Below are 70,650 nucleotides of genomic sequence, written 5' to 3' on the forward strand. Positions count from 1 at the left end.
TCATCACGGAGAAGAAAAAGCTCCAGGGAGAGCTAATTGCCGCCTTTCAGTGCCTAAAGGTGGCTTATAAAAAAAGTTGGAGAGCAACTTTTTGCTCAGACAGATAATGACAGGGCAAGGAAGTTTCCAAACTAAAAGAGAAAGAGGGGAGTTAGATTAGATGTTATGAGACCAGGGGAAAGGATAGAGGAAGACAGACACTGAGAAGGGCAGAGGAATCAAAAAAGATCAAGAGACGAGTGGGACAGAGGAAGGAGTAACAGCGGTAGCTGGACAGAGGAATTGCAGGGAATGCTACTGCAGGCGTGCAGTACTGGGTGCTGCAGTATCAGTGCTTTTATCATTGATGGGCAGTACCAGTTGTGGTTGCAGTGCAAGCAGTTGTCACAAAGTCTCAGGAGAGCATAGAAGCACAAGAGGAGCGTGGGGCATAATGGCTTTCTCAGGGTTGCAGAGTAGAGTGCAATGGTCCTAAATGGGTGAGTGCGGTAACATGGCTACCCAGCAGACACCCAGATGCCCGGATAGGTCCTGTGTGCCACTATGTTGGCTCCTGAGTACCACCCACACGCCAGCAGTCAACAAAGCATGCAGAGGCAAGTTAGCAGCAAGAAACGGATGCACAGGAGAGAATGTCCCTGTGCAGGCTGCACCCATCCCACTCCCTGCCCTGCCAGCATTTGCAGTGTGGCACCATTCCACTCCCTCCCCATGCACCTTGACACTCCAACCACCCTGACCTATGGAGGGCTTCCCTGAGCCCTGGCTGCAGCATGCACACGTGAGTTCCTTTGTTCCAGTACGCAAAAGGCAGCATTTATTCAGAGCTTCTTTTAAACTTCAAGGTAGTATTGCATCTGGATGACGGGTTTGGAGGGATTACATTTCACAGAAAACCCATGAGAAATAAATGTCTGGTGGACAGAGGTAACAAAATTCACACCGTATACAGTTGCGCTATTTATCTACAGTTGTCAAAAATACAAAGAAATTAGATAAAAAAGGTTGCTTGGTCAAAACATTAATGAAATATACGTTCCAAACGCATAGGAATCACAGAGTGATCAAACAAAGACAGTAAGTGTCTTAAAGCTTTAGAGCTTTCAAGAGCTGCTGTGGTCACGTGACTAAAGGAAAGCTACCGAGTTTGTTCACCAAGACAGGTGTTCAGATTAAAGACAGGGAAAAAAAATTACACTCTACCACCAGGCATCTTTGCTGGAGGGGAGCAAGGGCATGAACAGAACGCAGCAGATATTTCAACTTTTCCTTACGGTATCTGTATGTTTTAAAGAAACCTCTCTGGCAAAAGCAAGGTCAGTTTGCAGATACTATCTAAGGAAACAGTAAGAGACAGCAACAAATAATGCGTGTCACGGATGGGATCACTTCATATTCATTGTACTGCACAATGACCAAGAACAATGATCTCAGAGCTGAAAAGCAAATCTCTTTCCCCAAAGAGTACCCTGAAGCCTGAACGTCTTCAATAAACATTTTATTGATGAGTTTTCTCAATGTACTCGGTATTTCTCTGAGGGAGAGGTAGGCTCTCATGGGGCTACTTCATGCTCCCGTGCTCTGAGAAGTCAGAAACAACATGATTGTCCCCTGTCAGTAACCACTTTGTAGTTCAGAGTCCTTCAATTCCCACTGGTTCGCGTGCATGGATACGAGAAGTACTAATTCCAACTTCATCACCTGTAGAAAACACACAAGGTAAAGGTAGTTGATCCTCAGAAGATATTCAACTTTGTACTATATAGCCCTGCATCTTTATGTAGAAGCAGTCATTCACCTCCCTTCCTTCACTCCTCCCCAAGTGTCAGAAGTTATTTTTACCTGTTCTGATCAGAGGAGCTTTATTCTAAATTGGAATGTTTATACTTCTGTCAGTTTCAGCTTCACTTTTAGAGAGAAAGAAGCCAGAAAGCTACGTGTGTCTTACATACATCGTACATTTGTTTGAGGGTTTACCCTTTGAACAATAAGAACTAAATTAGTCAGGATTCCATTCTTATATCCTTTTTTGTTTTTCTTTTTCCTCTTCTTAAACAGACTATTGCGTGATCTTATAAAACCCTAAACACAATTTTTTAACACACAGAGCACTGCATGTTCAAGCCTGCTACAGCGATTTCTAGTAGTTTCTACCTCAGGAATTAATGTTTCCCTTGTCTTCTGCACTTCCTAGTATGTGCACCTGTTTACTTAGGTAACTGATACTCAGTTTTGTTCCAGTCTTTCCTTCCTCCCACACTGCTGAGGGAGCAAACGGCTTTGTGGTGCTTAGCTGCCTGCACACCACAGGCACATACAGAGTACAAATCTCTATCCATCAGAGAATCGGTTACTGGCATTCCAAGCACTGTCCACATGCTGGAGGAAGAACTCCACTGTTTTCTCTGAAAAAGAGGCAGAGAAGAAAATAGGATACAGTACAGAGTGATCATGCAGTCCAATAGGCACAGCCTCATACCGTGAAGAGATACAAGAACAGAACTTTCACCTGCAACATTATCAGACAGTATTTAACAGCCTGGATTAAAGCATGTTCATACACACCTTCTTTGTAATATGTTTATCACATAGACACAACTGTAAATATTACAAGAAGCTTGCAAAGACAAGAAGTGAAAAGATGTCTAATTCTTACTACAGCCTAGACCTCGCAAACAGGGATAGTTGTATGACTGGGAAAAAGTGACAGCAGCCCCGAGCTACATTTTGCAGTCAGACAGTTAAACTACATGTTCAGCTCTACATTATCTCAATGGATACATGGAACTGTTCTATAAAGAACATGGAAAGTCCTATCATAATGGAATTAATGGAAATTAATGGAAAGTCCTATATTAAGTTTATACTGAAAACAGTATTTGGGAAAGAGAATGCAGAAACACCACATGAAGTCAGCTAACTAACCCAGTTCAACACAGAACATGCGAGACTGGAGCAACCTCAAGCAGAGTTGTACGAGCCTTAGTACTCTGAAGGATGCCTTTCTCTGTAAGGCTGTAAGCTGCAAGTCAGTTGCCCAGAGCAATGGGACGAATGCTAAAGATGAACTCTATCTCCAGTACACACCCAAGTAAATCACTAGTGCACCAGGTAGTGGCTTACAGTATCAAATGCATGCCTTTCGGTGCTACTCGTTTAATTTCTGCAGAAGGTACAGAAACAGATGCCTGCTTGAATCTCACACTGATGAGCCACAAATCAAAATGACCTTACTGTAGCTGACTCTCAGAAGTTTTAGCCTTGTATGGAGAGTCATCCTTTGGCTGGGAGCAGTTCTAGCTACGTTTTGAAGTGGCAGAGTGTTCAAACCACATGCAGAGGAGTGGAAGAAGCACAGAGTGGCGCATAGGAACAGAAGTTCGCGGCATCAATGGAGCAAGAAACTGGGAACTGAGATACATGCAGCTTTTACGCTACAGATGCGGAACTGGGAAATAAAGGACTGGGAGAGATGGAGAAAAACACTTGTGGTCCTTGTTTGCAAGGCTTAAAAGCAACCTGGGAAGACAAAACGTATATAGTCTGATCTTTCCTACAGCCCATATTCCCTCTATAGAAGCTCACCTCTTCCTCCTTCGGAGGCCTAAAGACATCTCCAGGATTCAGGAGATGTTTCTGCAAAACTGTCTGATGTGGTAAGTCTGTACAATACAGGAACACAAAGCAATCTGCCTGACAAGAGCATGCGTTGACTTGTCGTTGGCCAGTTGCTCAAACACATGCCTTCACCTCCTGGAATAAGGGCACACAACATGTTTTCCTTGAATTAAACACAACTACAGATAGATTTAGCTCATAGGGTTCCAGCTGATTATGCTCACTACAGAACCAAGATAAGAGAAACTACTGCAATGTAAGTAGTTATGCTAATAACAAGATCCCACAGTGAAACCAAAGCAGAAGCTTAAGGGAACAGATTGGTCACAAACCATTCTCCGTGACGGTAACATCCAGGTGAGAACTTCCATACTTGTGGATATGTTCGACACCCTCTTGTACACTGTCCACAACCTCAATGCAGCTCTCCAGATCCCCATATTCGTCGTGGAGAGATTTCACTTCTGAGGGGTTGAACATCAAGTAAGAGGCAAACTTTGGGCCAGCATGAATCTTCACCTGCAATACCAGAAGTATTTTGTGCTGTAGATTGTACCAGTGCGTAACAGGTGAAAAGTGCAGCTTGTTGTTCTGGGTATAGCTAGGATAGAGCTAATTTTTTTCATAGCAGTCCCTATACTGCTACATTTTGGATTTTTGCCTTAAACAAACCACTGTTTTGGCTGTTGCTAAACAGTGCTCACACAGTTCCAAGGCTTTCTCTTCTCCCCCCACAGTGAGAAGGTCGAGGGTCTGCTAAAAGTTAGGAGAGCACATACCCACAACCGATTCAAACTTAACCAAAGGGATAGCCTATGCCATATAATGTCAAAGTCAGCAATATAAAATGAGGGGAGGGGAGTTTTGAGGAAGGCAGATATTTCCAGGTTTGCAAGTCTCCCCTACAAAAGACTTTACCTGTTTTTATCCCTTTCTTTTGTAAACTGACACCAGCCCTCTCCAAAGTGTATGTTTCAGACACAAAAGAGTTACTGGGCCCAAAACAAGGCAAGGACTTTCAGTTATTTTACGATCCTGATGAAGAAGATCTAATGCATCGTCAATCTCTGAGTTTAATCGTAGCAGCTAAGACACCTTAACAATGAGAGGGAGGAGTGGAGGAGCAGGTGCTGATCTCTTCTCTCAGGTGACAGCGACAGGACCCAAGGGAATGGCATAGAGCTGTGACAGGGGAGGGTCAGGCTGGACGTTAGAGAAAGGTTCTGCACCAAGAGGTGGCAGGGCACTGGAACAGGCTCCCAGGACAGTGGTCACAGCACTGAGCCTGCTGGAATTCAAGAAGTGTTTGGGCAACGCTCCAAGATGCATGGTCTGATTTCTGGGTGGTCCTGTGTGGAGCTAGGGGTTGAACTTGGTAGTCCTCATGGGTCCTTTGCAACTCAGGGTATTCTATGAAAAAAAAAAAAAACACAAAACAAAACACAACCAAACCAGACATTAAAAAAAAAAAAAGACAAAAAGAAAACACAAGCGAGTGAGGACTTGCTCCTGACTAGCTATCTGGCAAGCTTCTCTTAATATGACTTTAACATTATCAGAACATGACCTATTTTACCATGTTTTCCTGCATCAATCACTGCTTGTATACACTATTTGCCAAATGGAAATGCTACGTGAAAAATCCATGTTTTGAGTGTAATTTAAGTACTTCACAAATATTTCTCTCGTGATGCATCTCTGCTACAAAACATTACGCATGTCAAAGCAATTATGTAGGACAGTGGCCTTTCACTGTTCCTGTGGAACAGTGGGAGGGGGAAATAATGGGCGGGAAAATGGGTGGGAATAAAGGCAAGTGAGACAAAATGTTCAAAATATGTGGATGAAGCAGATTAGAGGAGGAGAAACATAAAATGGGAAACGACTGAGGTAAGAAGGTAAGTTAATAGATTTAATCAGAATAGTATTTGGGTCCGGGAGGTTGCCAGCCAGTAAGTCAGAATTAAGAGTAGTAGAGAAAGGGTTGGGGAAATGCTCTTCCAAGGCAGAGAATGATTTTTTTCTATGTAAAAGGAAGTAGTTGTATCCCAGCAATGGCATGCAGCCACCCCAAAGAAGCTGCTTGCAGATCGTTTCTATGGAAAAGCTTGGGGTTGCATGGAGAAGCCAAGAAAGCTCTCCGAAAAGAGTACAAAGGTGTACAAAGAGACATGTGGGTAACGTAAGTGTTATGTTATCATAAAACTACATAGGGCTATGTCAGCAAGACCAAGGGCTCCTAAAATGAACAACAAGTAAATAAAACAAAACAAAAGCCAACACAAGTATAAATGACTAACCTGTTCTACTCTCAACGTGTCTATGATCTGATCAAACAACGGGGTTCTCAGCAGGTCTCAGTGAATTAGGAGTGTTTCCCGAGCATCACAGGCAGCAGTATATTCACACTTCGAGCCTCTGACTGAGGTTTAGGAGTAAACAATTGGTTACGTAACATTTATGACAAAGAATTTGAAGAGCATGTGAATTATTATTACGTATGGTTATAATAATATATTAATATATATATTAATATAATATAATAATATATAATAATAATAATAATAATAATAATAATAATAATAATAATAATAATAATAATAATAATAATAATAATAATAATAATAATAATAATAATAATAATAATAATAATATAACCATACCACATATTCCAAATGTGTAGTTCAGTTACACTCATGGTATCCAAGTCACCCTCTCACAGCTTACTTATTCATGTGGCCTTCTCCACGCTGGCATCTGTGTCCACATACACATGACAGATCCATTCACCGTGTCCCATCACTGGAATTCCCTTAGCAGCTTTCTGGATATTCCTGACTAGCTGGGATGACCCATGTGGAATGATTAGATCTACCAGCTTCTCCAAATGGCAGACATCTTCCACTTCCTTGCTTGTATTCACACGTGAAAGTTGTGACACAAATAGTCAATGGCCTGAATTCTCAAGCTCTGCCTGTGCTTTTTCTACATGCTACAGCACAAAAGTTGTTGCTTTAATTCTAGACACTTACTACTTGCACTGCATCTTTGACTCCATGAATGGAGAGTGCTTCTTGAGTCAGATGATGAAGGATTTGATTGCTGTATGCTGCCTCTTTCCCTCCTTTTATTAGCAAGCCATTTCCGCTAGCTATGGCCAAAGAAGACACCTGTCAGAAGGGAATTAAAACAACAACAACAACAACAACAACAACAAAGTGATCTGACTCCTCTGGGAGAATAACATCTGCAAAATAGAGTAAGAACAGGATTTTGCATTCTGCTGACTTACTCAATATTAATATACAGCACCAAGAATTTTTTCCGAGTCAGAACGTGTAACTCCAGAAATGAAGTATCTTAACGTTTCAGAAACAAACTTGAGCTTCAGGGTACTACTGGCAAAGGGAGACTGCAGTAAGTCAAAGGAAACCCTGAACATAGGCTCTGGCACAAATTCGCTAGTTGTATAAAACTATTTCAGATGCAAGAACTCTTATCCCTAATCATTCTGGCTGGAAGTAGCTAATGAGCTCTTCCTACGACGAACATTTTACTTGTGCTCTCTTATACAGAAGCCTTTTGTTTTATCACGCTGATTTTACGTTTATAACCAGAAGGTGTCCTTGCCTATGGCAGGGGGGAGTAGATGACCTTCAAGTTCCCTTCCAGCACAAATCATTCTATGATTCTATGACACCTCCCACTAGACCAGATTGCTCAAAGCCCCATCCAACTTGGCCTTAAATACTTCCAGGGATGGGGCATTCACAACTTCCCCAAGCAGCCTGTTCCAGTGCCTCACCACCCATAGTAAAGAATTTCTTCCTTTATTCTAATCTACATCTACCCTTTTAGTTTAAAGCCATTACTCCTTGTCCTGTCATTACACTCCCTGACAAAAAGTCCCTCCCCAGCTTACCCGAAGCCTGCTTCAGGTACTAGAGGGCCACTATAAGGTCTCCTCAGAGCCCCCTCTTCTCTAGGCTAAGCAACCCCAGTTCTCTCAGCCTGTCTTCATAGGAGAGGTCCTCCAGCCCTCATCAACTTCGTGGCCCTGCTCTGGACCTGCTCTAACACATTTATTTCTTATGTTGGAGTCCCCAGAGCTGAATGCAGCACTGCAGGTGGGGCCTCACAGGAGTGGAGTAGAGAGCGAGAATCACCTCCCTGGACCTTCTGGTCATACTTTTGATGTGGCTCACGATACGGCTGGCTTTCTGGTTTGCAACTGCACATCGCTGGCTCATGTAGAGCTTTTCATCCATCAACACTCCCAAGTCCTTCTCTGCAGGGCTGCTCCCAATCCACTCATCAACCAGCCTGCATTCATTCTTGGGAGTGCCTTGATGACGGTGGTGAACCTTGCACTTAGCCTTCTTGAACTTCACGAGGTTCTCATGTACCAACCCCTTAAGCATGTCAAGGTCAACTCAGACCAACTCCTTTTCTCTACTAGTGTCCTCTGGGTAAAAAACAGTCACCGTGTTTGATATTCTACCTCATCCTGCTGTCCACAATTTGAAAAGAATACTGAAAAAATAAGGAAGACTTCAGAAAGATCCTTGTCATTTAGTGGAACCTTGCTGTACCCAGATACTGTGTGTCTTTAACATACAAAACTAGACATTAAAATGCAATTTGATTGTATCTTGTTAACAATCTGCCTCTCCGAAGATCAGCATCACGAAGGAAAGCTGCAGAGACAAGCTTATTTAAATAAATAAAAAACATCCAATCTGTAATGGGTTTGAAAACAGTTTGTTCCCTTTAGATAGTAATAGAGCACGGCTGTACTTCAGAACAATTGGATTTCTTGAAATCTGTAAGAAGCAGTCTGTGAAATATGATCTCAGAACTTTGCCTTGTAAGTACTAGAGACAAACATGCTATTGTATATTGTTATAAATGACTGAGTCCCGAATAGGGTTACAATCAAAGTTTACAATTTATTAAAGGAACAGAGGTAAGCAAACAGCACTGGGTGCGCTGGGAGTCTCTGCTCCACGAAGACGCACACCGGTTACATCAGGCGACTGGTTTTTATGCTCCTAGGCTAATACATATTCATCACCACTTTTGGAAAAGGCAGGGGTATTATAATTAGTTTCCCAGAACCCGAACCATCCCACGGATGCATGCGTATCAGTCTCCAGTGGTCCCTCTGAGGGTCGCTCATACTGAAGGCTCGTAGTCTTCCTCACAAGTTTTGTCCTTCGGTCGTTCTTCAGCTTCCCCCCCACCCTCCCCTTATTTAGTAGTCTCTGGGCCAGATGCCAGAAAGTCGTGTCTCATGCAATAGTCAGCAGTTATCTCAAAAAACTCCCCCCTATTCTCTTATCTCCCAGACCCAAGTCTCAAGGTTTACCCTTCAAACCCTCTATCAACACGAACTGCTAGACCATTCTTTTGCAAGATACAAGAACTATATACACTAACCACTCTGTTTCTCTTGGACTTGTGGTTATTTATACAAGGGGATGTAAGACAGAAGGTCACATTTCATTATGAGGCCCTAGCATTGTTCCATATTGACACGAATCAGATGAACATATTTCACAGTCCCCCATCTCCTTTTTCATGGTATTGATTCGTGTTTTCCTTTCCAATCGAGTCAATACTTGCCAAATTGGTATCAATTTTGGATATTCTTTTCTTTTTATTATCGTCAGGCAATGGGTTTTCTCTTCTCCCTGGTTCTGGGTCAACAGTGTGAGAAACTCCGTAGCCAGTAACTTAGGCTCAGGCGAGGATCTCAGTGAAGAAGTAATTTGTTCGCGATTGCAATGGCGGGCGCCCCACAAGCAGGAGAGCACACCTACTAGTTCCAAAACACAGTTTATATACTTTTTGATGACAGGACCCTCCCCTGTTTCCCCACTGACTGGGTAATCCAGGTTCACCATCTATCCGATGCTTCACAAACAATGCATGGCCTTCACTTGCCGGCCTGTTAAATTTCAAATTTCTTTTGACATTTTTACTGCTTGGAGAGGTAATGTTTCTTCGCTTGTCTGACTTGACACCGTGATTTTCACCTAATTGTCCTAAGAAGTCTGGTTGTCTGCATTTTACAAGGTCGCCTGCTAAGCTTTCTTATCACTGTAAGCATATCTCAGTACCACATTCCTGCCCTCTAAACAACGTAACTCTGCAAAAACAACATTCCTATTCCCACAACAGGTACTGCAGATATTTGCATTCCTTGTATAACTGGAGTGTATCAGCCTGGTAATAGAAGGTATTAAACATGGAATTATTAACAATTCTCCACATATCCCCAATACAACCATCCTCATTTTAGCAAAACAATCACTGCCCATAAAGCCCCCTCCCATAATCTTCTTAGATCGATTCCATTCCAAGTTTGAACTGGGACGTGTGCAATCTTCTTCATTTCTTTTACAAGTTCATTTACAGCTTTTCTTTCTGTTGTGGTTTAACCCAGCTGGCAGCTAAACACCACACGGCCATTCACTCACCTCACCCCCTCCCTCTCTGGGATGGGAGAGAGAAATGGGAAAGTGAAGCCTGTGAGGTGAGATAAAGACAAGAAAATAATAATAAATAATCATAAATAATAATAATGACAATGACAATAATGATGATAGTTCTACTACTACTCATGTGTATGAAACAAGTGATGCACAATGCAATTGCTCACCACCGCTGATGCCCAGCTGTCTGATGCCCAGCCTAACCCTGAGCAGTCCAGCCCTCCTCCCAGCTCTTGCTGCACCCCCAGCCTGCTCGCTGGCAGGACAGTGAGAAGCTGAAACATCCTTGGCTTGGTGTAAGCATGGCTCTGCAACAATTAAAACATCAGCATGTTATCAGCGCTCTTCTCATCCTAAACCAAAACGTAGCATTCTACCAGCTACTAGGAAGAAACACCTTCATCATTAATCTCTAAACAGCAATTACTAAGGTTAGATTTTCCACAGACTTCTTCTTGTGCTAGTAAATAATCCAAAGCTAAGCGATTTTGATACATAAGTAGATAAGTAGTCCTTATCTTGGTATTTTGCTTTGCAATTAAGCCAAGTGCACCTCCGGTTTTATTTACAACTATTTCCATTACAGCTTGTAACCTAGTTATTCTATTAAGCATATATATTGGGGTCCTATAGCCCCAGGATCCGTCTTCTGCCCATGTAGCTGGATCATAATAGGCAAGACGCCTTCAATCAAGGGGTTGGGCCCACTTTCAGGGTCAATTTGGGCTTGTGATACCGTTCAGCCTGCCGGGGTGATCCAGCTCCTGGAAAACGAATCACAATTTTATATGGGTTTAAAAAGAAAAGTTCTTACGTTATTTTCTCGGGACAACCTCACCTTAGTGTGGGAGAAGTCCGGTCGAGGCCCTCTCACTCGGCAGTCAATACCCATCGCCTCCCTCGGTAGACCATACACACTGCAGTGGAGGGTCCTGCCCCGGTCTTGCCTTCTCCCTTTCCTCCCTTTAGGCTTGTCCCCTTTATTTGGCGTCCTTAATTCATGCAGAGCCTCATTGCCAGAATATGAGTTCTTCTTTAGCTTTAGTTTCAGTTCCCCAGGAGTGGACTCAACCCTCCAGGTTTCGGTAGTTACTGGTCCTTTTATTCTGGATCTGTGGATCCAACCCCTTTCCGCTGTTCTCACAGCTGTTTCAGTAGTAAGTAAAACTTACTACTTACAGTCCCTCCCATCGGGGGCTCAATGATTCTTCCCTCCAGGTTTTTATTAAGACCTTGTCTCCTGGTTGTATCTTATGAATAGCAAATCCTAAAGGTGGTGTTTGAGCCATCATTCCAATTTCTCTTAGCTCTTGTAACCTCCTTCCAACGGTAATTACGTATTTCTGGATGCTACGCTCCTCAACTACATTTTTCCTAGAGGCATCCCTTGAGAATAAGGCATACCATATAACATTTCATATGGCGATAATCCGCTCTCACTGTGTGGTTTAGTTCTTATGTTTAAAAGTGCCAATGGTAAGCATTTCATCCAGGGCATTTGTGTCTCGATCATTAATTTAGCCAAGTGTTGTTTTAGTGTTTGATTCAATCTTTCTACTTTCCCTGAGCTTTGTGGGTGCCACGGAGTATGGTATTCCCACTGAATACCTAATGATTGACATAATAATTTTATTATTTTAGAAGCAAAGTGTGTGCCCTGATCAAAATCAATGTACTGGATTATCCCATATTTAGGTATCAGGTGTTCTAATAGAGCTTTTACCACCATTTGTGCCATAGCTCGAGCTACGGGATAAGCTTCTACCCATTGTGTTAAATGATCTGCTATTTCCCATAGATATTTTATCCTCCCTACCTTGGGCAATTCAGTGAAATCAACTTGTACTTTCTCAAAAGGCCTGTAAGCTGTTTTTCTCCCTCCCGTGGCTGCTTGTCAAAACACTTTCTTATTTATCTTCTGACAAGTTAAGCAACGTTGTGTAATTTGTTTTGCTATTTCAAAAAAAAAAAAAAACCACACAGCTTCCTGCTGAGGCAGAACTATTAACATTCCTACATCCTCCTTCCCTGCTCATTCAACTTCAAATGGCTCTGTTAAATACTACATGCCACACCTTTAACACCGGGGACAACTCTTTTAACGCTTCCTTTATTTTTCTCCAGCCTGTACTTTTCTCACGCCAACACCAAAGGCTCAGTCAAGAGCCAATTAATTCCACTCCTTTTCTCTCCAAGATGCTGAAACAACGTATCAGTATACTACACTTCATCCTATTTTCCTTCTCTCCTCCAAAACATGAATTGCCAGATAGTGTTATAGTCGACTGATCCATAAAGTGGCCATTTAGCTTATATAGTGGCCACCACTGATTGCAATACTTAGTGAAAGTCCTCTTCCTTTCTGCGCTCCCAGTTCTAACAATATCCTTTGAATGTGCCAGCGTGCACCCAAGGAGGCTTTCTTTAAAACATCTTTGTTTTGGATATTACTCATTCCTTTGATTTTCCATTCCCTTTTATTTATTTATTACTATTCCTTATTAGTTACTGTCCTTTGTTTCAATTTCCACGCAAACCTTTTTACTGTGGGTTTTTACTATCTTTTCCTAATCTTCTTCCCAAATGTCCCAGTTCTCTGGGATTAAATGCCTCTTCCCGCATACAAACTTTACTATTTCAGGTTATTAAGGAGCCCCGTTCCATGTTCCAATCATAAATCCATGGAACTTCAGGAAAAGAGCTGAAGCACTCAGCCTTTCATCTTCTAGACAAACATCACCACCTTTTCCACAAAATTTACATTTCAACAGGACCGAATTTCGAGCCAAATGCCAAGTTTTCTCATGCACTTTGTTAATAAGCCCATACAAAACAAGGAATCACTCCTGTGTATCCGTCAATAAATACCATTTAAAAAGGCATTGACACCTAAATAAATTCACTCTCCCCCTTCTTACCAAATTGCCAGGGCTCAAGCCCAAACCACCACAGAAAGGACTCTCTCCGTTCTACCGCTTTGATAATCAGTCAGCCCCCTCCACCTCTCCAGTACTTGGCAAACTGACCAAACGCCACAGCAAATACACCAACACTTCTAAACTGTTAGTTACTTAGATAACGCTCCCGCCTTTTTTCTTGTCACACTCAAAGCATTTAAGAGCAAAAATAGGATCACAAGATACACTGCCAGGCCCACATATTGGGCACCACCAATCAAAACTTGGTGAAAACAGCACTTCTTTTTGGTCTGTCACGCACTTCGTTCGTCTCCGGCTGCTCCCCTCACGGAGAATACGGAACCGCGGATCGGAACTCCGCACTCGCTTCGCAGCTCACTAGAAGGTAAACTGTTAGTCTGCAATTGTTTCACCTTTACTGCAACTCAAGACTGAACTCTGAGCACTGACTCAATTCCGTGTATGCTATCTCCAGCTAGCTATCAGGCACACACTACTCCATGGAGAAGTCAAATTTCCTCGGTAATTGCTTACCCAAACCAGTATGAGATGCAATAGTAAACTATGGAGGAAGCAACCTCTCCTCTGCACTCAGAGTCCATCCTACTATCAGCTACAGCATGGGAGAGAAACCATATTATTCAGATGCAGAGGTATCAAAGATGATCCTCTGAAGTTACATCGGAGAACTTGAGGATGGGGGCTGGCAGGAAGAAAAGTAACAAGACAAGTCATCCTAAGTCTGTAAAAAAAGAAAAAAAAAAAAAAGAAAGGTTGGGGGGGGGGGGGGGGGGGGGTTGAGGGTGGGAAGCCAGTAAGAATCAGCCTGATAAAACAAATGAGATAAAGAAGAGGAGAATGGGAGAGTTTGGCTAGGCAAGGCAAGACACCCAGGAGGCAAAGGCTGGAGTCTAGGAAGGCAGACTAGAATTTGGCAAGGAAACATACTGGTTTTCTGTGAAGAACAGAGCGAGCAGCAAGGAAGCAATAATGGCAGAAAGGGAGACTACTGCCTTTTCCTTTCACATGAACTTTGCCTAGAGCAGACTCCCCTTCAGTATGAAACGAGGAGTCTCTTTTTAAGTGCCCATACCCATCCCTTGCTCCTCAAATACTTGCTCATATGTTAGAGAAATGCTCAATCAGTCTTGCTAAAGATACCGGCAGTAAGAGCCTAGACTTAGCTTTTACACGCTTGTGGAAAGATATCATTCTGCCTCAGTGCAAACATGCAGTATCAGTATGGGACAGACCACTCAGAGCCTAGAACTTCTACTTCGTGCTGATCTTTTTCAGCATATATTCTTAACAGTTGCAGTTTGTTATTAACGACCTATATTAAACATTTGATGTTTAATCGTAGCCTGCAATTCAGCTGTAGTCAGCATGGACAGAAAAGTGCTCATTGGTAGGAGCCTTGTAAGTTGCAAGTTAAGCAGGGAAGCTATGTGATAAGACACAGGCAGAAATTGCACCACCTGAATGTAAGCTAACTCCTTCTCTACGTTGGGTATCAAAAACCAACGCTGAATAACTCTCAGCATTGCAGAAGCAAGTCCCAGGAAGACTGTAGTTTTCTGTAGAAAAAAAAAAAATGGGATGACAGCAGAATTCATTTCAGAAGAATACAAGCAGAAGTCTTTTGAGGCAAGACTTCTTGCAGCCTTCCAATAACTCACCAGTAGAAATACACTTTTGTTATCAAAGATCTCTCTGCCCTCCTCACATACCTGTGGAAGACAGTCAGTCTGGACGGGACTCAAAAAAATCGCAAGAAAGACCCCAACAGGCACTGTCACCTGCTCCAACTCTAGATCTTTTGCTATGCGTGCTCTCTGAACTATGCTGCCGACGCTGTCCTGTGAAGATGCTGCAATCTGACAGAGCCCAACAGCCAAGCTGTTCAGCTTTGATGTAGACAGACTGAGACGTTTCAACAAAGGAAGTGCCAATCTTCCTAGAAGAAAGAAAAAATTGCGCTCAAGATAGATTTATCTGGCTAGTTTCAAGAAAGTGACCTAATGGTCAAACCAGGAAAAAAAGCCGCTGTTTCCCACGCCGCAGCAAGAAACCTACCTAAGATGAACAATGTAAAGCATTAAGTTTAGTAGCTACAATCAAACTGCTCCAATTTGACAACGCTTTCACCTACCATCACATATACACCTAATACGATATGAATGATTTGTATATGAAGTAACATCCGCAAAGACAAAGTTTGTCCTATTTCTAGTACCGTTACACAACCGTGTACCTGAATTTCTTACCAATTTCTACCCTTGCAATATTCCTGGAAGGTTTGCGCAGTAATTGCCTCTTTCTATTTCACAGATAGAAATCCCAAAGAGCAAAGGAACGCATAGCATTTCAGATTGGGCAAGAGCTGCCGGAGTTTTCTAGTCTGAACACGTTCAGGTAGGAAGTTTACTCAGAAATGTCCCTCCAGGCATTCTCCTCAGTACAAAATGGTTGCCGTATGCCTTTTACTGAACTTCACAATTTGTGATGCGCCAGTTCCACACATTTTCTAACCCAAGACCAGCTTCCTCACGCACCACTCTTACACAAAAGAATGGATTTAGTCTGTGCTGCCTGAACTGTACTTTCCTCAGTCAGAAGGTAAGGTGGTTCTTTCTGGAAAGCATCATTTTTAAGTAACAACCTTCCCCACAGGGGCCAAACATTACGTTAACCAGCCCAGGAGAATATTCATGCTATTTCATGCATGATGATAACAGGGAAGATCCTTGCTAGATTTAATTTCTAAAGTGAGCCTCCTTTGGCAAAAGAAAACACTGTTCTATTTTTAGTTTTTTAAACAATGCTGTGGGTTGCTGCTTTCAAAGGCCTCTCTCTCCATCTTCTCTGATAGAGACAGCTCTTACGGAAGCTGCAGCTGCTTACACTGACAAGCTCTCAAAGTCCTGGGTTCCCTAATCTGTGACGGCCATAATATCCAATTGCAGGTGACAGACTACTCTTGTTCTGCTCCTTTCCTTTGAGGCCCAGAAAAGCTCATGACAACAGGTGTTCCATGAAATATGTTCCGTAATATTACCTTTATTTTCAGCTTCTTCTAAGTCCTTTTTGTTTGCCAAGAGAATTTCTTCTCACTGATCAGTTAGTAAGTCACCGAGATGATAAAAAAAAATAAATAAATCTCTGCTCTCTGAAAGAGAAAAGTGTCTGAACTGCATTCTTACACGAACTCCATGGTGTTTGACATCTGGCTCACTTCAGCTCATTCCTACTGACACATCTTCTCACTGGCTTGATGCCCTGAATACTTGGAGCCAGCTGATTTTTTCCAGGACCCATTTGTGTTATAAACCTGTATTTTAAAACTTGCCACATGTTCACAGCCTTAAAGAGCGAGAACATACTGTTCTCTCACCTGCTCAGGCTGCAGAGCTGCCAGCGTCCTGCTACCGGCTCGAGACATTCCACCCTGCTGCTCTACTGTAGGGCCTGCCAAAACACACACACACACACACCCACAAGACATGCAGACAAAGGTGGAAGGAAATGAACACTAACCTTTCAACTTTCAACTCCTTACTCAAAGCAGAAAAACAGGTACGGTCTTAAGAGACATATCAAAGAAGTTTACTGTATGCCACAACAGGAAAATTTGTATCAGATACCAAAATGCTGCCACGGTCCCCGAGCATAGCCCTTTTCAAGGCATCACAGAGATTCAGTAAGATCATCCATGTCGTAGGGGACAAACAAGTATACAACCTGTATCAAGAAGACTTGACAAAGAGCAAAAGAATACAAGGACAGCTACATCTCAGGGAGTGGGAGGCTACTGCAAAAAAAGGAAGGCATCCTTTGAAAAAGTTTAATTACATAACTACTGAAAAGAGAAAAGATTGCAAAACAACCTGGGAATGTGCGAACAATACAGGAAGCCAAAACCAGCCTCAGCAACAGCTTGCACAATAGCTGCTCTCTCTCTGCTCTGTGTACGTTTAAGGGCTCCTACAGAGGAGAGGTTTTTTTCTTGGCACGGATGTCAAAGAATCCATCTCAAACTGAAATGATACAGAACAAGTTTTGAAACAGAAACTGAAGTAACAAGTCAAAAGGCTCAGGCAGCATTTCACTAAGGAGTTCTCAAGGAGCTCTTGGATAAGCTACGTTTTCACTTTTAACTCTTGAAATTGTCTGTAGAACAGATGACTTGGCATGTGACTAATATGCCCGGACTTCTATTCAAGAAGTGTCCTACAGAAATTGCCAGAGCAGGAATTCCCACGGTAAGGAAAATATCAGGAGGTATAGTGGGAAGCGTAAGAAAAGAACTAGGGGACACTTGATTAATAAGACTTAATGAAGGACTGTTAAAACAGCTTTTTAAAGCAAGGTCATACTTTATAATGTGGCGTGTATTTTTGTGTTCTTTGAACACAAAAGGGGTGTTGGACCACGTGACCTCTGGAGGTCCTTTCAACCTCAACCAGCCTGTGATTCCTTTGCAGCCACTATGCAACAAAATAGCAAGTACAATTCACAGCAGATAAACATGAAGCAACGCAGAGACAAAAGGGGAAATCAGGCCTTGGTAGTGCACATAATCCTACGAAAACATCACTTCAATGCTCATCAGCGTTGAACAGCAACTTCCCTGTTTAAGCTTTTGGAGAAGGCCTAGGAAAGGCAACAAAAACCATCCACAATCTAATCAAAACTCAAAGTTAGCCTTGCTATCTCATAAACTGAAGGTTCACTTGCATCTCGGACGCTACACAAACTTTTATTTTCGCTCACCTTGAAAAGGTCACAGTAGAATAAAAACCGTTTCAGCCAAGAGAAACAGGGATCGACAGATCTTTGGAACAGTTTCTGTAGAAAAGGACTAAGAAAACACCTTTTTCATGTGAAAAAGCAATGAGGGAAAAGACAATGTCTCATCATAGAAGTTGAACAGAGATCGATCACCCACGTTCTCTTTCCATACAGAAGGTGGGGGCATCAAAAGCTAGCAGGAAGCAACTTTCACTCCTCCTGCCCACAAGCACACACAAAGTAAAGCAAGCAGTTCTTCACATAGTGCTAGCTCCAGAGTTTACACACAATACCTGGTTAAGGCTCGTGACTCCTGTGACCCATGGATGCTAAGTGTTTACCTCGGTCCAAAGGATATGGCCAATTTTTACAAGAAATCCATTTAGCATTTTTATACTCCAAGGCATTTGCTTGTCTTACAGTGCAAGTCACGAGTATCACTCTATACTTGTTCTATTCTGCTAAGATCACAGATCTTTGGTCTGACTTTCTGCGGCCCTTGTTACATTGTCACAGCAACACACAGGCAGGAAAACATTGCTACATACAGTAACAAAAGACTGAGTCATAAGAAGAACCTAGGATAAAAAATGAAACCGCACACTATCTTAGTTCAGCACTACATTCTATATGCATGCTTTCAGCCTGAAATCATCAATAAGAGACGATAACCTCTAAGACTGAAAACAAGACAAATTCTACTTAGTTCTCTGAATGCAAGGCTGATGCAGCAAGTCATCAGCTGGAAGGAACCCAAGCAGAGGATTCAAGATGTTCCATTCCAACATTGAAACTTACCTTTCCAAAGCCGCTTGTCAAGCAGAGCATAGTTTCCCATTTGTTGAACAGGCAGGCCTAGCCAAATTTCAACCCTAAACTTCCAGGGAATCTCTACTGCTCCCAGCGTACATATTACTTCCGTACTCACCTGCAGGTCTTACCTGTGAAAAAAAAGTTCCAACTTTCTTCCCTTCTACAATATCTGTGATGACATGACCCGAGATTTTCGGGTGGACTCCATTTGCAATCACTACAGAGGTGCCTCCTCGCAGGGCCCACAAAGCTGCTGTCACCTACAGTGAAGGAGAGAGCCAGTTCCCAAAAATGCACTTGTTAGTTGAATCCCCATCCTCAACAAGAATTCTTATGTTGGAAGAAGCCCTTAAGACCATCAAGTCCAAGCATCAACCTAATGCTACCACTAAATCATATCCCTAAGTGCTATGTCCACACGTCTCTTGAATACTTCTAAGGATGGGGACTCTACCACTTCCCCGGGCAGCCTGTTCTAATGCCTAACCACCCCTTCCATGAAGAAATGCTTATTTAGTACCCAGATATCTAGTGCTGCTCAATAGAGTTGTTCCTCCCTAGGGGTAGGGCTTGGCATTTCCCTCTCCTGAACTTCAAAAGGTTCCTGCCTGCCCCTATCTGCAGCCTGTCAAGGTTCCTCTGAATGCACCGCCCCCACCCCGCACAAGGGCCATTTCCACAGAAGCCACCAACCACCCGCCGCCTCGCCCCCTCCCTATCCAGCCCACCGTGGCGCGCCACCGACCACCAACCTCGTTGCGCCACCCCTCCTCGGCGTCCCGGCCTGCCCCGACAGCTTCTGCCCATGGCGCCGGCAAGCCCTGCATGCTGCTTCTGCCCTGGCTTCCTCCAAGCCAATCACACAGTGCTTCCGCCCTGATTGAAGACAGGCCCTGACATCACTTCCGCCCCAGGTTCCCAGCCAAGCACGGCGTGTCCCCACAGACACAGCAGAGCAAACACACAAACTAACATTGACATCCTACCCGTAAACATGCCGTAACAGTGACTCACCTGAGAAAGAACTGCATGCAATAAAGGCACCTAGTACTACATTAGTTTATTCTAACAGATCCTACTAGCTGTCACCTCAAAAAGACGTGCGTACCGCTCTCTACTTGGAAACGCATCAGTCCGTCCGTAGACTCTGACCCACCTAAAGAGCCCTGCAACTGACTGAAGGAAAAACAAAGCACTTACCCCAAAGAGCAGCCCAGGCAGAAGGAGCTCTCTGATGGCATACCTGGGGCTCATATACCGTTTGGCCGCGCCCAGCACCCAAGCCCAATCACCTGGGAAAGGGAAGGGGCAAAGCACAAGAAAGTAGAAAGAGAGCAGAAGGAGAAGCAGCAGCTGGCGTGTTTTTGTTCGTTTGTTTGTTTTTAATCTGATTTAGCTCAACAGCAAGCAGAGTGCAGACAAGAGAATCGGGCTGTTTCTAGAAGCAACGTTCCGCATGCTTAGGCTGCAGCTTTTAATCTTGAAAGGACAATATGACCAAGCAAGTAACTGGATTTTTTTCAACTGAAATTAGCTCAAAACTTTCTTTACATAGAAAGAAAAATCCAGGAGCATTAAAAAAAAAAGAAAAAAGAAAAAAAAAAAAAGCACAACATGCCAAAGAAAAACAATTCAATGTAATAATATCACTTTATCACTTGCAGGAAAAATCACATACTTGAGTAGGCTATCTGAGAGCCAAAAGGCCATGCTGACGGGTCAAAACACGCTACAGGACACTGGGTCCTGGCCCTCCGCTGCACTGACTTGAAACCCATCCCTAACACAGCATGAAAACTTGAAACCCAACCCAAACACAGACACAGCATTTCAGCCTCAACACAGTTTTGGGAACTGCTGGAAAGCAGGCTTCATCCTCAATGAGGTGTGCTCAGGCTACACAGCATGGGGCTTCAGGCACCTCTTCCCCTACGGAAGAAGACCGCCATCAGGAACCGCCACGCAAGACAACCTTTTTCCTCTACAACACCTTTCTCAGGAACAACGCAGCATTCCAGAGACCTGCTTTGCTCCTGTTCTAAGGGCTATCACCTTGCCTGTGGCACCTGATAAACAGAGGAGAAAGCAACCACAGCAGCAAAACCCACAGCAGCCTTTGGACAGTTACTCTCATCCCCTCCTTAACCTCAGCCTCTTACCTGCCCCACGTGGCAGATGCTTCCACCTGTTCTCTTAAGCCACTTAAAGCACCTCTAAAAGGCAAACTGGAATTTTACTCTATTGGATGTAGGAAAATAACTGCAGTGACAACCGCACCCCAAAAACAACTGCTACCTCTGTTCATCACTCACCAGAGTCACTCCAGAGGCAGCTCAGGTCATGACGTCCTGGACTGCACACTGAGTTTCAGCCTGAACAAAGGAAAACACAGCCAGAAGATAAACTTTCAGCTGCCAGCGTTAGCACTCATCCCTCATCAACACAAGCGACTCCATCTTTAATTGTATCCTTTCAAAACAGCAGTCCACTTGCCTCTGTACCTGGAAATTAAGTCCAAGCTCAGAAGGAGTAGACAGCATCACCCATGCCACCTGGGAACACAAAAGGACAAAATGACCACTGTGCTTGCAAACAACCACCTGCCACACTGCTCCTCTATCCCAAACAGCCTCACCTCAGACCCTGAGGGAAACACCTGAGTGTCTTCCGTTCGCTTTGGATAAGGGATGACCAGGCTGAAAACACTCTCACCTTCCCTCACTGCTCCGTGACATGGGGATTTCCCTTCCCTGTCCAAGACTGCACGAAGCACCTGCAGAGACAAGAGAGAAGCACACCCTGAGGCACCTCACAGCCAGAGTGTACCTGCTGCAATACTCTCTCTTCCCAGCTCTGTTACTCCAGCTGCTCACCAGCTTTAACTGAGATTCTTGGCTCACAGCGCCAAAGCAAACTCTGCCCAGGCCACACAACACACACTACACAAGCTACGTTATTTAAGACACACGAGCTGGAACGTTCCTGCCCAAGAATCAGTCGCATCACACAGGAAGGATGCCGCATGCTCCTAGAAACCAAACCTACCAGTCCTGAACAGCTTCCCTGCCAGACAGCTCCCCACCTCCTCCTGCCAACCACGCTCAGCACACGCACTATTTGCCTCTCAAAAACAACAACAACAAACAAACAAACAAACAAACAAACAAACAAAAACCCACAAAAAGTAAGAACATACACACACAAAAGCGACTGAGCTCCACAGATGCCAAAAAGCCACGCACACACAGCAGCCCGGCAGGGGTAATCACAGACCCTTTACAGATGAAAAAAGGTAACTCTGATACGACCCTGCTCAGTCTCTTAGTAATACTGTGCCTACGTGGACAAGCCTCTTGGAGCATGTAATCAAGCTGTTTTTAGTTCTCTGGAGAGTTACACAAGTGATTAAAATATAACTCAAAACCAGAAGTGTATCCCACCATCCCTAAAACCAGTGATCCAGCAACCTCTGCTAAATATCCCTCTATTAAGTGAATTCCAAGCACTTAAAATCTAGAAATCCATAGACTCCAAGCTGCCTAAAGAAGCACCTGTAGAAACAAGAGAAAAAGCACACCCTGAGGCACCTCACAGCCACAGCATACCTGCTGCAACACCTCTCTCTTCCCAGCTCCTTTACCTCAGCTGCTCATTAGCTCTATCTGAAATGTGTGCCCAGGCAGCGCTGCACAAAATTGTGCCATCAGACTTAAAAAAAAAAAAAAAAGGCCCACAGCACAACAGCTGCTGCTCCTTCTGCTCTCCTTCTACTTTCTTGTGCTTTGCCCCTTCCCTTTCCCAGGTGATTGGGCTTGGGTGCTGGGCGCGGCCAAACGGTATATGAGCCCCAGGTATGCCATCAGAGAGCTCCTTCTGCCTGGGCTGCTCTTTGGGGTAAGTGCTTTGTTTTTCCTTCAGTCAGTTGCAGGGCTCTTTAGGTGGGTCAGAGTCTACGGACGGACTGATGCGTTTCCAAGTAGAGAGCGGTACGCACGTCTTTTTGAGGTGACAGCTAGTAGGATCTGTTAGAATAAACTAATGTAGTACTAGGTGCCTTTATTGCATGCAGTTCTTTCTCAGGTGAGTCACTGTTACGGCATGTTTACGGGTAGGATGTCAATGTTAGTTTGTGTGTTTGCTCTGCTGTGTCTGTGGGGACACGCCGTGCTTGGCTGGGAACCTGGGGCGGAAGTGATGTCAGGGCCTGTCTTCAATCAGGGCGGAAGCACTGTGTGATTGGCTTGGAGGAAGCCAGGGCAGAAGCAGCATGCAGGGCTTGCCGGCGCCATGGGCAGAAGCTGTCGGGGCAGGCCGGGACGCCGAGGAGGGGTGGCGCAACGAGGTTGGTGGTCGGTGGCGCGCCACGGTGGGCTGGATAGGGAGGGGGCGAGGCGGCGGGTGGTTGGTGGCTTCTGTGGAAATGGCCCTTGTGCGGGGTGGGGGCGGTGCATTCAGAGGAACCTTGACAGGCTGCAGATAGGGGCAGGCAGGAACCTTTTGAAGTTCAGGAGAGGGAAATGCCAAGCCCTACCCCTAGGGAGGAACAACTCTATTGAGCAGCACTAGATATCTGGGTACTAAATAAGCATTTCTTCATGGAAGGGGTGGTTAGGCATTAGAACAGGCTGCCCGGGGAAGTGGTAGAGTCCCCATCCTTAGAAGTATTCAAGAGACGTGTGGACATAGCACTTAGGGATATGATTTAGTGGTAGCATTAGGTTGATGCTTGGACTTGATGGTCTTAAGGGCTTCTTCCAACATAAGAATTCTTGTTGAGGATGGGGATTCAACTAACAAGTGCATTTTTGGGAACTGGCTCTCTCCTTCACTGTAGGTGACAGCAGCTTTGTGGGCCCTGCGAGGAGGCACCTCTGTAGTGATTGCAAATGGAGTCCACCCGAAAATCTCGGGTCATGTCATCACAGATATTGTAGAAGGGAAGAAAGTTGGAACTTTTTTTTCACAGGTAAGACCTGCAGGTGAGTACGGAAGTAATATGTACGCTGGGAGCAGTAGAGATTCCCTGGAAGTTTAGGGTTGAAATTTGGCTAGGCCTGCCTGTTCAACAAATGGGAAACTATGCTCTGCTTGACAAGCGGCTTTGGAAAGGTAAGTTTCAATGTTGGAATGGAACATCTTGAATCCTCTGCTTGGGTTCCTTCCAGCTGATGACTTGCTGCATCAGCCTTGCATTCAGAGAACTAAGTAGAATTTGTCTTGTTTTCAGTCTTAGAGGTTATCGTCTCTTATTGATGATTTCAGGCTGAAAGCATGCATATAGAATGTAGTGCTGAACTAAGATAGTGTGCGGTTTCATTTTTTATCCTAGGTTCTTCTTATGACTCAGTCTTTTGTTACTGTATGTAGCAATGTTTTCCTGCCTGTGTGTTGCTGTGACAATGTAACAAGGGCCGCAGAAAGTCAGACCAAAGATCTGTGATCTTAGCAGAATAGAACAAGTATAGAGTGATACTCGTGACTTGCACTGTAGTAGGTGCCTTTATTGCATGCAGTTCTTTCTCAGGTGAGTCATTGTTATGGCATGTTCATGGATAGGACAATAATGTTAGTTTGTGTGTTTGCTTAGTGGTTCTGGGTCCCTCAGGATTTTTGCAGGATTACGGGGCTTACTGTGAGTCTTTGCCTGTATGTCAAATACTATCAAAGTTACAACCTTGGTGGCAAAGTGAGGGAGCAGGGTTTAGGAGAAAGGTATTGTCGAAGCTCCCTGTGTAAGCATGTATCTGAAACCAGCAGCAGTAGGCATGTAAGGTGTAATCTTGTTCAGGGTTAGGGACAGTTTGTTATATTTCTGCAGCTTTTGCCTGTGGTTTTGCTGGCTGTTGAGTCTTTAGACCTTGCATCCTTCTAGATTTTAAGAGCTTGGAATTCACTTAGAAGAGGGATGCTTAGGAGGGGTTGCTGGCTAACTTGTTTTTGGGAAATCATGGGGTACGGTTCCTTTTTTTGGCGTTACATTTCAATCTTTAGGTATATCAAGCCATTTGTGTCACTGTCCAGAGGATTCACAAAGAGCTTCAGCACGCATTGCAAGGGGCTCGACTGCATAAGCGCAGTAGTACGAAGAGAATGAGCAGGGTCACCTTTTTCATCTGTAAAGGATAAGTCTGTAATTACCCCTGCTGGGACTGCTGTGCATTCATGGCTTTTTGGCATTTGTGGACTCAAGGGTGTGTTTTTTTTTTTTTTTTCTGGCTCTGGTCTCTGTGTTTGAGTCCTCTGCAAGAAGCTGTACTGTTTGCGTGTCCATCGTGGGCATGACCTTCTCTCTTTGTTTCTTGTAGCCCAGGGCATGGGCACGGAAACTTGAACGAAGCACGAGGGTGAGTGGACAGCAGTGTGGGCCCTGAGTTGGTCAGTGGACTGTGTTAGTCTGCTTTGCCTGTTGGGCAAACTACCTTGCGACAGCAGAGTACGTCTCCTGCCACGTTTCTGAGGCGCGCCAGACGTCAGCAGTTCTAGTTCCTGAAATGCTGGAGATGCATCTCTTTGGGGTGTTAGGTGGGCGAAGCGGTGATACTGGGCTGGGGAACACGGGTCTGGGGCTTCTTGGCTCTTGCGGTAGGGGATGAAAGAAGAGGAGTGGGTATAGACCGTTTTATGGATTGTCACGTTTGTCTGTTCTTTCTCCTTGATCTAAGCCCCGTGGGCTTGGCTTGGCACAGTGAATGGAAGCGCTGGGTGTGGGTTGGGAAGGTGAGTGGAGAAAAGTTGGAAAACAGGCATTGTTTTTGGTTTGGTAGTCTATTGGTCCACCTCTGGGTGACTCCTCTTTTCCAGGGATGAAGAAGGTACTGGGAACATCCTAGCTGGTCTCTGTGGTCCACACTGAGGCTGGATTCTGAGCCCTGAGAATTAAGTTCAGGGGCAAATCTTGTGTGTTGGCAGGGGGAGGCAGGGAGTTGTCTAGGGGGTGTCTATCTGATTTCAGTAGCAGAGCAGGTCAGTTGACTACTGTTTTGTTTCTGAGGAGGGTGCTTCCCTGGAAGAAGTTTGGCTGGCGTGCTGGTGCCTGATGGCACTTTATTTCTGCAGGTGAAGAGGAGCCTTAGGCTTGAAGCAGTGTCCTGGCTAGCCTTTGTGTTCCTTGATGAGGATGGAACCTGCCTCCCAGCATTCCCAAGCTAAGCTGGGGGGGCAAGTGCTATGTTTGAGTTGGGGTTGTGAATGGACCCATAGGGCAAGGGTCTGTGCTTGTAAGTCATTGCAGCGGATGGGGCCTTTCAGGATTGATCAGGTCAGGCAGAGATGATGTGTGGGGAGTTCTGTCACGTACAGCGTGAACACGTGCCAGGCAGGGCAGTCCCAGCTTGTTGTCTGTGCTGTGCTGTTGCTCTTGGTGCTCGGCAGGCCCTGGGGAAGCCATCCTGAGGGTATTGAACACTTGACCTCATCGGAATAACGCTGATGTTCAACTGGGAGCTGAGCACCTCTTGTCTTGCAGTAGGAGCTTAAAGGGATCACTTCTTCCGTGCGTGTAACTTTTATTTTGTATCGAATGTTTCCTGATATGATCATTATGTGTTACGCGCTCCTCAGGTTTTGATATCCTCATCGCCTTCTTCCACTGGACAGATTAGATGGGCAACTTGGTAGCCACACTAAAGGTCCTAAATGCTTGTTTCGTCATCAATTCTGTGATTCTGTGATCACAGGGCTGATCCAAGCACTTCTTGTCTTGCAGTCACAGCTTAAAGAGCAGATGCGTTTTGGGTCTTGTGCATATTTGGTTTCAGATTGTGTCTGTTTCCATCGTCACTGTTGTGGAAGTCATCTGGGCTTCACCAGGAGCTCAGGCTGGGGAATTCATTTCTGAAGCGTTATTCTTAAGGGGTTTGCACTGCCCATCCTTCCGGTCTCTTGTCTTAAAGGCAAGCATTCTATGCGTCCATCATCCCAGTTCTGGCGGTCACTTTCAGTCGCAGGTCATGGCATTTGAGTCTGTCCCTGGGGTGGCCACAGATCATCTGTTCTGACTCGCTGTCACTGTAGGGCTTCCCTCTGGGAGTTGTCATTCTGCCTGGTGTCATTCTGTTACGCTCCTAGATTTTTCTTTCTATGTAAAGAAAGGTTTGAGCTAATTCCAGCTGAAAAGAGTTTTTTGTTTGTTTGTTTTTATCTGAATAGAGTAAAACGATCTATTGATGCTTCCTTAGCTGGGCGTAGTGCCCAAGAATGGGGAGAGAATGAATGGCCTCCTGAAAGAATCATACAGCATTATGGACCAGCTACCTGGAACCTGAATGAGGTAGTATGGGGGCCCGAGAACCTATTTGTAATTTGAATTGAATAATTATGTTGCAAGCTGTCCTTGGAATTGTAACTATATATAGTTACAATATATATAATCATAAACCATAAAATAGCTGAACTGGGAGCTGCAGGGTTGATGTGGGAATGTTGAGGTGAAACTCTGTGGTTTGTAGCACGCAGGAGGTCAAACAAATGTATCGAATGATCTTTGCTGGTCTAAAAGCACACCAATCCCAGCCATGTAAATCCCAGCTGAAGGTATAATAACATGGTAGAGTAGCATGGCTCTGCTCTGAGATGAGACATAATTTGTGGAAGCAGAGCAGAAAAGATGCTTGTGAGTAGATGAATTACTGATCGTTTTGACTCTAGGAATGGATGACTTCAAGGAGGGAGCTCCTTCAGATATCAAGACATTGCTCTCTGAAGTAAGACAAAGGTTTTGTCTGAGAAAAAGGGAACAAAAAGTTAACCATTCATGTGTTTGGGTTTCTGTGTGGTTTGTTGTTGTTTTTTTTTTTTTTGTTTTTTTTTGTTTGTTTGTTTGTTTGTTTGTTTTTTTATTCACATTTAAAATGAAGTGACTGTTTTTGTGCTGGTTACATGCGGTGTCTTTTATATCCATCTAAATTACGTTTACTCTGGGAAAATGTTAGGCAATAATGGAATAATGAAAGTTAAACTTGATTTTGTTGTTACACCAGACTGAAGCATGATTTGAATCAAGTAATTGGAATTACAGTAGGCTAAAATTGCTGAAAAACGAGTTTGGAAAGTTGAAATGCATTTATTTGCTATTAAACCTTACTGAAAACATTTGGTTGTTTTCAGTTAAGAACTACTGGATTCATAAATGTAATACACAAATGAGAACATTTATGAAGTTTAATATTTAAACCATACCATTTTCAAAATACAGAATTGTTAATTTTATTGAACAAGTTTTCCAGTTTTCAAGCAGTGACCTTGCAAACAGTTCAGGTAATCGGTGACCCTTAAAAGCACAAGCCAGTGTTTTCAAAACAAAACAAATCTCCTACTTAAATATCTCTTTTCTAGTGATCTTCTAAGAGGTTAATTACTAACCACCGTTTGCTGCTTATGTTACCATCCTCATCCTCCATCCTTCACTCCTTATCTCTTCTTCTCTTAAACTTCACGTTGCCACTGTTGTTTTCAACCTTTCCTCTTGGATGGATGGAGCAACATGAAACAACTTTTCTAGCCAGAATAGAATAATTTCTGAATTTTATTTATGTGTTAGCATTCTTCATTCTGGTTGTGTCAGTGGTCCGCTGACTTAACTGACCAGCAGCCTGCATTCCCTGCCACCAGCCCCTAACCACCCCCCCAGAACAGAAGAACTGAGCAACCATTCTGGAAGGTTCTGGTGGTGAATGTTGTCATGAATATATGAATGTTCTTTACCCTCTTCCAGTCTTAATCCTATTTGTACTTTTTTCTTTTTTTTTTAATAACCTCATTGGAAGAAGTAGCTCTATACATTTGTACGGGGTCACAGCGGCTGCTGCTCAGCAGGCATTGATCTATGGAGGATGGCACTGTTAGCCCACCGTGTTGCTGGAGGGCAGCCACTAAGCGATGACCTATGAACCAGGTCATCACCTACCAACCAGGTGATTGTGATGACCCATGGTGGCAGAGACCAAACTGTCCTTCAAGAAGGCCCCAGGCTCACTGCACCGTCCGGTGCTGAGGGGTCTTCATCTCCTCCCTCCCAGCTGGGCATGGTTGTCTTCTGCTGAGGTACCCCGGTACCACAGGGCACTGACCATAGCATCTGCCTGGGAGGGGAAGTACCCGTACTCTGAGATGGAGAACGGGAGCGTGCTCCTCCCCGATCTTCTTTCTGAGGACTTCACCTGGGACAGCCAGATCCCCAGGCTTATCGTGGGAGTGCTGTTCTTAGCGGATTTTTCAGGTGGGTTGGGCACGGTAGAGCCTCCCCGGAAACGAGCCATTGGGACACACCAGGCCCTCGGGGGCCCTGGCCCGTAGATGGCACAGCTATCTTGTCGCTCTTGAGGACTCCTGCTGTGATGGCTAAAGAGAGCACGGATTGGCTTCTCTTGCGATGCAGCGACTGACAGGCGCTTAGGCTTGGCAGCATGGGACTGGCTGCCAGGCCCTGTGGCCCACGTAGACATGTCCTGATTTCTGCCTGTTCTTCCTGCAGGTTTCACTTCTTTGTCAGAGAAGTGTGTCCAGCAGAGCGGCACAGACAGAGGTGCTGACGAGCTGGCACAAACACTCAATGACTACATGAGCGACGTTTTGGAGGGTAAGAGCCATGCTGCCAGGCTGTTGTATATGGGGCCCTGAGGTTGCTTGCGGAGGGCAGAGGCAGCCTTGCTGCACCAGCTGCTCCTGCCTCCTTGGAAGGGCTGTGGAGCTCACTGTGGCCTGGGGGGACAGTGGGAGCCGTGGGGCTCCCGTGGCAAGGGAGGAGCGCAGCAGGTCTCTTCTGCTGCCCACTGTGATGAGGGAGGCCCCAGTGGACTGCAGGCTGGCAGACGTGCCTCCAGGCAACAGGAAGGGCTGGAAGGACTTTGCAGGGAATTACAGGCCCATCAGCCTGATGTCAGTATCAGGGCAGGTTACGGAGCAGGTGATCCTGAGTGCTGTGACATGGCACATGCCTCCAATGGAGGGATCAGAAGCAGCTGGCGCGGGATTTTGAAGGCTAGGTGCCTCCTGACTACCCTGATCTCCTACGACAAGGTGACCCACTTGGTAGAGGAGGGAGAGGCTCTGGTCATTGTCTGCCTGGCTTTTTATAAAGCGTTTGACACTGCTGCCCACAGTATTCTCCCAGAGAGACTGGCTGCTCAGGGCTTGGGCAGACATACTGTTTGCTGGGTAAAGAAGTGGCTGGACGGCTGGGCTTAAGGAGTCCTAGCAAGCGGAGTTCAATCCAGGTTCAATCCAGTTGGTGTCTGGACACCAGTGGCCTTCTCCAGGGCACTCTACCAGGGCCTTTTTTGTTTAACATTTTCATCAGTGACCAGGAGGGAGGAGGGGATTGAATGCACCCTCCATCAGTAAGTTTGCAGACAATTCCAAGTTAGGCGGGACGGTTGACTGGCTTGAGGGTGGGAAGGCTTTGCTGAGGTAGGCTGGGCCAAGTCCAGTCACATGCCACTGAACCAGGCTAAGTGGTGGGTCCTGCGCTTGGCACACAGCAACCTAATGCAGCCACATAGGCCTGGGGGAAGAGTGGCTGGAAATGTGCCCAGTAGAAAAGGATGTGGGGTTGCTGCTTGGCGGCCAGCTGAACATGTGCAAGCAGCGTGCCCAGGTCTCTAGAAAGGCCGATGGCATTCTGGCCTGCATGAGAACTAGTGTGGCCAGCAGGGCTAGGGAAGTGATAGCTCTTGGACACGGCAGTGGTGAGCCCACACCTCGAATATTGCATTCAGTTCGGGGCCCCTGACCACGAGAAGGATGTCTGAGTTGCTTGCGTGTGTACAGAGAAGATCATCAAAGCTGCTGAAGGGTTTAGAAAACAAGAGTTACGAGGAGCAGCTGAGGGCATTGTGGTTGTTTAGTCTGGAGAAGAGGAGGCTGAGGGGAGACCTCATTGCGCTTCCCACCTCCCTGCAAGGAGGCTGCAGCGCAGAGGCAGTCGGTCTCTTTTCTCAGGTGACAAGAGAGAGGCCATGAGGAAAGGCTCTCGATTTGGGGCAGGCTGTGCTTGGGTTGGGTACTGGGAAGAATTTCTTCAAGGAGGTTGTGGTTGAGCACTGGAGCAGCCTGCCCAGTTAAGCGATGGAGTCCCAGTCCCTGCAGCTATTTAAGAGATGTGTGGACGTGGCACTAAGGTAGATGGTTTAGTGATGGGGACTCAGTAGGCTAGGTGGATGGTCAGACTTGATGATCTCGAAGGCCTTTTCCAGCCTAGATCATTCTCTGATCGTATGAGCAAGGGGACACCTGCTTTCTCAGCATCTGTCTCTGTGCTTGCAGAGAGACCGTTGCAGTTCCACGATGGAACACGGCTTTGGTGCCATTAGGACCGCAGGCAGGCTGGGGGCATCCAGTGAGTGCCAGCGTGCCAGTGACCTAGGGAGGCTCGCACTGACATCTGTGTGTGGCCCTCCTGAGCCCCTTATCCTGGGGGACGTCTCTGACCGTGAGCATGTGGTGGCCACCACTTTGGCAGCATTTGCAAGTGTCCCCGCTCAGAGATCTTCACCAGGCGTCTGGACGTGGCCCCGGGCAGGTGGCTCTGAGTGGCTCGGCTTGAGTGGAGACGGGGTGCGGGACTGGAGCAGATACTCTCCAGAGGTGCCTTCCAGCTTGCACCGTACTGTGCTTGTGTGGCCTCCCAACTCGCTGTACAGGGGCCAGGGCTGTGGCTACAGGTGGCTTGCCCCACGGATTCCGGAAGAAGGCGCCCCATAACTCTGCCTTCCCTTCTTTCTCCACAGTTGTGCTGGATTTCGGAGGAGACATCCTGAAGTTTGGAGGTATGTCCTTAGGAGGAGGCTGCTTCCATGTCCTGCTGCTGTGCAGTGTTTCCCGCGGGAGCCGCTTGCTCTGTGCTCTGGCCTGATGGAGCAGCTCTCTGGCCACGCAGCAATCCCTCCGGTGGTGTCCCTGGGCTGCTGCAGCTGCGGAGGAGTGCTGGGCAGAGGGTCCCCCCGCCACCCACCCTCTTGCCCTGCTGCCCTGGCTGGTGCTGTGGCTGGTCTGGCAGAGGGGAGGGGTCCCTGTGGCCAGGGTGCTGTCCTTCAGGAGGATGCCCTCCCACAAGCCCGTCCTCCTCTGCACGCCGGCTGGCCACTTGCTGCTGTCCCTCAGGAGAGCCTTCCCCTTCCCCTCACTTTCCCCAGGGGATGCTGTGCTGGTGCTGTGGAGAGCATCAGAAGCTCAGCTGCCTCAGACCATCAGCCTGGTGCTGCAGTGTTGCCAACAAATCCAGAAGAAGCATGGCAGTCGTGACACACACGTGGGTCAGAAGCTCCACCTGAAGATAGGTATGGGCGCTGCAGGGTCAGCTGTGCCACGTGCACAGCCCTGGCACTCTCCAGTGCTGCTGACTGCTTCTGCTCCCCGGTGTCAATGCTGCTTCTTGCTCTCTCCCCAGGGATCTCCGCAGGGCAAATGACCGTACTGGCTGCTGGAGACAGGTACCATCAGCAGTACTTCATCTGCAGCCAGGCCCTGGAGGAAGTTATGAACGCCCAAAACCTTGCGGTTAAAAGTGAAGTGATTGTCTCGCCCACCTGCTGGAAGCTGTGTGAGCAGGAAAAGATCCAGACCAGGCTTCTTGGTGGCAAACGGGTTCTGAAGGTAGGTGGACAGGTTGGCCTCTAGAGCCTCTCTGAAGACCTGCACCTGAGAGGGAAGGAGGCAGATGCCAGAAGGCTGAGGCGCTGGACGTGGAGAGAGTTGTAGCTGTAAGGGTTGGTAGAGAGCTGAAGCAGTTGCCCTTCCACCTCAGGGGTAGCTCTGGGTAGTGCTTGCTTGGTGTGACTGGCCAAGGGAAGCACAGGAAGGGTGTGGGCCCCACCAGCAATGTCCCCCGTGGGTCGCGCAGCTGTCCTGGAGAGCTGGGGCATGCTTGGGTGATGCCTGCGTGGCTCTGGTCCTTCTGAAGAGGCACTTCCGTCCCAGCTGAAAATCCAGAGAGGTGGGCTTGCTGCACCAAGAGGTTCTGCCCTTCTCTGGAAAGTGAGAGTGGAGGGGCGGGCTGTGTCTCCCGGGGCTCCTTGGGGAGGCCAGCGGCAGTACTTTTGTTCTGCGTGTCTGCAGGTTCAGAGGATGGAGCACATGTCTGGATCAGAACGCCAAGATGCTGCAGGCCAGTTTGAGCAACACGTGAAGATGCAGCGTTTGGAAAGGATAGGTGAGTCCCTGCTTCACCGTGTTCTGAGACTGGCTGGAAAAATGGGGCCTGCCTGCTTCAGAGTTCCAGGGAGGAACTCCCCCTGCCCTCTTCCACCTTTCAGTCAGCATTCGTGCCTTTGTCCCTCCTGTGCTTCAGCTGAGGCTGTCGCTGCCATCCCCTCCTTCCAGGGGATGGCTCTGGCCAAGCAGCTGCAGAGGGGAGCAGGAGGAAACGCCAAAGAATCTTTGCTCTGCTTTGCCCAGTGCCAGCCCCGTCTTTCAACCCCCTTGTAGTCCCGTCCTGCCAGTGAAGGCCTGCGTTTGCTTCCCTTAGGGCACCTAAGGCCAGCTTTTCTCGTGTCCAATGGTCCTAAAGTGGCAGCAGAGATGCAGAAGTACATACCAGCAGCTCCTCTCAGGAAGGTAAGGCCGCTGCTGCTGGAGGCTGCATTTTGGGAGGGCAGAAGAAGGTGTGCATTGCATGGGTGGAGCTCTCGTGAAAACAGACAAATGGAAGAAAAAGCACCCTGGGGCGGGAACCCAGGGGACCTGATGCCAGGCTTACTGGTGCTGCACGTGCCAGGCAACTGCCCATTTTGTGCTGCTCCTCAAAGAGGCACGGGTGGCAGGAGGTGGACTTGCCTCTGTCTTTTCCATGACTCTTGCTCTGGACGTGCTGTGGGCACGAGGCGAGGACAAGGGGGCGAGTCTGCTCAAGTCCCTGGGATGTGCCAGAGGGTCGCCCCTCGCATCCGTACTTGCCACAAGATGCAGTGTTGCTGGAACATTCCCCTCTGTCGTTTGTGCTATGACTCTGCTGTGACCTGCCTGCCGCAGGCTGGCCTGCGATTGGCACCGAGCAGGGGACTTACCCTTCCTCCAGTAGTACCTGGTATTGCCAACATGCCTGCTCTCCCTCGGTACGTGGCACGGGCCCAGAGGAACCGCCGGGAGAACAGGCTGGCAAAGCTGTCGTGCTCTTCACTTCCAGCTGGACGTGGATATGCCGCTGCACCTGTGGTCTGAGCTACGGCCAGTCACCAGCCTCTTTATCCAGCTGCAGTTTTCTGCAGAGGCCAGGTTACTGGATCTTCAGAGGGGCCTCCGTGATGCCAACAGGATGATTTCAACAATCATCAGTCCTCACAAGGGTGAAATCAACAAAAGCCTTCTGTTTGATAAGGTGAGCGTGGGGGAGCAATCCCACCCCCAGAGGGTGGCCTGTGTCTGTTTAGTGGAGAGGGACTGAGGAGCAGCTCTGCCTTGCTGGTGGGATCAGTCCTCTGTGGCTTTGTGTTGACCTGCAGCTCTACTGGTCTCCCTGGCGACTGCAATGGAACGGCATTAGCTGCTGGCCATAGGCACTGTAACCAGATGTGTTGCATCTGTCCTCTGCAGGGCTGTACATTCCTCTGTGTGTTCGGAATGTCTGGAGCAAAGCTGCATGACGAGAGCACCCGTGCCTTGGACAGCGCTCTTCAGATCTTCAGCACGTGCTCCAGATCATTGAGGAAACTTGAGTGAGTGTGTGGCGGTGTTGCAGGGCATGCGTGCTGCCTGGGACAGCGCAAGGGGGCTGACCAGCAAGAGACGTGGCCTCCTGGCTTGGCCTCCTTTGTCCCTGGCAGGATTGAGGCAGCACCCTGAGAGGCAGCAGGTGGCCCCTGGGCTTAGCTCACGGCAGCCAGGCGCAGTCCCTCCAAGCACAGCCTGCCAGGAACAGGGCTCTGGCCTAATCTCAAAGTCGCTGGCATTGTAGGTGCTCTGTGGGTAGCACCTGCTTTCCTCCACTAGTGAGAGGGGCTGTGGCCTGCTGCAGGTCACAGCCATCGGGCCTCAGGGGAAGGGTCCAAGCCGTCTTGCGTGCACCCTCCCCACGTCCCTTGTGTGTGGTGCCCCAAGCTCTCCAAGTCCCCGAGGCACACACCGGCTGTGGGACAGCAGGTGTCCCTGGTTGGTGCCAAGGGGAGACGTGGGAAGTGGCAGAGCGGGACGAGCAGGACTGCGCCTGAGGCACCACTGAATTTGCACTTCTCTCCCTGTGTGCCAGGGCAATGTCTATTGGGGTCACCAGCGGGACGATGTTCTACGGCCTCTGTGGCCATCCGGAGAGGGCTGAACATACAGGTACCGCACCTTAGTCTGAAGAGTGGGAGGCTGGCGTGGGTGTGCTTAAGCACACCTGTCACACACACATCCATCATGAAGAGATGGGAAGGCTGGGGCAAGCACATATGCTACAGCCTGCCGAGAGCGGCCCAGATGTCACAGGTCTCGACCTGAGGTGGGAGAATGGGCTCAGACTTGCGGTTCCCGCTGGGTCAGCTTGCCCTGCTGCGGGGTTGACCTGTGCCTGAGGGTGTAGTCCCAAAGCTGGGAAAAACAAGGAAACCTTGAAGAATATAGAGAGTCCTGTAGCTTGTGTAGTATTTCTATAGCTTGTATAGTCTTTTAGGTGAGAGAATAAGGGAACAGAGAGACAGGTAGCCTTGAGCTAGCAGCAGCAAGGGAGATAAGGGACAAAAGGTGAAAACAAGGAGGAGAACAACAGCTCCAGACTAATCTGTAGTAACCTTTTGCTCATTAAGGGTCATAAACGTATTAAAAATCGTACCCATCAAAATGCTAACGTATGCTAATGTGGGATTTGATGTGTCCCCACTTCCCCAGCCCCCACTCTTTCTCTGTAATGTGCAAACTCAGGAGACATAAGTTAGGTGAGCTGTAATAGCCAATCAGAAGTACCCAAAGAGATAGCTTTCACAAGTTTGCTGTGTACAAGTAACGGTGATTCAAGTCAGAGGTGTGCTGGCTTTGCGGAAGATCGCCAAGCACCTGACTCTGCAGAGTTATATAATAAAATATTTATATAAATATATATATATTATATAATTAATGAATTAATTAAAAGATCTTTGCTGTGTGTGCTCATTGGTGCAGTGCACTAGGCATGCACCTATGGACAACAAGGGGAAGTAGCCCTTGGCCTTAAAGGGTGGGGCAAGGCTGCTTTCCTAACCATGTCAATGTGTTCTCTCTCCATGGCAGTGATTGGCCATAAGGTGAATTGGGGTGCCCGCTTGATGGTGCACTACCCCAGGCTGGTGTCCTGTGATGAAGACACCTACAAGGCCTCTCGCCTGCCCAGTTACCTCTTCAAGGAGTTGCCGAAGACAAAGTTGAAAGGTGTTACAGATCCCGGCGCTATCTATCAATATGTGGGGATCACCGACAAGTGGTGAGTGTCTTCCGAGCCATCTGGATGGGGCCACAAGGGGAAGCCAAGGGTGCAACCTTGACCGGTAAAGAGGAGCTGTGCAGCAAGAGACCAGCCTGGCCTCCCACAGACATCCCTTCCCTGTGGCCAAGAAGATCCAAAGGCCTGGCATGGGTCTGCTTTGTGCCTTTCTGCCCTTGTGTCTCCTGCTGCTAAGAGAGCTGCGAGTGACGCCAGTGGGGTGCAGAAGGTTGTCCTGGCTTTGGAGACGCACGCTAGCCATGCAGGCTTTGTCCAAGCGGCTTTCCGCTGGGCTCCCTCCCTGCTCTGTGTTTGCTCCACTATGTGCAAGGCTAAGGCAGAGGTCATTCTGATGCAAGGAGGAATTTTTTCCCAGCTCCTTCTGCGCAGGAAGCTTTGGGTCAGTCATGTCGCCTTGGGGAAAGGTGGGCCACTGGGCCACTCTTCCTCCTGTCTGCCTGCTCAGTTCTCAGCTGTCCCTCCGGGCCAGGGTTGGAGGACCTTTTGGATGTTAACGTTGCTGTCTCTTGAAAACTATCAAAAGACTTGAGCCAAAGGTGCCAGGTGCTTGGTGTCCTGAGCCACTAAGTGACACAGGTCCTCCTTTCCAAGAGGCTTCTTTTGCTTGTCCAGGGTGGCAGAGCAGTCTACTAGCCAACAGCACACCCTGGCTTCTTTGCCGCATCTGGGCTTTCTTTGGTTTTGGCCTCTGGCGAGGGACTCCCAACACCTTCTGCTGTCCCGCCATGGCTGCTGGCCTTCTTCGTGCTTGAAGCTGTCCTGGCATGTCCACTCGAACGTTGGCCGGGGAGCATGCTCCGGACAGCATGCTGCTGGAAAGAAAAGCAGTTACCTGCGGCGGGTCTCCTCCCCTAACACAGCAGGCTCTATATTCCCTGGCTTCTGAACAACTAAGTGAAACTCATGTTTTGTCTTCTCCCGCTTCTAGCATCTTTGACATGGGTCTTACCAAGAAGAGGTCGGACTATGGCCCCTTGCTGGGTAGGTAGAGAAGTCCTCGCTCTTCAGAACCCCAGCTGCTTCCCTTTGCCCAAAGCAGTGCACCTTGCTGGAGGTTAACCCCGGTAGGCAGCTGAGCCCCACACAGCCGCTCGCTCCCTTCCTCCCTCCTCTAGCCTGCTGGCTGGTGGGGCAGCATGAGAAACTGCAGAGGCCTTGACACTGTGCCAGCACTGCTCGGCAAGAGTTCAGTGTGTTCTCGGCGTTCCTTTGGTGGCAAGTCCAGCACATCACAGCACACTCCAAGCTCCTGTGAAGACAAGGAGCTGTATCGCAGCCAAAACCACAACAGGCCCGAAGACGCCACCTTAGCTACAGGGTGCTGGCAAGAGCTCTGGGGCTCAGGGTGCAGTGAGATGTTTGGCATGCCTTTTGGGCGCAGCTGCCTGCAGTGCCTCAAAGTGTGCCCTCCAGTCTTGGGCTGGATCAGTGTGGGGAGCTGCGTCCAGCTGGCTGAATCTCATTGCCTGTGGGAGGAGAAGCGGAGGGGAAAGAGCTCCTAGGAGCTGCGCCGTGTGGCCAGCAGGCAGGCGGCTCTGAGATGAGGGGCTTGGAAGGAGGCCTGGGTGTAGGCAGGCTTGCTGACGTGGTGGAGGGAAGCTGCCGTGCCAGCAAAAGGGAATGCTGCCCTGCTTTTCAGCATGCTGCAACAGCTTGTTTCCTGGTTGGTCTTCACAGGTCGGGAGGTGGAGATTGACCTCTTTGAACGCAGCTTGAAGGCCTATGAGACTTTGGGACAGCCGCGCATCCTGGCGTACGCAGGCATTCTGGGCTCTGGAAAGAGCCACTTACTTACTGAGCTGGCCTTTCTGGGCCAGGCCACTGGGCACAGGTAAGTGGGTTTTTTGAGCCCCTTCCCATGCCCGTCCCCTGACGTTCGTGGAAGACTGCGATGCCTCTGCCCTGTGCCTGGCCCTCCGCCCACACCCCCAGGACTGTGCACCCTGCGTTCCTTTGCAGTAAGAACCAGGCAGCGTGAGTCTCTAACTCTCCTGTCTTGGCAGGCGTGGGCTACTGGGGGCCTTTTCTGCAGCTCAACTGCCTTTTGCTTTTGCACCGCAGGGTTGTCACCATGGAACTGACCAAGGCCAACATGAGGCAGCCCTTCTCTGCCGTCTGTATGCTGGTGGCCAGGGCCCTGGGACTGCAGGCAGGTGAAACGTGCAAGGACCGGCAGCGCACCCTGCAGGCCAAGCTCCAAGGGGCGATAGAAGAGAGCAGTTACTGCCTCCTCAACAACATTTTCCTCGTCGAGGTGAGAGCGAGAGGGAGGCCTCCTGAGGTAGTCTGGTGGTTGTTTGGGTGTTCTGCTGGGCTGGGAGTTGCAGTGCTCATAGCACCCCGTTCTGATTCGTGGGTCCAGGGAGGCTCCTTGTCTGTGGTGACTTCATGTCCTGTGCATGTGCCAGGTGTCTTGGTCAGCGCCCTGGAAAGGCCAGTGAAGAGAGGCTTGCGCTGACCTCATGCAAAAGCAGAGGCGCTTTGCTCTGCCGTCTAGCTTGGTGGATAGGCATGCCTGGTCCCAGGATGATGTTTCTTTCTGACTCTGCTTTCCTGTCCAGTTTGCCATCTCAGACGAGGTTTGCAAGATGCATGACCTTCAAAGGAAAAGGGAGTTGCAGAAGACTTGTAGGAAAGTGCTACAGAAGGTGAGCGTTCCTCCTTCTACCTGGGTCAGAGAAAGAAAACAACCCTGCCCGCTGCAGGCTCCACATCAGAACAGCCTGAGTGGGCAGCAGGACGATGTGCCAGGGTCACCGCCCTTCAGGGCCCAGGAGCCCCTCCTCCCAGAAGCCCCTCTCACACCCTCCCCATATGCCTCGTCGTAGCTCGCCTCCTGTTAAGTTGGAGGGTATGTGCCCTGGAGGAGGATTGACGCCTTCTGCATTCCTTTGCCCAAGCTCCCTTCTTCAGAAGGGCAAGTGATGTTCCAGGAGGCCTTAAAGTCTCGCAGAAATGAAAAGCCAGTAAGCTTCTGAAGAGGGAAGCGGCTGGGGAGAGACTTCTGAGTATTCTCCGTCTCCGGAGAGAGAGGCTGCATCTCCTCCCCTAGAGGATGCTTGAGAATCCGCCAGACTCCACACAGATCCATCTGCTTTTTTCAGACCCTTGGAGGAGAATTTGGCATATTTGTCATCGACAACGCCCACTTCATCGACCCTGCCTCCTGGACTGTCATGTGGCCTGTGCTCCAAAGCGTCACGCTCTTTATGGTGATGAGCTTAGCTCCTGGCCACGAGAGAACGGAGAGCTTTTTCAAAGCTGCAGCAGACAGCACAACGTCCCAGAGAATCAGCTGTCTTCATCTGGAAGAGCTGAAACCTGCAGCTGTGGTGCAGAAAGTCTGCCAGGACCTTGGAGTGGTCAGCATCCCCAGGGATCTAGCAAGGTATGTTGCAGGCCACGGAGCTCTTCCGGAGGGGTTGGACCTATGCTGCCACGGAAGGAAGTCGCCCCGCAGGAAAGGAAGCACGGGGCCTTCTGGCAGCATCCTTGACTCCAGCAAGGACCTGGGTTTCTCCTTAAGACTCACCACAGCAGGTGTGAGCTAAAAATAGGCAGCTCCCAGGACGCAGCACGTGGGCAGTGACAGCCCTTTGCTGTTGCAGAGGAGGGAGGGCAAGGCAGGGAGGAAAAGGGAGAGAAGAGGAGAGAGGAGAGCAGAGGGAGATGGGTACCCAAGCCTCAGCGTGGCTGAGGTGTGAAAAAGGCTTTGACCAATGTAGCCAGGCTGCAGTAGGGATTCCCAGGAGCAGGGGTCCAGCCAGCTGCCAGAGCAGATCTGGGCTCCTGAGGACAGGGAAGATCAGGCTTGCTGTGTTGTGCTTTGGACATTGCCCACGACCATTTCCCCATGGACTCCAGCAAACAGTGTAGGGTCAGGGGTCCCAAACGCCCAAGCCAGTGGGAGGACCGCCCCCTTCTGAAGTGAGCCGTAGCTGTGACAAAGAGGCTGGTTACCCTGTGAGGCCTGAGTGACTCGCCACCCGCCCATCAGAACTGTGTTGCACCATACTTCCCTGGTGTTGGTCACTGCTGGGTCTGCTCCTGCCCAGGTTCCTGATCCAAAGAAGCTCTGGCATCCCATATTACTGTGAGGAACTGCTGCGCTGCCTGCGTCGCAACAACATGCTCTTGTTCAGCACTGGGAGGCAGGACAAAATAGTAGAGGACAACTGGGAGGGCTTGATCGGTAAGCACTCTTGTTGCGGACTGGCTAGATGCTGTTGCACGTCACCCCCCCCCCCCCCCACACACACACACACACACACGACCGTGTCCTGTGGCTTTCCAGTGAGTCTGGGCAGAGTCCGATCTGGCAGCAGGACAGAACTTGATCTGGCTGAGGTGTGGGCTCCTGCACACCTTGCTGTCACCTTGGCAAGCCACCAGCTCCCTCGAGAAGAAAGCCCTTCTGCAGGAGAGGGTCAGACCTGGGAAAGTGTAATCCAAAACCAGAAATGCCCGCAAAGGCGCTGGGAACTGAGGAGCTTGGCAGTAACGCAAGAGCAGTAATTGCAAGAGCAATGCCAAGCAGAGTGCTGTTGCCCTGGGGACAGCCTGCATGGGCTTTGCCTTTTGGATTATCACTGGCAATTTCCCTGGCTGTGGGAGGGAGCGCTGTCAAAGGTAGCAACCGCTGCGTTCTGTTGCGGGATATTCGTTCAGTACAGCTGGGCAGCTGGTCCAAAGGCAGAAAAAGAGTTGCAAGGGCAATGCAGACAAAACCATTGCGGTGGAAACCGGTTTGCCCTGCTCACTGACCGCATTCGGTGCGGGCCATGAAGCGCACCCAACCGTGACAGGTTGGACTTGCCCCACCTTGTTCATGCTCTCTCTCTCTCTCTTCCCAGCTTCTGCAGTCGAGGCTTCACCCATTGTCTCAGCCACCTCAAGCTCCAGTGCTGGGAATAACAGTGGCAGGGTCTGCACCGTCAGAGCAGATGTCAGCCTGGAGACCACCGTGCTGCCGGCTGCCTTGAAAGGTGAGGGGCTGAGTTCGTGGCTGTGCTGGGGTCCTTTCCTGGGGTGCATGTGAGAGAGGGGCTGGGCATCAGCATGCTGCAGAAGCACCCTCTCAGCCTGGGGGGCCCTGCCAGGAAGGCAACTCTGGTCTGAGCAGACAGAGCTCTGTGCTTAAGGACACAGATGTCCCCCTCCGGGCTGTGGGCCGGCTGTGAGGCCCACAGCAGTTGTGGGGAGCTCCAAGTCCAGCTCTGAGGTGGTGAAAGCGCTCTCTGCTCTCTGTGTGCGCTGCTGGGCATCAGCCTAGTTCAGCTCCGGTAGGTCGCATCACGGGTCGCATGTACCCGCAGGATCGTGCCCTCCCCATCCGTGGTGGAGGAGCTCTTATCCCTGGGCCTTGTGGCCTGTGGTTGCAAGAGGAGTGGAGCCATCTTGAAGACATTCCCCTGGGCTCCAATTGCCCACCAGGTGCCATCCTGAGGAAGAGAGGCCAAAGTCTACCCTGTTTCCTGTGGTGGAACCGTCCAGCCTCTCCAAGCTCAGGCTCCGGGACACAAAAGAGAGAGACGATTTGCTTCTTCTTGACAGATATTGCACTGGCTGAGCTGGACCGGATCACGCTGCAGAAGCAGATGGTTTTGAAGTTTGCAGCCATCATAGGGCCAGTGTTTACCACCCAGCTGCTGGCTCACATCCTTCCCAGTTGCACCAGGCAGCAGATGAATTATTTGTTGGACATGCTGGTGAGCGACAACATCCTTAAGTGGCTGAAGGACACAGGGGTGCCCAGAGACATCCAAGATGCTCGAGAGGGGCCGGCCACCTCTCAGCAGGCAGGGAGCGGTAAGTGGTGGCAGTAACGTAGACCCAGGAGCGCTGTAGCTGAAGGAGGCCTTCCCCCACCAGCTTTGTGCAAAGGGAAATTCCCAGCGGCTGTTGGGAATGTCTCTACCACTCTGGCTGAGGCCACCATCCATTGCCTTGCAGGGGTGGAGAGGCCGTCTACAAGCAAGGAGACCACGGAGCAGCAGGCTGGCGTTCTGGCCTTCTGTGCCCCGCTGCTGCAGGAGGCAGCCTACGAGCTGTGGCCCAAGAGACAGAGGGCCAGCACGCAGCGCAAGTGTGCTGCCTTCCTGGAGAAGCACGCGCACAAATGCCGGAGCTGCCACGGAGGGGACTTTGTGGCCTTCCACCGCTTCGCCGTCCCCAGGATGGGGAAAACTGCCGGGGCTCTGCTGACGAGGATGACTGGCACAGCTGGGAGGCCTTGGTGCTCGCTGGAGAACACCTGAAGAAGGACAGGACTCACACCCCTGAAGGTAGGCTGTGTGCCGTGCAGCGGAGCCCCCTCCCTCTGGAAGTCCAGGCCCATGCAGGCTGGGGCCCACCGGGTCCCCAACACCAGGGATAAGCCAGGGGACAAGGACGATCACCGCAGCTCTTGTGCCCTGGGTCTGCTCGACAGGACCCTTGCAAGCCTGCAGCTCTTAGCCCGGGCTATGTGGGGAGTCCCTTGACACGCTCTCTTCTTCCCAGGTAGTGCAAATGCCCTGCAGCCGCAGCAGGCTTTCTCGGAGGAGGAGTTCAGGTGAGGAGACAAGGTTCTGATGATTGTGGAAACGAGCGAGCTCCAGAGGAGACAGATGAAGCTCTGCCATTTGGCTGCTGGCTGGGACTCCAGCTTTGGGAGGAGGAGGCTGGCTGTGGGGTGGGAGCTGGGATGAGACAGCAGGAAATAGGGGTTTGTTGCTACCCGTAGGGAGAGCAGGGTCATCTCAGGGGATGCTCATCTGCTCTTTGCTCTCTTCTTTTCCTGGCAACCTGCCTCTGACCAGAGCGTCAGAGCGGTTTCCACCAGAGGGCAAATGGACAAGTGTGCAGCCCAGCAGGACCAAAGAGAAGGACGGTGGCGAGTGTTCCTCCAAATGCGAAGCCGTCATTGAATCAGTGCTTATGCCTTTGGCTCGCCACTATGTGGCAACAGGCAATGCTTCCCGAGCCTTCTACTACCTGCTGGAGTGTGCGGCTGCCTACCTGCACGTCTCCAACAGCTACATGGTGAGTGACCCTGCTTGCCAGCACGCATTGCACCTGGAGTCCACTGCAACAGGACACGCCTGCTGAGGGGCCTCCCAAAAGAAACAGTGGGGGCAGAGCCGGACTGTTTCCTGCGCTTTGCCTCTCCCACAGCAAGAGACGCGGGGCACTGAAGCAGGCCCGTCAGCACAAGCTGCAGTACCTGGGAGGCAGTCTGAAGGCTCCCTTAGTGCCTGAGCTCTGAGCCCACAGGGCACTGTGCTAGGGCAGGGATCACATGGGGAGATGCGGGCCCTCCTAAGGCAGGTGCCACAGGAGGCAAGAGGGAAGGGTGGAGCTAGCTGGGGGCTCTGCACCGATGCTCACCTGCTGCCTGTGTGCTTGCTCAAAGGCCCTTATGAAGCTCAACGAAGCGGAGGTCCTGAGGAACTCCATGGGGAAGACAGCAACTGTGTTAGACTGCTTTGAGGAGGTGACCTTCTTCAGCCTCAAAGCGGAGGTAAAGCGGCAGGGTGACGCCCTTCTTGCAGGGGGTGTCCCTGCTATGGCCAGCCCCTTATACATTTCTGCAGCCTCTGCAGGAGGAGAGGCTTGGGAAAGCGGTCCATGTCTGCATGGCTTCCTCTTCCTGTGCAGGTCTGCTGTAATCTAGGACGCGTGGGGCTGGCCAAGAAAACGACCAGGCAGGCGCTGAGCCTTCTGAAAAAGCGATTCCCTCAGACATGCGCCGGAGCCTTTGTCAAGTCTCTGTGGGAAAGGTTTCAGGGTGCTCTTTGTGCCACAAACAGAAGAACACCCTCTCTTCTGCTAGAGGCTCGGTAAGCAGCAGAAGGGAGAGCGTGGGAAAGGAAGAGTATTCTGGTGCCAGGCATTCAGGCCCAGGCCTGCCTGGACTTCAGGCCACGCCTAAGCTGTGCCATAGCTCATTAGCAGGACCGAGGCATTAAGGCACGACATGTGGGTCAAACAGGGGCCAGTGCAGCCTCACGCTGCCCCCCTGTGCAGTCCCTGGGCCTTTGCATAGAAAGCAGCTTGTGCCGAGGGATGCACCTGCTGGCACGTTTCGGATGAGGCTGGGGTGGCTGGGAACAGAGAAGAGATGTGAACAGGGAGGACGGGCTTAACAGGGGAAGGAAGGCAGTGACCTCAAGGGATGGGATGAGGTTGGGTTAAGGTTGGGGGGGGGAAGGGCGTGATGAGGAGAAGGCTCAGAGTTGCGATAGTCCTTCTCCTGCTGGTGCCTGGCATCACTTCCCCCCCCCCCCGTGCTGTAGTGCCAGCACACCCTCTGTAGCGGTTGGCTGCCCCTGGCAGCACTTCTTCATTTGCCCACTTCCGTGCCAGCAGCCCTTCCAGCACCAGCTCCCTTCCTCTGAGGAGGTGTACGTGTCTCAGCTGCCACCCCACTTTCCCCTGCCCAGTCTGGTTTGGTGCTCTACAGCCGCGCCTCTGGGCTCAGCAGTTTCTCTTGTGTGTCAGGAGGAAGAAGCTAGCCTGGATGCTTCAGCAGACCCACTGCCTCTCCTTACTGGGGCACCTCTACAGCCTGGAGGGCACATCAGCAGGACGGAGGTTCTCCCGCCTGGCAGCTCGCATGAAAGCCAACGTGGACAGGAGAATGGACTCCTCTCAGGAAGAAGACTCCCACCCCGACAACTGACTTTCCATCCCTGCTTTTCTCAGTGTGTCTTAGTAAAACATCTGTTTTCTTATGGTGGTGGTTGTCAGGCCTTGCCAGGGAAGGTTCAGGTTGGAACTAAGAAGCAAGTTCTTCTCAGAAAAGGAGAGCTTGCTCCCCCAGCAAGAGACGCGGGGCACTGAAGCAGGCCCGTCAGCACAAGCTGCCTTACCAGGGAGGCGGTCTGAAGGCTCCCTCGGAACCTGTGTGGGCACCTGGAGAGAGACAGCATGGGCAGTTTGGGACGGTGGAAGCTGCCATAGTGCAGAGCGAGCAGAGGAGGGGAGGGCCACGGTGGGGGGGCGTTCCAGAGTCCCCGCAGGGTCAGGTGGGCTGCTCCGTCCCGAGGCGTGCCCACATGGGCTCCGGGGTGCTGGCCCAGGTCCTTGCTGCACTTGATCGTTGGGCTGCTCCTCGTTGTGAAACATGGGATTAGAAATTAGAGAGCGATGGATTAAGAATGAATATGTAGGCAACACTCCTTGCTTCATATGTGCTACTGAGATGGGGAAGATGCTAAAACTTCTCCGAATTAATATTTACAGAATCGCAGAATTTCTAGGTTGGAAGAGACCTCAAGATCATCGAGTCCAACCTCTGAGCTAACACTAACAGTCCTCCGCTAAATCATATCCCCAAGCTCTAAGCTAGATTCCCTTTTTGAGTGGGTTTGTGAAAATTCTGCCAAAGAAGGTCAAGGACTATCAAGAGGTTTCTGTTGTGAGCACTATTTTATGGGAGCCTAGGTGGGGTGGGTATTGGAAGAGGGTGTTGACTAGGGCACTGCCTAGGGTTAGGATTAAGGTTTTGAGAGAGAAAGGTCAAACTCTCTCTAGGACTAAGGTTGTGAAAGGGCTGCCAAAGGAAGTTGAGGGCTACCAAATGCTTCAGATGGGAACACTTTTTCATGGGAGCTCTTGCTAGGACGAATGTTTGACCTGGGAGCTGTCTTATCCCTGTCCTTACGTTTGGAAAGAAAGGAAGCACAGACTCCCCTTGTGACTGAAGTTGTGAGAGTGCTGCCAAAGCAAGTGGAGGGCTACCAAAAGATTCTGTTGTGAGCAATTTTTCTTGGGAGCACTAGGTGAAATGTTTCTTGGATCTAGGCAATGTCTAGGGCTAGGGTTAGGGTTTAGAGAGAGACAGAGAAAGTCCAGACTCCCATTGTGAGCAATTTCATTAAAAGGCTGCCAAAGGAAATCAAGGGCTACTAAATAAATTGCTTCCACTGCAAGCAGCATTTCATGGAAGTGCTGTGTGTGGTGTGTGTTGGACCTGGGCACTGTCTAGAGTTAGGCTTAGGGTTTGGAGAGAGAGAAAACACAGACTCCCATTGTTAGTGTGACTGTGAAGGGACTTTCAAAGGATGTGCCTTTGGGGTTGGGGACACAGCAGCACACATCTTGTGGTTGTGAGCTGAGTGCAGACCAGAGCCAGTCCCACTATGATATGCCAGCAGGGCTCTTGGAGCCTTGGGGCACGTGGGGCCCTGCTGTATGGGCAGCACTTTGGAATCAGTCAAAGTCCACAAATTGTTTTGTTTCACAGAAAGTTCAGAGTTAGGGTTAGGATTTGGAGATAGAGAGAGTACAGACTTCCGTTGTGAGTGAGTGTGTGAAAAGGCTGCTGTGAGAAACTAAGTTGTGTTTTTGCAGTAGAGAACTAGTTTTCTGTATTCAAAGGTAGTTGTGGAGTCATAACAAGGAGAAATGCAAAGTAGGTAAGTGGACAGTAGAAGGCCCCTCACTGTTCCAGAACAAGGTAGAAGCTTGAGAAAAATAGGATGAGCAGTGTGAGAATAGTAAAACAAAGATCACAAATTCTCAAAACATAAGAAAGGAGAAATTAAAGGGTTGGAAAAAAAAAAAAAAAAGAAAGAAAGGAAAATTGTACATATATGCTATAGAGGAGTGTTGGGTAGCTTGTGAACCTGTAGTACTCAGTCAATGAGGAAACAGGGGAGGTGATCAGGCGTCGGGTAATAGGGAATAAAAGGTTATGATTTGTTTACTAAAATGCACTCTTAATTGACAGGACTTCCGCCATTCCAATCACAAATAAAATAGCTTTGCAGAAGATCCTGTCTGAAGAAAATTAATTGAGATTTTTCTCACACTGCCAAAGGAAGTAGAGATATACCATGAGATATAAAATGGCTTCTGTTGTAAATAACTTTTTGTGGGAGACCTAGGTGGAGTGGGAGTAGGATCTGTGTCACATTGAAAGGTGCCTATCAAAGTCAAACACTTGCCTGTTTAAGAGCCCTGCCAACAACTTTCACTGAGACAGTTTCACAAAGTTGAAAACTTCTAATAAGGTGACAGATGGGACTGGACTAGATGATCTTAGAGGTGTTTTCCAACCTGGATGATTCTATGATTCTATTTTCTATATGAGATTTGGAATTGTTTTTGATAAACACCCTTTCTGCAATAGCGCTCATATCTGATAACAGTGCTAGCAAAATGCTATCTCAGGTATTCCTCTCCAAAAGATGAAGGTGCAGAGCTTACCAACAAGGCATCCCTGTCTTGGTGGAGACGAAGGAGCCCAGCCTTTCACCTACCTCTTCCAGCTTTCCAATCTCTTCTTTCTCCCCCCAGCTCTTTTATGACATTCCTCTCACTTTATCAACTAATGCTAACACCAACGCTTTTTCCTAACACTAAAACCATTTCCTTTATATCCTTACATTATCTGTTCCCTTCCCTGGAGTGATGTCTAGCATGATTTGTGTGGAGAGTCAAATAGTAAAGATATGTATGTTTAGCATGTATTTCATTAAGATTCATTTTACAAATAATCAAATGAAAGGTTTCACTCCAGGCACCATGGCCTTCAAGATTCTCTTCTGCTGCCAGATAAGGACCATCCTCATATGGCAAGACACCGTCCCTCAGTAGCCTCTCATACCAAGCCTACAGACCTCCATCCACAACATCTGTATAAGAGAGAAGTGGAAGCAGGCTGCTCAACTCCCACCTTGCCCAAGGCCAGTGCTTATCAGAGACACTAGCAAGTCTGACTATTCTCTGCATCTACCTCCCGCGATTCCTCTCTCCCACTCCTTTACCCAAACCATTCACCTGCCCCAAGGATAATTCTCCCACACTGAGGACTGGGCATCACCTGTAATACCCAAACGGGAAATACTTAAAACTGCCACACCAGTCCCTCAAATAAATAACCTCTGTTTCAACATGGTGGTCATCACTTAACTTGCTCAGGTAGGCTCTGGTGCTGACATTCCACTTCATGCCCTGCTTTGCATCTTCACAGAATCACACAGAATCACAGAATTTCTAGGTTGGAAGAGACTTCAAGATCATCGAGTCCAACCTCTGACCTAACACTAACAGTTCCCACTAAACCATATCCCTAAGCTCTACATCTAAATGTCTTTTCAAGACTTCCAGGGATGGTGACTCCACCACTTCCCTGGGCAGCCTGTTCCAATGTCTAGCAACCCTTTCAGTAAAGAAGTTCTTCCTAAGATCCAACCTAAAACTCCCCTGGCGCAACTTTAGCCCATTCCCCCTCATCCTGTCACCAGGCACGTGGGAGAACAGACCAACCCCCACCTTGCTACAGCCTCCTTTGAGGTACCTGTAGAGAGCTTCCAAACAAGCAAAAACTATTTTCATGTAGTCACCAACTGTAGTGCCTTCCCTCCAACACTATACACTAGATCACCTTTACAGAGAACTCCACTGCATCCATTACCCTGTAGCACATGCCTCATCCCTCCACATCTGCAAAAACAATATAAAAAATCACCTGGATGCTGATCAATAGCTCAACTATTCTAGAGCTATTCTTGAATGAATAGCTCACTGGAAAAAGAGATGCAAACCTCCCTGGGCTGAAAAGTTATCCATATACCACTCATGAGTTTCAGCCTCATCAAAATTATGACTTTCTCAGGCTTTCTCAAAAACAAAACAAAACAACAACAAAACCAAGCTAAACCAAACCAAACCAACCAATAAACCATCCAACCAAAACCAAAAGCCAAAATATAAAATTAATCAGATAACTAGATTTATAAACATTTATAAACTTTATAATCCTTTGGGTCTGGTACTAGCTTGGTATACTGCTAATTACATCATTAGCTATATCCTATTTCATAGACCTCTGTTCCTTCTCCCCTGCCAGGAAGACTGTTTTCTAAAGTGCAGTGAGTAGGATTCTGATATATAAAAAATGAATATGTTATAAATGAAGTGCAAAGGGATGATGAAAGCTAAGTAATGTGAAAAGCAGACCAATTAGCCTGAAAAGAATTTGAAATCACTAGCAGTGAAAATCAGGGCAACAATTTTAACATAAGTGGCTGCATACTCTTTGCTTTTAACCTAGAGAAATGCTCTGAATTCTAATTAACTGGAGAAAAGCAATCCTGTAGTCATGCACCTTCATGAACATCATATTGAGTATGGAAATGAAACTGAGGTGAATATTGTAAAAGTTCACATGAAATGTGTTCATTAGTCCATAAATCACCCACCTTGACAAATATAGAAGAAGCATGAGATGTAATTTAATATTGTCTTAGGTCTCAAGAGAAATAAGTTACATGACTACTGAGTGACATACTAACTGTTAACATGAAATACGAAATGAAGGGACCATAATTTGATGGCCTGTTATATTCACAGAGAGGTAGATATTAGTGCTATGGACTTCAGGGTGCTTGTAACATCATATGTAAGCCCACAATGACTACCTGTGTGACGGTTTGGAGGGTAAGAGCCATGCTGCCAGGCTGTTGTATATGGGGCCCTGAGGTTGCTTGCGGAGGGCAGAGGCAGCCTTGCTGCACCAGCTGCTCCTGCCTCCTTGGAAGGGCTGTGGAGCTCACTGTGGCCTGGGGGGACAGTGGGAGCCGTGGGGCTCCCGTGGCAAGAGAGGAGCGCAGCAGGTCTCTTCTGCTGCCCACTGGGATGAGGGAGGCCCCAGTGGACTGCAGGCTGGCAGACGTGCCTCCAGGCAACAGGAAGGGCTGGAAGGACTTTGCAGGGAATTACAGGCCCGTCAGCCTGATGTCAGTATCAGGGCAGGTTACAGAGCTGTGTTTGGGATTTAGTATGAGACTAACGTTGGTATCACCCTGATGTTTTAATTGTTGCAGAGCAGTTCTTACACTAAGCCAAGGACTTCTCAGGTTCTTGCTCCGTCCTGCCAGCAGGCAGGCTGGGGTGAAGAAGAAGCTGGGAGGGGACAAACCCAGGACAGCTGACCCAAATTGGCCAAAGGGCTAATCCACACCATATGGCATCATGCTGAACAATTATATGGGGGGCTGGACAGGGTGGGGGGTCTGGCTGCTTAGGGATAGCCTGGGCATCAGTCAGCGGGTGCATTGTACATCACTTGTTTGTACACAGTATTATTAGTTTTCCTTTCCTTTCCTTTCCTTTCCTTTCCTTTCCTTTCCTTTCCTTTCCTTTCCTTTCCTTTCCTTTCCTTTCCTTTCCTTTCCTTTCCTTTCCTTTCCTTTCCTTTCCTTTCCTTTCCTTTCCTTTCCTTTCCTTTCCTTTCCTTTCCTTTCCTTTCCTTTCCTTTCCTTTCCTTTCCTTTCCTTTCCTTTCCTTCCTTCTTTCCTTCCTTCTTCCTCTCTTCCTCTCTTCCTTCCTTCCTTCCTTCCTCTCTTCCTTCCTTCCTCTCTTCCTTCCTTCCTTCCTTCCTTCCTTCCTTCCTTCCTTCCTTCCTTCCTTCCTTCCTTCCTTCCTTCCTTCCTTCCTTCCTTCCTTCCTTCCTCTCTCTCTCTCTCTCTCTCATTCTCTCTTCCTCTTCCTCTTCCTCTTCCTCTTCCTCTTCCTCTTCCTCTTCCTCTCTTTTCCCCTTTATATTCCTTGTATCTTGCAGTTCACTCTCATTCCTTGTCAAGTTAGAACAGTTGGACCTTGGTGCTAATGACCTGGAATTACTGGTAGGTGAGGGATGGTGGGGAGGGAATATGGGTGGTTGGTAGGGGTAGCATCTGTACCTTTTTGGAAGTGTTTCTTGTTTTGTTTTGTTTTGTTTTGTCTGAAATGCAAAGAAGTAGACCCTCAGGTTGTTTGGGAAGATTCTGATCTGCCCAGGATGGCCTAGTCATTGTTCCCAGTGTAATGTTTTCTTTGCATGTTGGCCCTGTTTCACTTTCTACTACACTTATACACACCTTGCTCTGCTTTTTCCAAGCCCCTTTGCTCTGAGGCATTCTTTGTTGCTATCTAGCTGCCTAAAGATCTTTCCTTTCCAATGAAATTCTTGTCTGGTACTTTATTTCTCTGCTGTGTTTCACTGCCACCAGCTGTCGTTTTTCACTTCTGCTGGGCTGACTTTCTGCATTTCCCTTCGTAATTTATTTTCTCCTTTAGAAAGTACAGGACCATTCCATGTTGTTCCTGACAGTGATGTCAGCCTAGCATGTGGTGGGTGCCTCCATGGAGGGCTCTGAACCCAAGCCTAAACCTAAGTACGCTGAGAGCCAGTGCATAATCTTGAATTACAGCTCGTCTTGACACTGGGGGAAATCCAGTGATATTTACCTTTGCAGTTGTGGATCAAGTTGTTACTGAACCCTGTTCTTAATGTTCTGAAATGCTTTTTGGCAGAAAGCCAACTAAAATGGGCGACAGAAGAGATTTTGCAGCTTCCTATGCACAAAGCTGCAGCCTGCTTGTGAGAACAGTTGGCTGATGCTTGAACAGCACTCGAGTGGTGCTTTAACTCCTAAACCAAACACTCATCAGTGTGTGTTGTGTTTACAGGTAACAAAAGGAGCAATACTATGAACACGTCTACCATTGCTGATAGCGCTGCTATATCATGTTGGGATTGTCAGTGTTAACCAAAAGCTTTTATTCATGTCTGGGAGGAGGGGGAGAAAGACACATTTCTACTGTGGGTCCAGCATTTCCAAAACCTTGCTACTGGACAGTCCTTCCTGTTGTCTTCCATGTTTCCTGTTGGGAGCTTCCGCAGCCAGTATGCTAACCCAGACACTTCCAAACATATTTGCTGCAGTATTGTGGCACACCAAAATGTTAGTTTCATAAACCATTTGGTGAATGGTTGTAGGAGGTGTGAAAGCAGTAACATCGAGTTTTGCAGAGTTTTAGTGTGATTTGGAATATCCTAGAGCAGTTTCTCCCCTGGAAAGGACTGACACTGCTACTGCTGTGACACTGCTACTGCCCTGCTCTGTTACAGCCAGATAACTCTGGGAGTGCTACCAAACTTGTGCGAGCTTTGGTTAGACCAGAATGAAGTCCTGTACCCAGCTGCACACTGTAATAGCAGAGAAGTCCACATCAGATTCTGTGACGTTTTGTTCATGTCCAGCTTGGGCTCTAGTGGTCTGATAAAACATGTCATTTGAACTGATTCAATCTTGAGGTATGACACGTATTCCTCTGATTGTTAAATGTCATGCTCTGCATGAGTGCTTTTTCTTCGGTAGGGCCTACAGCGCAGAGAAACCCCTCATCCCAGTGAGCTGAAGGTTATGAAGAAAGTTGTTGAAGTTCCGTGCAATGAGGTACATGCTGCAAAACCTGGCACAGACCTGAATTCACCTAAGTCAGAAGCGAGCGCTGTTCACTAAGAAATGGATAACTGTACAGAACATGTTGCAGATGGGGGAAATGGAGAGGCAGTGTTTGTAAGCTGGGCAGAAAGAACTTAACTTTTGGGAAATGTGAGACTGGACTGAGCATGGATTGCTTGCATTTCATGAGTTATAAGCTACCTTGTGGTGTTTGCAAGGACCACTGAGACAGCACAAGATACAGCAAGGATACGGAAAAGGCCATCATGGGGAATGTGTGCCTCAATGCCGCTTCAGTCACAGAAGAGGGAGAGAAAAAGAAGGCTTTGGGAAATGGTGTCAAAAGCCTTGCTGAAGTCAAGGTAGACCACATCCACAGCCTTTCCCTCCTCCACTAAGCACGTCGCTTTGTCATAGAAGGAGATCAGGTTTGTCAAGGAGGACCTGCCTTTCATAAACCCATGCTGAGTGGGCCTGATCGCCTGGTTGCCCTGCAAGTGCTGCGTGAGGACTCTCAAGATAATCTGCTCCATGAGCTTCCCTGGCACTCAGGTCAAACTGACAGGCCTATAGTTCCCCGGGTCTGCCCTCCGGCCCTTCTTGTAGATGGGCGTCACGTTTGCTAGCTGCCAGTCAACTGGGACCTCCCCCGATAGCCAGGACTGCTGATAAATGATGGAAAGCGGCTTGGCCAGCTCCTCCGCCAGTTCTCTCAGTATCCTCGGGTGGATCCCATCCGGCCCCACTGACTTGCACACATCCAAGTGCCGTAGCAGGTCGCCAACCATTTCTTCATGGATAGTGAGGGCCACATTCTGCTCCCCATCCCCTTCCACCAGCTCAGGGTACTGGGTATCCAGAGAACGACCGATATTGCCGCTAAAGACTTGTGGTGGTTTTACCGTGCTGGGCAGCTAAACCCCACAACCGCTCTCTCACTCCCCCTCCTTTAGATAAGGAGGGGGAGAAGTAAAGCAAAGAACAACTCACGGGTTGAGATAAGGATAATTTAATTAAAGGGAAATAATTATAATAATTAAATAAAGACTACCATGAAGTAAACAATTTAACTAAGGGGAAAATAAAAGGGAAAGGGGAAAAAGGGAGGAAAACAAACAAACAAAATAAATGAAAACTATATGGAAGTGCAGAGGAAAGAAATTACTCTCTACTTCCCACAAATGAGCGATGATTGACCACGTCCTTGAAGCAAGGCCTCAACGCACGCAGCCGGTGTTCGAGAGGAGGACCGACGTCTTCTCAACGAGAGCCCACCCCTCCCCTCTTCTTCCTGTTTCCACCTTTTATTGCTGAGTGTGACACCACATGGTATGGAATATCCCTTTGATTGGTTTAGGTCAACTGCCCTAGTGATGTTTCTCTCCTCACTTTTTGCCCACCCCCTAGGAGGGTTAGAGAAAGGCCCAATGCTGTGCCACTGCTGCTCAGCAGTAGACACAACACTGGTGTGATAACACTGCTGTTCCAGCTACAAGTACAGAGTACGGCACTGAATGGGCTGCTGCCGGGAAAGTTAACATTCCAGCCAGACCCAGTACAAGACTGAGGCAAAGAAGGCATTAAGCACCTCCGCCTTTTCCTCATCTTTTGTAACAAGGTTTCCCCCCGCATCCGGTAAAGAAGTCCGTTTTGCATTGATGGATTTAGCTACATATATGGTAAAATATCCTAATTATCTGGGATGTAGACGAGAACCTTATGAGCAGCAGATGTAAAAAGGAAGATATCGCTCAAGGCCAACGGGTGAGGGAAGGATGAACAACTCATTAGGGAAGGATGAACAACTTGTTGGCAGGAAACAAGGCAAAGACAAGCAAAAAAGGCCTAAACTGTCCAACAGAAGGTCAAAGTCCACAAAGGTCAAGAGAGCTTAACCTGCTCTTCCTCGTTGCCTTCATCCTGAAAGACCCCTGCCCACGACCACCAGGCTACATTGCGCAGGCGCAGCCGGAAGGAACTAAGGGCAGGCAGTATAGAAATGAGTACTTGGAAGAGGTCTGCCTTTTTGGGGAAATCAATGAATATGTATGAGAGCTCATGTAATATGTAACAGTATTCGTGTATAAAATTGTGAGAGACGAGCGGGCAGGCGCGCACCTTTTTCAGGGAAGCCATTCCCAGTGTGTCCGGTGCACCGCAATAAAGCGTACCTACTTTACAACCTTATGGTTGTGGAGTCTTTTCCGCGCGTCGGTTAGGGCTGTGCTTAGGGGAGAGAGAAAGCTCGGGCTCCCTTTGTAAGTGGAGCTGTGAAATGGCAGCTAAAGGAATTTGTGGACTATGAAAAGCCTTCTGTTGTGAGCACTGTTAACCGCCATCTAACAGTCACTCGCCTGAGGCGATCGGCTCTGGGGCAGATGTATTCCACAGTGGAGTGGGGATCACAGTGTGCAGCCATCAAAGTAGCTGAGGGAACCACCAGAAGCCGGCAGCCCTCACGAGGGCAGCTAATGAGGCTTTGCTGGAGCCAGGAGTGCCCCCCTAAGTCACACAAAGGCAGCCCCTGAGGACTGTGGCTCCTCACCTAAGGCTTGCTGGGCAGCACTTGACGGATGGGCATGAGGAGAAGCTAAAGAACATCATCGAGGGAAAGAAAAAGAACATCATCACCAGCCTGGGAAGGGAGCCGCAGCCAGGGCAGGGGTCTGGCCCTGTGTCCGCGGTGGCGGGCTCTAGAGCCCAGGCCCTAGGGAACAGCCTGCTGGGGTCCCCGTGCGTGGTGTCCCTGGCTGCCTCCTGCCCTGGTGCCTCAGTGACTGCAGCGCTTCACCTGCCTGCTGGCCTTGGCTGCAGATGAGCAGCTCTGGGGGACCTCTGTCCTGCAGCCCCAGCAGCATGAAGTGCCGGAGCTGGTGGTTGCCCCACACCTCTGCCCGAGTACTGAACCCTCTGGCAGATGCCTTCCCCAGCTGCTGCACCTCCCCAGCAAGGGCCAGGTGCAGCACTGCTACCACTCCAGCCCCTGCGGCCACTCCAGCCCAGTACAGGCACCTGTGTGGTGCTTAGCTGCCAGCCGGGTTAAAGGATCGATGGGCCGAGTTCAATCTCGTGCCACTATACAAGGCTAAGTGCTGGCTCCTGCTCTTGGTTCACAGCAACCTAATGCAGCCACCTAGGCCTGGGGAAGAGTGGCTGGAAGTGTGCCCAGCAGAAAAGGACGTGGGAATGCTGGTTGATGGCTGGCTGAACGTGAGCCAGCAGCGTGCCCAGGTGTCTCATCCTGGACGGCATGAGAACTAGCGTGGCCAGCAGGACTAGGTGGTAAGATCAGAGCACATGATGACACTAGTCACCCCAGGACTCTGAAAATGTGCCATTTCCAGTTCCAAAGCCGAAGTCACAGGTGTTTTCTAATGTCTCCCTATGGGCAGGATTTTTGGATGTGCTCTAAATTGTGCTCGCTCTCTCTGTCTATTGGATGTGTGACCACGTTTTCAGAAGGACGGAAAATGCAATGTAGAGGCTTTTTTGCAAAGCACTTCCTGGCACTGAAAGAGATTTCAGCGTGAGGGAAAGGATGTAAATGTGATATGCCAAAAACTGCAGAAAGTGGGAGAGAGCATCTGTGCCTCACACACTCAGTGGTGTGGCCAGGGTAGTATTATCACAGGAAGGATTAATGATTAGCAAGAGATCACAAAAGAATTGGTAAGTTTTGATACCAACAAAAGAAGTTAGCCGTGATGGCAACACTTGGCAGGATACTAGGGTGTCATCGCCACATCTGCCTCCAAGCTGAAGGCTGACAGTGTTATTTACTCCTATGTGGCACTAGAGAACTTTCTAGATTGCTCAATAGCAACCAGAAGGCACCCTTGTGTGGAGATCACGTTCCTCACAATCCAAACAACTCAAATTACAGAAGTTTCTCTGCAGACCCTGCAGACAGGGGCTTCTCCCTGTTCTAAAAGCTGTGGGGTCAGGGTAGAACAAGCAGGGAAAGTGGCCCAGAAGGTGTCCATGTCCACACTTTCCCAAAGTATATTCACCTTTTCAGACAATAAAGTGCTGTTAGAGCTCCTCCTTTTTGCCCTTATCAGTGGTCGCTCAGGAGGTTTCTGCTTCTTAGGTGCACAGCCAAAGTTCCAAGGGGCCACTTGGGCCTTCTCAAGGATTAGCAGTTTGCAGGCTGACTGGCAGTTGTGTTTTAGCAGACCTTTGCTGTCAGAATGTCTCCCAGGATTGCCAGGTCACATCCATGGCTGCTCTGGCCACTGAGTGGGAGAGGCAAGGCTCTGGTGTGCCCATGAAGACAAAGGGAGGTCCTTCAGGCACACTGGCGCTCTGGGACACGCCACAGAGCCACAGGGTGGTCCCAAGAGGGTGTGAGGGCACACAGGTGACGCGCGGAAAAGACTCCACAACCATAGGGTTGTAAAGTAGGTACACTTTATTGCGGTGCACCAGGCGCACTGGGAATGGCTTCCCTGAAAAAGTGCACACCTGCCCGCTCGTCTCTCACAATTTTATACACGAATACTGTTACATATTACATGAGCTCTCATACATATTCATTGATTTCCCCAAAAGGCAGACCTCTTCCAAGTACTCATTTCCATACTCCCCGCCCTTAGCTCCTCCCGGTTGCACCTGCGCAGCGTAGCCTGGTGGTCGTGGGCAGAGGTCTTTCAGGTTGAACGCAGTGAGGAAGAGCAGGTTAAACTCTCTTTACCTTTCTGGACTTGGACCTGCTGCTGGACAGCATGTAGAAGTTTTTTGTTTATCTTTGCTTTCTTTCCTGCCAACATGTTGTTCGTCCTTCCCTCACCCGTTGGCCTTGAGCGATATCTTCCTTTTTACATCTGCTGCTCATAAGGTTCTCATCTACATCCTTATAATTAGGATATTTTACCATATATGTAGCTAAATACTAATTTGGATAAGTTTTAGCATCTTCCCCATCTCACAGCGGCCTTGTGGCATCTGAGAGGAGTCAGGTGCCTGGGCCTCACGCCCTCCGCCCTGGAGACAGCGTCCCCCTTCTGTCCTGGGTGACATCACAGCAGAGCCCTTTGTGACTCACCCCTGGGACAGCTACAACTACCCAGCACCAGCAGGGCAGCCCCACAGTGTCCACGAGGATTACAATGGGACAGTGCACGAGTTGTGCGGCTCCTTGCCAAAGGGGCACTGACGATTTTGCCCTGGCGGGGCTGCTATTACTTGTCCCCGAGATCCTGAACGCTGAGAAGGATAGCAGATCTGCTGCATATTCTACGTGGGAGACCCATGTGCTTCAGAGGGGTAAGTACGCAGGCACTGCTGGGCCCGTCCAGCCTGGCCCCAGGCTCCAGGCTCACCAGCAGGCTGGAGTCGGGGCTCCACCAGGGACGGGTGCCACAGCATGGCACTGCCATGCCACTGCCACAACTGAGGAAGCCAAGCGAGCGAGGGTCCCCAGCGGGCTGGACGGGACCAAAGTCAGCGAGTGCACCCTGTTCTGCAGCAGGAGCCCGTTTCCCTGGAACATCAGCAGAGGGGTACAGCCGGCGGGGGGCATGCCGGTTCCTGAAGGGCAGGGCAGCTGTGAGCCAGGAGCCAGCCCCAGCACAGCCTCCCCTGGCAGCAGGGGAGGCTCCCAGCGGGAGAGAGTGGAGGGGACCCAGCTCTTGCTGTGGGGACAGGCAGCAGAAGGCTGCTCACCTGGCAGGAGTGCTGCAGGACAGGGACCTTTCCTGCTCTGCTGCCAGCGGCAACCTTGAGGAAAGGGGGCATCAGTGCTCCGACCCAGGGCTTGCAGTCGGCAGGGCGGTGGGCACAGGGCTCAAGAGAGGGCATGGCTCTTCCCTCTGCCTCCTGCCCCGCCTACAGCTCTGTCCATTCTTTTTTAATCAGATGATGCTTCTGCTGCCTCCGTCATGTCTCCGGAGCCCAAGGACGTGGAAGCCTGTGACTACTTCTGGGCTGTTCTCACTGGCACCAAAATGGTAACTGCAGACTTTGTCAGTGCGTGAGGCTCAGCCTGCTTCTCCCAGCTGGGGGCTGCCATGTTTGCTGCCCACACACAGGCTTTTGGAGGGCTGCTGGCTGTGCTGAGCTGCTGCCCTCCTGGCCCCTTGTGCCATCACTGCACCCCTGTGGTGCAGTGGCCCTGCTGGCCATGTCGCCGCCCTCTCACCCTCCCTATTTGTCTCTCTGCTCCCTGACTGTCAGGAAGAGGACTGGAAGCTGAAGTTTCTGGCCTCGATCCGCACCATCTGCAGCACCAGGATGGAGAGGACATACATGTACCTGCCCAGCGACGAGCTGGGAGTGGAGAAGAAGGTGAGGGGATACCCAGTGGGGCGGGGAGGGGGGAAGGGTGAGCTGTCCGGGCACCAGCCCAGCAGTCAGAACAGCACAGGGGTTTCTGCACACAGGGGAGGGTGGGACGGGCCTCTGTGGGCACAGAGCAGCCTGGCCTGTGCCCCCCTTAACCCCCCGGGTCTTGACGCCAATGCTGGTATAGTGCCAGCAACGCTCTGCCTGCCCTGCAGATCAGTGCCAGCCCCTAGCAGCTTCCCGTGTCCCATCCTGACCATGTTGTCTCTCTCCAGATGCAACTGCCTAAGTCTCCCTTCGACCACCTGCGCACTGTGATGCTCCTGGGCTGGCAAGCTGCGTATGCCATCAGTGAAAGGAGGTACCTGCCCCATACCCTGGCTTGGCCAGGGCCTCTCCACAGCATGGGCCTGACAGCAGCGGGCTTCCCCCACCCGGGCAGGACTTTGGTGCTCTGTCTTAGGGCCTCAGCTCTCCCCTGCACCAGATAGGAGGGCAGAGGGTGCCATGCCAGCAGAGCCAGCCGGCAGTGCCGGCAGGGGCTCTCCATTGTCTCCCTTCCCAGCTTTTTTCCCTGAAGGGAGAGAGGCAGGAGCTGGAAAGGGCTTTGTGCACTGCATGCCATGACTGCCCTCTATCCCTGGCTCAGCAGCACGGGAGAGGGAGAAGATGCCTCCACACAAGCCTTGCCCACCCAGTACGGGTCCCACCTGGTGACCCCAGGCCCTGACATCTACGGTCACCTTCCCAGGGCATCTGGGCACTGCTCCTAGTGCCAGCCTCCAACGGGCACCTTCTCTCCTCTCCTTGCAGCAAAGAGAACCTAGCACTGCTGTCACAGCACCTCGGCCCCTGCATCAACGCCATTGGCTCTCTTGCTTCAGAGACGGAGAGGGGCAAGTTGGATGCTTCACTTTATGCTGAGGTAAGCAGCGAGTGAGCTACAGAGAGCCTGCTGCCAGTCAGTTCCTGCGCACTTTTTCCTAGTTAGCTTTGGCTGCTGAAAGACCACGGGAGAAACAGAAAGACAACGGAGATCCTGAGACACCACTGGGCAGGTTGCTGGCACCACTGGGCAGCTGAGGCCTGCCTCAGGCAGCAGGCATTCAAGCCTGCTTCCCATGAGGAAGGACCAACAAAAAAGCACCACCCGCTCTGTCTTCCTTACAGATTCTGAAATCTCTGGACAGTGTGCTGGAAGTGCTGGTGTGTACTTCATCGGACTACACTGCCGCTACGCTGGAGATCATCTTGCAGGTCTGTCCCCAAGGCCGCGACGGGCTATACCCCCTTTCCAGGCTCTTCTCTTGTTCAGGAGAAGCCTGGGCACGCTGCGTAAACCCTGCCCGGCGCTTGGCAGAGCTGCCGCTACGGGAGCTGCCACTGCATCCCAAGGCAAACCAGCAGCTTTTCTCTTCTCAGGCCCTGCTGCCCCTCACAAGATCCGAGAAAGTGGCAAAGCGTCGGTATGCCGTGGGGAGGATTGCCAGTCTGAGCAAGGCCCTGATCCCCACTTCTCTGATGCAGGTAAGGAGCTGGTGGTTCAGGCAACCTCTAAGCACTCCCTCACCCCTTCCTGCTGTCTCAAGTGCACTAGCTCAGCCAAGCTGCCACTGTCCATCCTCTCAACCCCAGGACTCGTTCACAAACAGAGTGGGCACGGTCAGCGTTCGCACCTTCCAGACGAAGCCTGTGCCACTCCTGGGGCAGCTGATGGGGTGCCTCACCCTGTGCTGTGCCGAGGAGGACGAGAACATCAGCTGTGGGTCTGCAGAGGCTCTTCACGCCATCCACAGGATCGTGATGGTGCGACAGAGTAAGAGAGGCTGGGGTGGGCTAGCACCTTCCAGACACGAGGGCCCAGTCAAGACCAGGCATGGTGATACGCCGCTTTGTCCGCCCTCCCCAGCTAGAGGAAAGAGCAGCACATTCCTCCAAGGGTGGAGCAGGGGAGCAGCCGTGCTGCACCAACCCTAGGGGGCTCCCCCAGCCCCTATTGGAGCAGCAGGATGTCCCCTGGGGCAGTGGCTTAGTAGCACTCCTGAGAACCAGTGGACTGGAGAGCCTGTAGCAGTAGCAGCATCGTGGGGCTTCTCTCCTGCTTCAGAGCAGAAAGCCGGACCAAACTCTCTGGCCTTTCTGCAGACTGCGAGGCGGTTTGCCCTCCTCCCCCTTGCAACAGAAGACCCATTTCCTCCCTGGCATGTCTCCTGTCCCCACCCCCTACCCTCCACCCAACACAGAGTGCCCCTCTTTGACAGACACAGCGCCCTGCCACAATCAGAGCTCTGCTTGGTGTTCTCAGCTGTCTTCTCCAAGCAGCAGCTTCTGCATCATTCCTACCACTCACCCACTCTCTGTTTGCCTTGCTGCCCAGGCCACCTGATGACACCTACCTATCCGTATCTCTTGCTGGAGCGGGAATGCCCAAGCACCTTCCTGCCCAAGGACGCTGCTAACGAACCAACGGTAATGAGCCCCTCCCTTCCTGGGATTCTTGGCTGTGAGGTTGACAGGAGACCTGGATGAACCAGTGCCCCAAGAACTGCGGGCAGGAGGCAGGGTCCGTCACGGCCTCCCAGCAAGCCGGCTGCAGGGTCCCACCATATCTCAGCAGGGAGCAGCCAAAGGCTAATGTCAGTGGCCAGCGTCAGCACTGCAGGTCCAGCTGTCCTGGCCACCCACAAGGCCTGGCTGCCTACACACCACCAAGTGTGCCCTGACCCTGACCTCCACCACCTGCCTTCACCCTGCGGGGCAGTTCCCTCTCCGCAGCCACTGAGGCTACAGTCATCCCAGCCCAGGCCAGCCCTTGCAAGCCCACGCCAGCTCTTGCTCCTGCCTGTGCTGGGGGCACAGTGCCAGCACTGCCCTGGCTCTCTCTCCAGAGCTGCCCTCGCTGCTCAGCTGCAGCCCGCCACCAAGGCAGGCTGTGTGACATGTCTTCCCTCTCGCAGGTATTTGGCAGCTTCCTCTTCCCTGTCGAGAGGACGGACTTCATCCTCACCATCTTGGAGGGCATGACACACCCCAGGGTCTCTGACACAAAGGTGGTTGCCCGCGTGTTGGATATGATCACAGACTCACAGATGGAGGAGGTTAGCAGTTTGCAGACAGATTGCCCTGTGCTGTTGCCCTCTCGGGGGCCGTTCTCCCTGGCCCGGGTCCAGGGCTTGGGAGTCCCCGACAGCCATTCGGGCTGGCAAAGAGCCACAGGAGGGAAGCATTTGCTGGTGGCAGCTGGGGCCATGGCTGTGCTCCGCTCCATTCTCCCTCGTCTCTCCTCCAGGTGCCACGGGTCATGCAGATCATCCATGACCGCCTGGCGTCGGTCAGCAAGGAATCACTCCTGGACATCCTGAAGAGGACCCTTTTCCAGATCACCTCCTTGCACCCTGAGCACGCGGTCCAGGGCCTGCTGGAGGTCTTCCCGTGGTGCGATAGGTACAGGGCCCCCCCACCCACCTCTGGCACAGCTCAGGACCCTCAGGGCCGGCACAGGCCAAGGGGCAGTGGCTGGGGTGGCCCCATCGACAGCATGCTTTGTCTCTGCAGGGTTGCCACGGCCATGTGGCAGACGATGGTCTCCGAGCCCTGCGTTGCAGAGGACGTGCTGAGAAAGCTGCTGATGCAACGCATAGGGCCTGGGCACGATGGCTTTGGCCCACACCACAACTGTGTCCGTTCCTGGGCTGTGAGTTCCTGGACCAGGCCTCGCTCACCCCCAGTGGGGCTGCACTCCCCTCCCCATCCCCTCCTCCCCTCTTCCTCTGTCCCCAAACGACAGCCTTCCCTGGGGCTCCCCAGTCAGGGGGGCTGGGAGCCAGAGCCCAGCAGGGCCACATGCACTGCTGGGGCCCCACTGCGCACAGGCACGCAGCCCACCCCTGCCCTGCCGCTCTCTGTCCTCCTCCCTCCCCGCCTGCTCCTGCCTTGCTGGGCAGCCCCGGGCAGGGCGGCTGCCTGGCCCAAGCAGGCTGCAAGGTTTGGCCCAGGGAGCTGAGGACAGCTGGCAAGACCCCCGGGGCCTGCTGGGCCCTTTGCTCTGGACACGAAAAGCTGGCTTGCCCATGCCACAAAGCAGAGACGAACCCAGGGAGCCGCTGGGGCTGGGCCCCAGGCCAGGCAGCCAGGCAGCGGGCTCTGGCCCGGTGCCTCCATCAGCTCAGAGCGACGCCTCACCCCCACCTCCCTCACCCCCCAACCCGCAAGCTCTGGCAGTGCTGCAGGGACACCTGTGCACTGAGAGCTGCACCTGACTGTTTTCTGCAGGTAACCAGTGCCATGAACAAGATCTTCCAGCTGCCCTCCAGCAAAAACATTGCGCACTCACTTTTCCACAAGCTCTACATTGCCGTGCTCTTCCAGATCTCCTTCATCCATGAGTGCACACTGCAGGACTTCAGCAGGAGCAGCAGTCAGATGGGGGAGTGCATGTGGCCTCCAGGCATCTTTCTCAGGTGCTCCATCCCCTCTGCCAGGTCTGTGCCCCAGGCCGGAGCCAGCGCTGGGGCGCCACATGTGACGCGCATTGTGCTCTGCATGCAGGACTGCGGTGATGACCATGAGAGCTCTTTTCCAACACGTGGGGGGTGCCACTTTGGTTGAAGACATCCAGACACAGGGTGGCTGGGACACGCTTTTAAGACATGAGACCTTCCACACAGGTGTTGCTGTGCTGACTAGGTGAGCGCCTCATCAGTTGTCCTTGTCTCCCCTGGCACTCTTCCCCCAGAGGTGGAGGGCCCCACGTGATCCCCTTCCTCGTGGCTGGTGAGGTGTCCCCAGGGGTCCGAGGGACAGCGTTGACCCTCAGTGCTGGTGACTGAGGGATCTCAGGAGAGACCGGCAGGGGAAGTGGCCTCTTTGATCTTTACGGTCCCTTCCAACCCGAGCCATTCTACGATTCATTCTATGATTTCCATGCTGCTGCCTCTGAGAGCTCCTTGGTGAAGGGCTGCTCTTGCCCAGTGCAAGAGGAGGACTCACAGGACCTGTCACCTTCCAATGCACTCCTTCCTCGGGGACCAGTGGTGCAGGAGAGTGCTGGGGCTGGCTCTGCAGGCAATGCCACAGCCTGCACTGGAGCTGTGTGGCAGAGCAGCCGGAAGGGTGGCCAGAGAGCGCGGGAAGGCTCAGTGGCCTGGGGATCCAAAGTGGTCAGGAAATGGCATCTGTTGGAAGGCCACAACTTGTGTGTAGGCAGGGCATCCCTCAGTGAATCGAGCACATCTGTGCTCGTCACCCTCCATGTTTGCAAAGGTAAGGTATGTGGTGAAGGGCGGGCGGCCTCTCCTCAAGTGGATGGCACCAGCTGCTGAAGCAGAGTGCAGAAATGCAAGCCTTGCCCTGGTCTGGCCCATGGGATAACAGCTAGCGCTGAAAGCACAGTCCCAAGGAGGTTTGTTTGCCCAGCTTGGTAGTACCAATGCGTTCTTCCCCTGGCCAGGGCTCTGCGAAGCAAAGCACCGCTCTTCGGTGCCTCGGCGTTTGAAGAGGCAGTCATATGTCTCCGCCAGAGACAGAAGCACAAGGAGATCACCGCCATGGCTGTCTTCATGGAGGTAGGGCCTAGCAGCAAGCGGTGCCTCTCCAAGGTGCCTTGAAACTCTGGGCTCTCTGGCAGATTCAGCGTGCTGCCAGGAGTCCTGCCGGCTGGGCCAGGCTCTCACTGGGCTGCTGGGTGTCTTTCAGTTGCTGGACTGCGTAGACTTTGAGCAGCTTGTCAATGCCTGCATCCCAGACATTCTTCATTCACACCTGCGCAGTCAGTCCTCGGTGCTGCGTAGGATGGCGGTTACAAGCCTCGTCACGCTGTCTACGAGACCCAAGATGGTGAGTGGGGGCATCTGGGCCAAGTGGCAGCATCCACCTGGGGCTGGGCTGCAGGTGCTGTTGCCCACAGAGGCTTGCTTGGACTTTGCCAAGAATCGGGAGGGGCGGTAGTGGCTCCACTGCTCTCACTGCCTTCTTCATCAGCCCCTGAGCGCTTCTGGGCAGCCCCTGCTTGGACTGTGCAGCACGAGGAGAGCGGCACCAGTGTCCGCTCAAAGGCACCTCCTGCTGTGCCAGAAAGAGGTCAATGCCAGGCCCCAGGCCAGCCAGCGCAGGGCTGCCTCAGCTGCAGGAGCACTCTACCCAGAGCAGTCATCCTGCTGAGGTTGGGAAGATGAGGCCCCGCACGGCGCCAGGCTGACACAAGTGGCTACTTCTGCAACCCAAGGCAGCAGCCTTCTGTCTGAAGGGGCCTCAGCACGCTCCTGGAGACAGACCTCTGCTCTGGGCTGTGCCTGCTGTAAGCAAAGGGCTTCTGCCAGGATGGTCTTCGGTGTTTCTGAAACAGAACTGCTGTGTTTCATGTAGGCAGTAACTCTGCAAGACCTGCTGCCAGAGGTCGTGCAGCAACTGCAGGATGCCAACAGCAACATCAGTATGAAGGCCGTGACTGTCCTCCGCAACACTCTGCGCCTAGCAGATGGGCAAGTGGCTGGCCCCATCGCTCTGCAGCTGCCTGACAGGCTCCTGCCCCTCTTTGAAAACGTAAGTCTGGTGGGCAAGCAGGAGGTTTGGCTAGCGTGGCCACGGGGCACGTGAATGTGGCCTGGGGGTGGTGCGTCCCTCTCCGCGTGTCTCAGTGGCCTGCGAATTCTTCGCCCACCATGATCCCTGGGCACGTGCTGGAAACGTTTTGCTTGGTGCTTCTTGGGCTCTCCTGCTGGGGCAGCCCCTCCCTGTGCAGAGCCCTGCAGATGTGTGCTCCACAATGGCAACTTCTCCTCGGCCCCTTGCTGCCCATGGCCGCTTCTCCCCTTGCCATGTGTCCCCTTGCCAGCCCCAGGGTGGACCATCTGCAACCCACTGCCTTGCCCTTCCTGTGTCTTGAGCCATTTTGCACTGCCCACACACTTGGCCTACCTGCCACAGCTCACTGCAGAGTGAGAGCCAGGAGCGTGTGTCTCCCTGTCTGCCACACCGACCCCTTGCTCACTGTGAGCTCGGAAGAGCCTGGACTGAGGTCCTCCCTTGTTCTGTCTCACCAGGAGTCCAGCTGCATGAGAGAGCTCTCCATCCTTCTCTGCAAGGATGCCATGGAGGTTGCAGAGGGCACCCATAAGATGGAGATGAAGAAGCAAGTGCAGAGCACCATCCTCCCCCTCTTCTTCCACCTGCATGACCAGGACCAGCGTGTGGCTGAGGTGGGGACACTAAGCTGAGCATTCACTTGAGGGGGCAACACCCCTCAGGAGGGCCTGAGCATTAGGGGCATGGGCTGTTAGCAAGGCTCCCTCTGAATGTGCCTCACCTCAGGGCCAAAGCTCCCGAATCCAAAAGAAAGGTGCAGAGCCCCTCTGTGCCTGCACCAGGCCCACCACAGCCATTTTGCCCCTACTACACCTCCGCCTGCACAGAGGGCCAGAGCGGAGGGGCCTCTCCCTGCCCCACATCCAGCCCCGCATGCAGCCCTCCACAGAAAAGCCCACTGGGAGGCTTCCTGCAGCCCCAGAGCTGTCAGGGGCCAAGAAGGTGGGCACGGACATTTTCCAGACCTGCCCTGCCTGCTCCCAGCTGTGCTCAGCAGTGCTGCGTAGCCACAGATACCTAGGCACTAGAGTTTTCACGGGCATCCCAGCTGTGCCTGCAGGTGTCTGAGGCCAGTGGTGAGGTGCCCAACAGTTGTCGACCCCATGTTATGCACAGGGACCCGCCAGATGCCTAGGCTGAATGCTCCTTTGCTCTCCTGGGCATGAGCACCCTGGAGCCGCCAGCGTGCTCACTGCAGAAACCCTGGCCTGCAGGCTGCCCTGGGCCACGCAGAAGGGTGCAGCCCCTGCCAGGGGTTGCAGGAGCCAGCATGGCTGCCAGCCTGGGAAGGGAGCCGCAGCCAGGGCAGGGGTCTGGCCCTGTGTCCGTGGTGGCGGGCTCTGGAGCCCAGGCCTTAGGGAACAGCCTGCTGGGGTCCCCGTGCGTGGCGTCCCTGGCTGCCTCCTGCCCTGGTGCCTCAGTGACTGCAGCGCTTCACCTGCCTGCTGGCCTTGGCTGCAGATGAGCAGCTCTGGGGGACTTCTGTCCTGCAGCCCCAGCAGCATGAAGTGCCAGAGCTGGTGGTTGCCCCACACCTCTGCCCGAGCACTGAACCCTCTGGCAGATGCCTTCCCCAGCTGCTGCACCTCCCCAGCAAGGGCCAGAAAAGCCCCCAAGCCTCGCCAAGGTGCAGGACAACCAGGGCCTGTCCAATGCGCAGTGGTTTCATCTCCCACTCTCTGCTGCTCTGCAGGCCTCTCGGGAAGCCCTCCTTGGTGCTGCCAAGCTCCTGAAGTGGAAGCAGCTCAGGAACCTGCTGGAGACAGCGCAGCCACAGAGGATTGGCAAGTGCCTGGTAAGGACAACTGCCCGAGGGCTCCCAAAACCTGGCCCAGACAAGGCCTGCCAGCCCTGGCCCAGGGTGCAGGGTGGCTACCCTTGCCTCTAGCCACTGCATCAGGCTATCCCAGCAGGGGAAGCCAGTCCCACGTACAGGGCTGGCCTGGCCAAGGGGCAAGGCTGCACCAGCCCCATCCACATGTACTATTCTCTTCCAGCTGGTGGGGCACAGCAGCAGAGTGGATGACTACCTGTGCCAGAGCCTGCCATACCTGTGGAGCCCCCAGGAGCCCCTGCAAGAGGCGGCCATCAGGTTCATTGGTGAGTCACAACCCCATGGGCCCTCTGTGCCCCACAGCAGCTTGGCCGCAGCCCCAGCTGCTGCTGAATCAGCCACGTGGCTGCAGAGCACTGCCGGCTCAGAGTGGGCCTGGAGTGCCTGAGAGGGCTCCCTGCTGCCCTCGGCCACCCCCTGCCCATGCAGTGGTTGCTGGTGGGAAGCTTAGCGAGTGCCTCGCAGCCTCCTTGGGTGGTGTCACACTTGGGCACACATGGCCAAGCCGGCAGGGATGTTGAGGGGGGGACTGTGTCTGGGGCGAGCTGGCCAGCGGGATCTGTGATGGGCTGTGTGTACCTAGGGCTTGCCGGGCAGCACTTGGTGGATGGGCGCAAGGAGAAGCTAGAGAACATCATCGAGGGTGAGTGAGGGCAGTGGGGTATCAGCACGAACTGGCTGGGAGGAGAAAAGACCCTGGGCAGTGAGCTGCGACCCCTGCCCCAGCTGAGGAGGTGGGGTGGGCTTGGCAGGAGGGGTTCCTGGGCGTGCTTCCCAGTGATACAGGCTCTGAGCTGCCCTCTGTTCCTTTCCATGTCAGCCCTGAGAAGCATGGAGGGCTACAGCAGCCCTTCGGTCTCCTCCCTGGTGACTGAAACCATCCTGGTCCTGAGAACTTCCTCCACATTCAGCCTGCAAGCACTACGTTACCGGCTCCGGAGGGTGTGGGAGAGGAGGCCCCGTGTCCCGAGAGCTGGCTGGCTATGCTGCTGCAGCTGTGCTCAGTGCTGAGCCCAGCTCCAGCCCTCGGGCCCCGCCGAGTAACCTCTCTGCTGGACTTTCCCCAAAGAAACAGCCTTCTTTCTTCACTGCTTGAACGTGTCATTTTTTTGTGTGAAAACTGAATGGTTAGAAAACTCCACGGCACCAAGCTGCTCTGCTAGGCTGTGAAACCAAGAGGAAGGAAAGCTTTTGCTTCCCTGGCCACAGCGTGTTAGAGCAACCCACTGCCTCGTCCTTCCTGGGCGTCGGGCCATTTTGCTAGGAACAGCACGATTTTAGAGTGAGCCTGATGGTACGGAACTGATAGATTACATGGCCAGCCCTGAGTCTAACTGACAACCTACTCATGTCCTCTGGATGAACTTTGCTCATTATAATCTCACTACAGTGCCAAAATACACCTCCATCCCCAAGGCTACCCGCCTCCAAGGTGCAACTACCTCTCACTGAGCACACGCTCTGAATTTCCCTGAGCAAAAACAAAAGCCAGGAAAATGTATACCAGTCACAACAAAGGCGCATATGACTTGAGTCGCTCACTACCTAAAAGCAGGAACATAGTAAAAAAAGGGCTCAAGAGAGGAAAATGTTGGGGAAGACACCACCACAGACAAGTAGGGAGGACGTCGCTGACTCCTGGCATCAGCCGAAGGCTGCCGTGCTGAACCTCTCTTCCCCCCTACAGGGATGCCTACAGGGTGAGGTCTGAACCCTCAGTTACAGCGAGTGCTTCCCTGGGAAACCTAACATTCTCTATAGAGTTGTTCCACAAGTTAACGTATATGTAGCTGGTTGTGTTAGTCATATTCTTGGTATTTGCACGTGCTTTGCAGACAGAGTCTTCATCACCAGCAATCCAAAAGAACCTGTGCTCGTGTTGCTCCAATAAACTACACCAGTCATTTACTAGACTGAAAGTGTATTACACGATATGTGCACCCATGATCACGATAATTTAGTCTATTGAATACAACCGGATTTATAGTTCCAAACAGGGCATCGCTCAGAATCCAAACCCAGCCACCCCCAGCCCCTCTGATATCTGAGGACAAGTTGGAACGCAAGGGGGTTTAGGTCCTGCCAACCTTCCTTATCCTTTAACACAACATGCTTTACTAAACGTCCGCTACAGTGGAGCAAATTACTAATGTTCCGGCAGATTCTATCACCTCAGCGCTACAGGAGGTCACATCCTTATCAGCAGGGGTAGTTCAGAACCATGAGGGGTTAGACTGCATAGTAGCATCCCATGGAGCAGTAGGTACACGGCTGCGTTGGAGCTGCTTGCTTCTACGTAGGTGAAAATCAGGTGATCGCCAGTGATGCTGTTATCTCAAATCCTTCGTGCCCCATGCTGGCTGCCCAGTGGGCAGCTGAGCACCACACAGCTGCTCTCTCACTCCGTCCTTGCACCGGGAGTGGGGAGAGAGCTGGAGGGGCCAAAGTGAGCAAAGTCATGCATTGAGGTAGCGCCCAAAGAGAGCGGGCTGGCTTCTGCTGGGATGTCAGCCATTGCTGTGATGAGCACTGAGCCTGGGCCAGGGAAGGCGCTGCAGCTGACATGCGAGAAAACGGAGGGATCAGAAGTAGCCAGTGTGGGTTTCTGAAGGGCTGGTCCTGGGTCTTTGTGCCTAAAGGCAGGACTCCGCAGAACCACCAGCAGGGGACAGGTATCAAGTCAGGGATTACTTGAACAAACTCAGCCACCATAAACAGAAATGGAGGTGGGTGCTCTGACCAGCTCCCCAAACACAAGTAGCGGTATGCCATGACACCCCAGGATCGCAACCCTATGGTTGTGGAGTCTTTTCTGCGCATGAGTTTGGCGAGCCAGGCAGGAGGACTCTGTTCGGCTGCAGGATCGACTGTGGAGCAGACCTCCTAGGCACGCCCCGAGCCCCTTTTTCTCTCTCAGAGGAGCTCCTCTCCCAGCCGCTCACTGCAGGGATACAGGAAGTTCCTGTGGTTGCGGGCAAACGGTACACCTTAATTAAGGTAAGCCAATTGGCCGGGGAGGTCGATAAGCCGCATAGAGATGTCTAGCGTGCAACACGAACCCTGAAGGCGTCTTGGGAGGTGGCCGGTAGAGTGGCCAAACGGAGGTGGCCGATAGAGCGGCCAAAAGGGGTTTTGAGTAGAAGCTGCCATACCCTGGTTCTAGGAACCACAAGGAACATCCTGAAGATCATAGAAGAGACGGGAGGAGGGTAGGCGAGCTTTAATGGTAACTGGCATAATGTTTGCAGCTGCTGGGGAATAATTCTAATTGGAATAATAACTGTATGTTGTTGTATATGTAAAGGCCCGGGCATTTTTGTTAAAGTGTTCTTTTAAACATATGTTAATATGTGAATATGTAAATATAATATAAGAACTGCCATTGAGGTGTATGCCTAAGGGAACAAAATTTGCCCAGGCATATTATCTGCTCGTCGGGTTTAAATGTCCTCAGTGTAATTGTCTACAGGCAGTTAATTTACAGTGGTCTGATTTTACTTGTGTATCTCTATATATTGTGGATTTTGGAGGGATTGGGATTGACTAGTAAAGAGCTCCTAGGAAAATGGTGGAATATTAACTGCTATAGATTAGAATGGGAAAAGGTCAAAGCAAAGAAATCCCGCGGAAAAGCCCCCTAGAATGTATACTAACACATTGGAGGGATATAATGGGAAGAGGGGGGACAGAAAGTAAAAGAACTGTTATC

The 70,650-nt window shown here is 50.6% G+C and overlaps 1 protein-coding gene and 1 pseudogene across 2 annotated transcripts; one reads left to right on the forward strand and one right to left on the reverse strand.

Annotated features, from left to right (window-relative positions):
• Window positions 1-1,498: 1,498 nt before the first annotated feature.
• Window positions 1,499-29,079, reverse strand: LOC309890705 (delta-1-pyrroline-5-carboxylate synthase-like; annotated as a pseudogene). The gene is made up of 13 exons: window positions 28,705-29,079; window positions 21,273-21,410; window positions 21,139-21,189; window positions 18,753-18,897; window positions 16,428-16,501; window positions 16,092-16,200; window positions 14,764-14,990; window positions 6,651-6,788; window positions 6,346-6,541; window positions 5,919-6,040; window positions 3,951-4,137; window positions 2,319-2,405; window positions 1,499-1,701 (listed from the first exon to the last, which is right to left on the reverse strand). The product of its transcript is annotated as a delta-1-pyrroline-5-carboxylate synthase-like (transcript).
• On the forward strand, window positions 29,025-44,685 carry LOC309890706 (adenylate cyclase type 10-like; the record flags this gene model as incomplete). The annotated part of the gene is given in 22 exon segments (XM_082785132.1): window positions 29,025-29,213; window positions 31,363-31,401; window positions 31,768-31,911; window positions 32,022-32,227; window positions 32,690-32,783; window positions 33,099-33,386; window positions 35,813-36,002; window positions 36,952-37,004; window positions 37,701-37,854; window positions 38,085-38,277; window positions 38,585-38,671; window positions 39,128-39,411; window positions 40,079-40,215; window positions 40,877-41,008; window positions 41,577-41,831; window positions 41,976-42,205; window positions 42,208-42,307; window positions 42,525-42,576; window positions 42,824-43,046; window positions 43,417-43,524; window positions 43,662-43,843; window positions 44,505-44,685. Coding segments are annotated over 22 exon segments (3,351 nt in total). The 5' UTR covers window positions 29,025-29,194.
• Window positions 44,686-70,650: the final 25,965 nt, after the last annotated feature.

Source organism: Aythya marila (genome assembly GCF_965140915.1).
Source record: "Aythya marila genome assembly, contig: HAP1_HAP1_SCAFFOLD_450, whole genome shotgun sequence".
NCBI lineage: Eukaryota > Metazoa > Chordata > Aves > Anseriformes > Anatidae > Aythya > Aythya marila.